Raw genomic sequence first — 72,089 nt, 5'->3', positions numbered from 1 at the left:
TTTTCCGAAGTGTTAAAAACTTATTGTTAACTAATAATTGTTGCAAACTGGTACCACCAACAAAATATTAGTGCATTCCTGGAACACTACTCGTTACACTACATCCTTATACATCGCTTTCTGCCAGGATTTTTACGTGTTTTTCCCTGGTGTTTGGCTCGAGGTCATGGTGCAATGGACCCCTAGGTTGATTTTACTCCGAACATCCCTTTAAAGAAACTAAGAGTGTTATTTTCCAGGGCTGAGTTGGCAACCCTGCTTTTAGTGTGTGAACTTTAAAGAAGATTCACAACATGACAAGGTGCAGTAATTCTTATTATTTTTGATCAAATGACAAGCCTACTGCTCACTTTATATTAGCCAACACAACATAAGAGCAATGCTAAAAACATTGTTTTACACTTTTTTTTTTTTTTTTTTTTTTAAGGAACATTTTTTCAGAAACGCTTTAGCTGGAATGTAGCAAGGTTTGTTGATAAGGAAAGAAGGAGCTTGAACATTGTACAAAATATCTCCTTTTGTGTTCCACAGATCAAATTAAACACTCAAGTAAGCTTTACAAAATCACTTTTACAGACTCATGCACTCTTGCATGTACTGTAGGTTCAAAGTAAACTGTATTTTCCAGACACTAATGATTCAAATTCTCCATGAAGGATGAACATGCTCAATTTCCTTCCAGACAAAGATTTTATCTCCCGTATTCATCTTTTTCAATTAGGACCAACCTCCCCAGCCCTGAAGGGCCCTGTATTTGAATAGTGTCCATTATCTCCCATTTCTTCCACTCAGATGATCAATTTCATGTGAAAAATACACAGTTATTGTTTTTATGACGCAGAATAAATGAACATCTGAAGTAGAATGCCTCCCAAAATTTGCATTCAAATTAGATCACGCCCCCACATGTGAGCAATGGCTCTGCTCTGTGCCCTGTCCCGTCCTACTTCCCTGGTACTGTCATCAGCGTAGACTCCATCTGTTCATCTGCTGGGTAGCCCAAGTTATAAATCACATCATGACTGGATGATAGCAAGCTATTAGCAGCCAACATTGTGTGAATGTGCATGTCGGTGCATGGTTATGAAAGGGGAATAAAAGAGAAGGCACTGTTCTTTGCCACAGTGGTTTAAAGGTGAAGTTTGTCATTTTGCATTGCTAAAATACGTTCTCGTATTCCAGTTTAATATGCAGAGACTGCAATCTTTGAGCAATCATTTAATTGTTAAAGCATCCTGACAAGCCTGACACAGTAACATTGGCTTAAACGATGGGGTGAGTTTAGGGCGGGACAATCTGTATTTCTGATCAATGGCAGACAAGGGGAGTGTTCAAAATGTTTGCAATTCCTGTTTGATGCCACTGGTGATACAAAACAAAGCTTTAAACTCCAAAGATTCTGATGTGACTTCAGCAAACTGCCTCTGCAGTTCACTATAGTTTGTGTTGGAGTGAAATTTCCATTTTATTTGCATTTAATGTATGCAACATTCTTCTGTAGCAAAAGGGTGTCACCTTGAAATTATCCAGTAATGATAACGCACAATAGGAACAAGTTGTTTCGGACTGAAAATGTCTTTTTTCCAAATGTTATTTAATTAGTAATAAAAATATATATATATATATATATATATATATATATATATATATATATATATATATATCCTTGAATCCTTGAAAGTTTTGCATGAAATTCTGAATGAGTTTTTAAAAGAAAGAGAAAATCATTTCTACTTAAGTTTCTCTGTGCATCAGAGCTTGGATCTTCATTTTAACTATGAAACTGACTAAACATCTATCACATGACTAAGCAAACGTCAAAATCTCCATATCCATTAGGGGGAAACATGGTGCACTACATCTGAAATGGTCCTATGTACAGGCCAACAAATCTAGAAGCTGTTGTTCATGATGTTTCATTTATACTGGCTTGAGGATCAAAGTAGTATCATAGCTGTGAAAGGCTAAGACTAACTATTTCTCCAAACTAACTGAAGAGGCCAGTGGCAGCAGTTCTAAATTGTGGCAACATATAAATAGACTAACCAATTCAAGTAGGTCTTAAAGTTTGTAATAATCTGATTCATAGTAATGAGGCTATTGCAAATGCTTTAAATCATTTTTTTTTTTTTAATTGAGTCTGTACGATAATTAGCAAGTAATTTTAAATATATCGAATCATCTCCTGAGGAATTTGATTATGCTCACACAGGCTCCGACTATATCAAAGAGGTATCTCGTGATAAAGTTGAAAGGGTGATTGTAAGCATGAGTAAATCAATGTCTAAGGACATTCACAACATTCCCGCTGCATTAATTAACAGATATCAAAGCTCTTTGTTGGAGCCAATTACTTATTTAGTAAATTTGTCAATACAATCAAAAATATTCCCAGAGAGCTGGCAAACAGCAATAATAACATTGGTCTATAAATCGGGAGATAAGGATACAGCAAGTAACTAGCCTATTGCTATCCTTCCTATTGTCTCAAAAGTTAGAAGATCTTCGCTGAGCAATTAGTGGAACATTTAGAGTCTAACCAGTTGCTTTATCCACTGCAGTTTGAGGGACAAATATTCCACAGAAACAGCTGCTATTTTGACACTTTGAAAGAAGCTTTGCAGTGGTTTAGGTCATGTGCGAGAGACAGCAATGTGTTAGGGTCAATGGGGTGAAGTCACCTCTGCATGCCAACAACATGGGAGTTCCACAAGGGTCTGTACTTGGCCCACTGTTGTTTGCAATGTACATAAATGACCTATCAAATTGCTGTCCGGGTGTCAGCTGTCAGGTATGCTAATGACACTGTCGTCCATGAGTCCACTACAACACCCAGCTTGGAAGTGAGCGCCTGACACAGGCATTACAGGATATTTATAAATGGCTTGAGTTGCCTCATTTAACTCTTATTGTTAAGAAAACAGTTTCCATGTGCTTCTCCTTAGAAAAATAGGCCTGCAAGGGATGTATTTGAGGTGAGGATCAAGAATGAAGTAACTGAAGCAATGAATGAAGTCAAGTACCTTGACATCATTCTGGATAAGAATTAAATAGTCAGGTTAAGTATATCTGCAAGAAGGTCAATCCAAACCTAAATTGTTTTGTGTTATTAGAAGGGATTTATCATGTCAAACTGCAAAACTATATATGCATGCAATGATATTTTAACATTTATCATATTGCATCACATCATGGTCACAAGCCTCTCCAACTAAATTAAAGCCTATTATTTCAATATACAAACAGGCAATCAAAGTTATGGACCAGAAACCCATGAGATAACATCATTGTGATGTTTAAAGAAAGCATAACCTTCTTAGCTTAGACAGTTTTATTGATTTTAATTATCTCAGACTGGTTTTTAAAAGTCTACACAATGATGTGTCACCACCGTTTTCTACATTTGTCAGTAGGCGTCAGAGCTCTCATATAGGGCAAACAATATCAGTGGTGACTGTGTTGTCCCTACGTATAATACCTCTTTTGGTCTGTCTGCTTTCTCTGCAAAGGGGCCAAAACTCAGGAATGCTTTACCTACTAATTTAAAATTAGAGACCAGTGGCACTGCTTTTAACAGAGGACTTAAAAAATGGCTAAAAACAAAACAACAGTGCTCACATAAATAGCCTACCACTGGGTTATGGTCTGACTACAGTATGTTGCATTTGTTCTATAGCTTGTATGTCAATAATTCTGAATAAATTTCTTTCTTTCTTTCTTTCTTTCTTTCTTTCTTTCTTTCTTTCTTTCTTTCTTTCTTTCTTTCTTTCTTTCTCCTGTAATCGTATCATATTTTATCTTTCCCATTTTATTCCTTTTATTATTAGTATTGTTATTCTTGCTTTTACTGTTAGCATTGTTATTATTACTTTTATTATCAGCATTGTTATTATTATTACTGATTTTTTATTTCTAAAAAGCCTCCAGTGGACAGGTGTTGAAAATTTGCATGTTTGCTAAAACACTCAAGCAAATACATATGGTTTGTCCAATGTAATTGTGATGTCCATGTCAAATATAAATCTAATAAATAAATACATTTAAATCATAGCCATACTCAAATATTGTGTGAAAACATTAATGTTCCTATTATTTAGGTACTTTTTAAATACTAAAGGGCTAAAGAAATGTATAGGCCATTTTTAACTAAATTTAACTGATATTTTGTTGACAGGCTTTTCCCACAGCATATGAGCAAATTTGCAGCTGAGTATATTTGCTGTTGACAGTTTTCTAGGCCTTTTGATGTTCAGTGTTTATGGCTTCAATAAGCCTTACTGTCCTTAGGGACTCGACCATATTATGACAGACTCAGGTCATATTAACCTCCATTTTTCCTACTCTCAGAGACAGTTTCAAATGGCAAAGCTTGACACACAAATGTCTTAGAAAAGGGCAATATATACTGTATAAAAGAATTTCAATAAATGAAACTGCTTAATTCAATTCTATTTATTTTGTTTAGAATTAATTCTGATGGTTAGTGCTAATTGTGGTGTCTTGGACACATCTGTTGTGACCACAACATGCCTGGACAATTGTTCCCCTGCCCAGATAAATGCAAGGTCTGAATGTACGGCGGCAGACCGGAGGTTACAGTCTGGTGTGGTAAGGAAAGCACACAATGAAGGAGAATGTTTTGGAACACATATATACGGATCACTTGGAGAAATAACAGAGAACAAACACAACTCAAACCAAATACAAACGAGAACCGACAAAGACAGAGGGAGATCACAGGGAATATATACAGGTGACAGGGAGGATTAAACTGGTTAACAAGATAACTGAAGACACACAGCTGAACCAAAATAACTAATGATGACGGTGACCATGGAAACAAAGAAGTGGCGGGAAACAGAACAAAAGAAACACAAAAGGATGCCATATGCCCCAGGAGCTTCTGAAAATGTTTCAGTGGAAGCGCCGTCTTCCCCATGAATAACTTTGTTTGTGAGACGCGCCGTCATAGAGAGTGAGTCCAATTCCAACAAGAGCTTGCTATTTCCCAGTTGACCTGAAGTCCCAATCGACTGAGGTGTTTGAGCACCAGGTTCCTGTGTGCGCACAATTTATCTCTTTTAAACATCATATACATTTTAAAATATTGCTGATTACTTACAAAGCACTAAATGGTTTAGCTCCCCAGTACTTGAGCAAGCTCTTAATGCATTATAGTCCCTCACGTCTATTGCAATCTAAAAGTTCCAGCCAGTTGATAATACCTAGAATATCAAAATCGACTGCTGGCGGTAGATCCTTTTCCTATTTAGCACCAAAACTCTAGAACAGTCTTCCTAACATTGTCCAGGAAGCAGACACACTCTGTCAGTTAAAATCTAGACTAAAAACACATTTCTTTGACCTAGCATACACATAACACATTATAAACTTATATAATTCAATGTTAGGCTGCAGATTAGGTCAGCCGAAACCGGGAACACTCCCCATAAATCCTGATGTACTCGTTACATCATAAGAAGAATGGCGTCTACGCAAATATTAGTCTCTCTGTTTATCCCGAGGTTTACCGCAGTCCACCGGATCCAGGCTGTATCCAGATCTGATGAAGGACCTGTGCCTGGACACACGACAACGCAGTCCTTAAGTGTCAACTAGTCTCTCATCTGTGAAGGCCCCCTTCTCCTTCCCTTTACCTCTGTACAGATAAAAGGTGGTCAAAATAGTTCCGGTTCACATGGCTACGCGGAAGCGATTAATAATTCTGTATTATACATTTTTAAGGCCAATTTGTAAAGAAAGACTACACGCCTGCACACATATATATTCAAACGCGAATACCTATAGACTAAACACGTAATACACATGTGCAAGCAGGTTTGTGTTTTTAAAACTTGTGTAGAGATAAAAAAATAAAAAAAAATAAAAAATACAATTTCAAGGTTTGCGTTCTCGAGCCACGAGGCACTGTTGTTGTGTGAATGAGCGGGCCAGAGCGCGTTAAGGGTTTCCTGTTAGAACGGTTTTGTGTTAGCGGCCCCTAAGTTAATAACTAATGATCTTTGCAACGGAAATTAATCAATCAAAACTAACTTTAGCTGGACAATAACTTTATTCTAGAGCTGCTGTGAAGACAAAACATTCTCTGTTACTTTAATTTCCTATTATCACTGTAAAGCTGCTTTGAAACAGTCTATATTGTTAAAAGAGCTATATAAATGAAGGTGACTTGACTTGACTAGATCTCGAGAGAGAGCAAGAATTAGCCAGTTGTTGAGATAATTGAGAACCCGAATGCCCACTTCCCTTAATGTTGAAAGGGCGGCCTCTGCGACTTTCGTGAAGACGTGAGGAGACAGGGGCAATGGGAGGACTTTGTACTGATATGCTTGACCCTCGAAGGCGAACCAAAGAAACTGTCTGTGCCGAGGCAAGAGTGCGACCTCTGCGTCCTAGTGGGATTCGTGCAGAGGCAAGATGTGTTTAATCGCCTCAGTCTGCTTCTTCACTGCTGAGAACTGCTGGGCAATGTCCTCAACAGTGTTGCCGAAGAGGCCACCCTGCGAGATGGGGGCATCCAGAAAGCGTACTGTCGACCTCCCTCATCTCTGCAAGGTTTAGCCAGAGATGCCGTTCCTGGACCTCTAGTGTGAACATTTTCTGGCCAAGAGCCTGTGCAGTACGCTCAGATACCAATCATCTAATAGAGAGTTTTTGGGACAGGTCGGAGGATTCCACTCGAGCCTGATGCTCTCGGCACATCTTGCCTCTGCAAGAATCCCACTAGGACGCAGAGGTCGCACTCATCCGGAGGCCCGAATGAGAAATCAGGTGCATCATGTGATGCAACTGAATCACACGAGAAATGTCAGTGAGACACTTCACATTTGGATGCATCTAATATAAGGAGGCATTAAAGGTCAAGTCAATGAGTGATTAGCCATGTAAGTACAATACATTGTGACAGGGGCATTTACCCACTAAAGCTTTCAGTTATTGAGCAAAATAGATGATTTTCCTAAATGGGTCATTTTGTTCTGGACTCAAACTTGATTATTATAGGTTTTAATCTGAATCTTAAGAACTTTCTCTAAAGTGTCTTTCAAAGTTGGGAACAGTTCCCATTGGTTTTATCACCTCTAGAGCTATAGAGATTGGCAATTTGGTTTCATAAAACAGTGGCATTGCATATAAAGGGACACAGCTGTGGTGAGGTTGCCGGATATTTCCTCATTAAGGTTCTCATTTGCACATACTCATTTATTCCTCACAGTGAGTAAGACAAATCTGAGACATATTTTGAAAACCTCCTCAAGGTTGTCTTTGTTCTCTTTGTCTTTGTTGTAACAGTGTGTACTATAATTGTAGATGTCTTATTTGTGTACAAAATCCTAATGCAGATAAATGGATGCAAATGGTCAAATGTATTTATTTTGATTACATTTTAACTACATGATTTTATATAAAATATTTTATATTTATATTTATATAATGTAAATATTTTATTTCATTTCACAAAATAACTTTTTCCAGAGACACTGCTGTTGCTATGGATACAGAGAGCCGACCAAACATAATGGAGAATCCAAGTGGCAAGACTTGCATAGTTATAAAGGGAAATGAAAGAAAACCCCTTTCTCATATTCCAGTTTAATATGCAGAGACTATAAGATGTTTGAGCAATCGATGGAGCAGACTGACAGTTTTCTTTTTTAATGAAAAATCGTGTCTGACAACTGAATAAGCTGGAGTCTGTTTTTGGATGAGCGAGGGTTTTTTTTCTTGAAACCCTCCCAAACAACATGTGGTGATGTTTTTTTTTTGGCTTTCTGACCCCCAAGACTCAACTAATATCTGCAGTTCTCCATCTGTGATCCTTGGAGAGTCTTTGGCCACTCAATCTGTCCTCCTCACCACGCATTAAGACAATATAGACACACGTCCTCTTCTAGGCAAATTCATAACATCTTTAGTTGATTGGAACTTCTTAATTATTGTCCTGATGGTGGAAATGGGAATTTGCCACTTTCTATTTTGCGAAGCTCAACAGTTTTTCTGCACATCAGAACTATATTATTTGATTTTACTCATTGTGATGAATGATTAAGGGAAGTTTGCCTTTGTGTTTCCTCATATTTATACTCCTGTGAAACAAGAAGCCATAGCAAGACAATTCCATGTCCCTAGTCACCCTGGAGTGCTAAAACATGTAAGTTTTAATAGGAATATACTTTAGAGATATTTTACTATAACAGTGTTTTGGAGAAGAACATTTAATTCATAATGTGATTTCCCCACCCACTTGAAAGATCAAAAGGATAAACAATGCATATTTATTTTACAGCCATCTTTGATCATATTGACCAGGGTTGCCAATCTGACCACAAAGGGTCAAAAAGGATATCATGAAATACCATGGAGAGAAATTCAAATTTCTCGAAACCTGTCTCAAAACTAGACAAAAGATATACAAACCTGACCTGACACTTAAAAGTTACTTTCATTAGCATAACCTAAGGTATGGTCAGATTGATTTAGTCTTGGTGTTCTAGAAACATAATCTGTAGTGAAGCAGCTCTGATCATATTGAGTAAATCATTCTGACCTTTAACACCCCCAAAATTAATTTCGACTCAGCATGTGTTTGGCCCTCACCATTCACTCAATAGTGTCAGCTTCTCATCTGCTTTATGTAAGGGGAGTGTTTATATTCAATGAGCTGCCGACCTTCATTAGATAAAGAGCAAGGATAGATGCCTGTTAAACTGATTAAAGCTTAAGGGAGGTGTGATCTTCAAAAAATCTGAAGATGAAAATAATGCAGAGACAAAAATACAATAACCTGGATAATGGTGAATAAGTTTATTTTTGACCTAAAGCAAATAGTATTTCCTGAATTCCTCCAAAGTTGCACAAAGTATTTAGTTTTAGATTATTTTAAATGAAAGCTTTTATTATTACTATTCTTTAAAAGTGCTACTGAAAACAAACACATGACAGCATATCAATATCACGTCACTGAAATATCTGTAATCTGTAATGTAACATAAAATAGTTTAATTTGAAACATTATAAATATATTTACTGTCACTTTAGATCAATTGAATGTGTCCATGTGGAATAAAAAGTATTCATTTATTTTTTCGTAATTGCCCCAAACATTTGAATGGTAGTCTATCACAATCTTTTATTCAATTCATCATTGATTTATCTTAGCTTGAGGCCTCTTCCTGTTTTACTACATCGGTACTGTTGTGTTTTTATCTAGGCTGTAAGTAAATCATTGAAGGAGAGGAAAGCAGAGGGATGTCTCTTGGCCCCTTTATATAAATTGCTTTATATAAAATGTTTCCTGTAATAAATTTTGAAAAGGCAGCAGCTTTGCGTGCTTGATACCACACAGCCACGATCAACATTTCCTTCTCTACTTCCATTAAAGCAGGGCTTCTCCCATGCATTAGTTACAGAAACACTCCTGAATTAGGTCGACAGAAGAATGCATACGTCTTTGTTGATGCAACCACACAGAGATAGATTACTGTACTTTACTGGGAGCAGCTGTTATCAGACTGTAGAGGGAAAAGGAATTCCATTATTTGACGAAAAGCCAACCGGAGCAGAAAATCTGCCCCATGGAGGAGTAACAGACTCGTGACCTTTATTTGCATTTACTGTGTTTGTTTTCTTGGTGGAAAGGAAGAGCTCGTCTCTCCCATGAAATCCTATTCATTTTGAAACAATAACACATTGCTTCTGCTTCCATTTTTGGTCTCTAACTCATGATTTAGAGTGCATCGTTTTGCAACTTTCTTTGCAATTAGTAACTCTGAAAAATTCAACCATATTGATGGTACAAAGTGTTTTAAAATGTATGAACTGAACGTCTTTTCAGATCACTCTGTGGGATCAATAAACACTTAAACTTGCTTCAATAGAGTGCTTCCTTCTAATGTTCACGCAATTTAAGCAATGAATGAAAATGCATAGAAGATCATAAAAAAATAGGTTGAACCATCAGATCTGATTAGTGTATCTGCCATAGACAATCACTGAGACCTTGCAGAAAAAGCACTGAAAAATAAAGTTAAATCAAATATGATGAAAAGTATAAAAAGCAAAATAATATATTATAGAAAAAAGTTTTTAACAGAGAAAAATACATAAAGGAACGTCTATTGTGCTTCTTAGTTTCACAGTTTTATTTTAGCTTGTGTATTACTCTGAAGAACTACTCTGATTTCAACTTTTTTTTATTATAAAAAATGTAATTTGTAATACTTTTAAAATAGGAAAAAGTCACATTGTGAGAAATTGCAGTCACACTTGTGAAATATTAAACCGTACCTGGGAGACACAGGGCTAATAAACATGAGGAAACGTGATCAGGATGAAACAGGACAGGTGTGTGGGACTAATTAACAAACAAAGAAACTAGGAAATCAGGCAAACAGGATCAATCAGGACTATAACAGGACAAAACAGACCATAACCATTGCAAAAGTCTCATTTTGAGACATAAATCAGGCAAACAGGATCAATCGGGACTATAACAGGACAAGACAGACCATAACCATTGCAAAAGTCTAATTTTGAGACATAAATCAGGCAAACAGGATCAATTGGGACTATAACAGGACAAAACAGACCATAACCATTGCAAAAGTCTCATTTTGAGACAAAGTTGCAATTATGCGATCAGCTTACTATAGAAAAGTTAAAGAAAAAAGTCACATTGCGAGAAACAAAGTTGAATTTGCAAGATTTAAAACCACATTAAGAAAGGCAGTTACATTTCTGAGAAATGACTTTACACAACGAGATTACGCAATTGTGAGGTAATTTTACTGGAAAAGTTGCATTCGTGAGATTTAAAGTCAAATTACAAGAAACAAAGTCACATTTGTGAGATTCAAGGTCACATTACAAGACACAAATTTACATTTCCGAGATATAAAATCAAATTACGAGAAACAGTTCCATTTGCGAGATGTAATGTTACATCAGGCCTATGAGAAACAAAGCCGAATTTACGAGATTTTAAAGAGATTACGAGAAATAGGCAAGGCAAGTTTTTTTTTATTTATATGACATAAATAATATGACATTTGTGAGAAATTAAGTCACATTGCGAGAAGCAAAGACGAATTTGCGAGACTTAAAGTCAAATTACGAGAAACAATGTGGCACTTTAGGAATTAATGTCACATTATGAGAATCAAATCTGCATTTGCTAGATTTAATGTCACATTATGAGAAACATAATGCAAAGTAACCCATAAAAATAGTAAAGTTACTGATAAACAAGGTTCCGACAGTTTCAAAGTGAGTAATGGAGACACAGTATTTAGAAACACCAGTGGGATGAGATATATTCAAGAGTGTAGAGAGCTTATCGTCCCAATTATGCATCATCTGCTTAGCATCATAATGGCTTTTGGTATATGGGCTGTGAATATGTTTTGTCAACTGTCTGGATTACACTTTACAAAATAGGGCTGTGGGTAATTGAAAAGTAAATCTCATGTATAAAATGAAAAATAAAGCAGAATGATAGTCTGTGCATAAAGAACTATCACATTTATATGCATCTGTATATAAAGTGTATTAGAAATATAGCGCAAAAAAAAAAATATATATATATAGGTACTAGCTATTCCCATAGCCTCAGGCCTCTGTTTAACATAATTTTGTATTTGTCTAAGCTCTCATTTCATGTGCTTTCATGCATATCAAAAAATACTGTATGACCTACACCCCAATCACAAACATATGCCTGGAGGGTGAATCATCTATTTAATATGATATAATTAATATAAACTTGTTCACTTTCCAGGCCTGCAATGGCATTAGATCTACCCTTCCACTCGGATAACATTATGAGCAAAAAAGTCTCCAAAGACTTCATTCAGAGAGGTCTGTTGCTATGAGACAAACATTTAACCAGAAAATATGCCCTAACCTTTATCGATGGCTGAAGGGATTTCCAGATTCTACATTAATAATTGATGCGCTGTGACCTGTTATTCTGAGAACAGCTGTGGGCGTCCCTCTGCCTCCAAACTCTCAGCTTAGCTGTATCAGCTCAAGTTATATTATGCATTCAATGTCTGGACAATGTCACGGCTGGTGTGGTAAGAAACACACACAAACAGGAAATTACTAGAATAATTCCTTAAAATAGATCACTGGAGATACAAACTCAGGAACACAGGATGAGACAAACACCACATCAACATAAATTATACCGGACAAGGAACAGACAGAATTCAGGGTTTAAATACACAGGGAGAGATATTGAACAGAACTAAGAACAAGTGTAAGGTAAATTAATAACCAAGGAAACTAACTAGGGACACAGAACACAGGCAAACGAGAACAGGAAACAAAACCAAAACAGAACATACATGTAACAGACAGCACTTGCAAAAAGAATTACACATTACTTACTTTGAATGATATTTCACTTAAAAAAAAAAAAGATGATATATTATAGAAATAATAGGCTATAAAAGCATATACTTAAAGCTACAATATGTAATTTTTTTTCGGCGCTAGGGGTCGCTAACTTCTTACAAAAACAAAGGCATAGGCGGGATTATGGAACTTGCCGTCATGCCGAAGGATCTAATAATGTTTATGGATGAGTGAATACATTGATGTTTTCAACATGACTGTGGTATGAAGCAGGTCGCGATTGCTAATAAGGGACAGATATCAGCGCCACACACGAGTCCCACGGATATAAAAGGACATTTCATTCTACCGAACTACCCTTAAGTGCTGTATTACTACTCACACAGGTGACGAATTAAACTTGTGAGGTAACGCAGTGCTGTTTCACTTGGTCTACACTATCACACTAAACTGCATTTGAGTGTGTTGAAAGTTATAATGTTATTCTATGTGTTAGTTTATCTGTATGAGACTAGCAGTAAGCTAGATCAACATTAAAATAACATACTGATCATATTCTAACATTTCATCATGTTGAGCTATATAACATTGATTAGTTTTATGTACATTTGCTCATCGTCTAATAAAGTGCATACAGGAGCGGCGTCTCTGTCAAGTCGAAGTTTGGTTATGGGTATGGTTCTAAGACTTTTTACTTCACCATCTGTAACTCACAGAATTTTCGAGCTAGAGTGATCAAACCTTTATACAAAGTATCCACGTTTGTTTACCTCAAAAGGCACCAATCCAGCTTTTTTTTTGACGTCGACCAAGATGTGGGCCATGTGGAATCCATGTGTACCAGATGTGGGCCGGATCTGGGCTGACAGTATGTTGCTGTCTGGGGTGTGTGTTAATGTGTGCATGTGTGTACAAATTACTAGAACTTACTTCCTTAGCGTTATATGCTTAATGAACTCTTGACTCCAGCGTGACTGTGTAAAGAAAAACACTGTCAATGTGCGGTGGGCCCAGAGACTGCATTGGGCACATTTTACCCACACCTCCTTTGGTCTTGAGTTGTAAAATGGCTGACATACAGACAGCACAAACGTTTTCGTTGTCTGAGGTTTCAGAATCCTCACTATTGGCTTTCAATATTGTCTCTGCAACTGATCTGACTGACCTGCCCTTCTTCCTCATCAGTTCCTTTTTTTTAAAACACTGGCAGGCACACCTCCATCTATCTTTCTTTTCCAATGTCTACACATTCTGTAAAATACTTCAAAAGAAACTGTTCTTGTATGTACAGTAAGGTCATGGTTGTAACACTTTTTAATGTGTCAGCCATTGTTTAGCTAGCTGTATTAGCAAAAAGGTATCACATTTTGCCTGAGGAAAAACAATTTAATCTAAAATAATTAAAATATTTTTATCTGCAAAAGTTTAAGTACTAAACAAAATATAGCTTTGGTCAAAATAATTCCATTCTTACCATTCTTAAAATCATTTGTTTTCTAAAATCACATGCAGTTATAAAATCTGCATGTGCCTATTTACAGCCTTGACAACCATTAATATAGGATCTGGGAGGAAGTGAGTAAAAACTGAAAAGATAATAGGATCAATCAATTACTCCTTATCTTTGATTTAACTTTGGTTATCCTTGATTGGGGGAATTGATGGAGTCTCCCCGTTTTACAATCATTCCCAGTCTCCCCTAAAATGATAATTAAGTACTCTACATGTGGTTTAGTATGTTAATCAACACAAGTGTACTTCTTTAAAACACTACAAAAGATTATTCAAACAATGATTTAAAATGTACTTTAAAATAAATGTTATTACAAAGTGCACTTTTTACTTACGTGTGTTAAGAAAGTCATGAAAATGTACTCTCTTTAAAGTGTAACTCGATTTGTATTGCTACAGTGTCTGTAGTATATGTAAATGGACAATGTTTACTCTTTCTTTGTGTTACCTGGACCGATAAATTCACTTTTATTTGTCAGCAAAAGTCCGCCGGGTGATGCAAAAGGTGACCTATTTTCGTGGTTATCCGGTTTGAAATGTTGACTACAAACAGGGAGGTTTTTTCAGATTTTCTGTCGTGGCATTCTCTCAGTATTTACATTCTTTTGCCTTTAGCCACTGCCTACAACACGCTGGATCCTTCACTGGAAACCGAAACTCACTCCCGCCAAACGTTTTTTCAATACAAACCCGGGAACAATACAAGTCGACATCATTATGACAAAAAGTTTAAGAAGTATTTCCTACTAAAGCAAGGCGATATTTGACCTTGGTAAGTGTATAGCAGACTGTTGACAGGCAGGGCCTTGGACGGCAACATGCCCAGTGCATCATGGGTGTCCTATTTTGCAAAAAGGAAGACTAATGACTAATGAGGTTGGATGTGGGAATATCCCAAATTAAATGTCCCACTTCAGACCAGTGAGTTCCAGGCAGTCAGACGTCAAGTTCACATGCTGACCATTATTTTTGTGTCAATTATTGCAAAAACTGAATAAAAACAACACAAAATCGCTTTTGAAATCAGCTGACGAAAAGCAAAAACTAAGGTATTTCTACATAAACTTGATGTCAAATGTTTGTTTTTATATTTATGCTCATCATTAGCAGGACTTGCCGAAAATTTTGCAACCTCTCGCTGAGGTTGATCGATGTACCCTGAGTTCACAGGTCGAATGTCCGACTTTGAGTGGCATTCCAGATGTTATTTCCAAGAACGTGTCACAGTGTCTGGTTTGTGTATTCCTGGTGTCCACTAGAGGTCCTCTTCCCCACGGTGTCATCCACATTCATGAACTGCATTCCCCACAATTCCTGTCTGTCACTGAGTGTTCATTGTGTTCAGCTGTTCCATGTCATCATTGTTCCCAGCTGTTCCCTGTTTCATTGTTAGTTCTCTGTGTGTATATATACCCTGGTTGTTTCAGTGTTTGTCACGGAGTCCTTGTTTAATGTCCACCACTTCTGAGGTCTGTTTTCACTTTGTTCCGAGCCTGTTCTTGTTTCTTGTTTATTGGATTGATTATATGGATTGTGACCCCTACCTGATGACTATGATTTGGATTGCCCATTAAAATAACATACTGCTATTGGATCCCCTGTTTCCCGTGTGTGGTATCGTGGCAGAAGGACTCCGTCACAGAAGGATCCAGAGGTATGTTTTCGGGCTTCTCTTCCCCGGCCGCCGAGCGGGAGAGGAGAGATTTGTTTAGGGGAACCCGCCTGGTAGTTTTCCGTGGGACCCGTGGAGGTCGCGGAGGACTGGTGGGTCGAGGGGGAGTCCAGCACCGCTCTCCACCATGGCCCCCCTTCGACTCTGGGATGGTGGAGGATCAAGTGGTGCCACCGTCTCGCCGTCGCGGACGGAGAGGGGACAAGATGGCCGCCGCCGAGCCTGTGTCTTCGGACAAGATGGCCGCCGCCGAGCCTGTGTCTTCGGACAAGATGGCCGCCGCCGAGCCTGTGTCTTCGGACAAGATGGCCGCCGCCGAGCCTGTTCACGTCACATTTGCCGAGCCTGGGTCTTTGGACAAGATGGCCGCTGCCGAGCCGGAGCCAGTGTCTGTTCCTGAGCCGGAGCCAGTGTCTGTTCCTGAGCCGGAGCCAGTGTCTGTTCCTGAGCCGGAGCCAGTGTCTGTTCCTGAGCCGGAGCCAGTGTCTGTTCCTGAGCCGGAGCCAGTGTCTGTTCCTGAGCCGGAGCCAGTGTCTGTTCCTGAGCCGGAGCCAGTGTCTGTTCCTGAGCCGGAGCCAGTGTCTGTTCCTGAGCCGGAGCCAGTGTCTGTTCCTGAGCCGGAGCCAGTGTCTGTTCCTGAGCCTGTGTCTGTGTCTGTGTTTGTGTCTGTGTTTGTGTCTGTGTTTGTGTCTGTGTTTGTGTCTGTGTTTGTGTCTGTGTTTGTGTCTGTGTCTGTTCCTGAACCTGAGCCTGTGGTGCCAGTTCCAGTGCCTGAGCCGGTGGTGCCAGTTCCAGTGCCTGAGCCGGTGGTGCCAGTTCCAGTAGTTCCAGTGCCTGAGCCGGTGGTGCCAGTTCCAGTAGTTCCAGTGCCTGAGCCGGTGGTGCCAGTTCCAGTAGTTCCAGTGCCTGAGCCGGTGGTGCCAGTTCCAGTAGTTCCAGTGCCTGAGCGGGTGGTACCAGTTCCAGTGCCTGAGCCGTTGGTGCCAGTTCCAGTTCCAGAGCCATTGGTGTCTGTTCCAGTTCCTGCGCCGTGGCCGCCCGATGGGTCGTCTTCGCCCTGGCCGCCCGAGGGGTCTTCACCGCCCTGGCCGCCCGAGGGAAAGTCTCCGCCGTGGCCGCCCGAGGGGTTTTCTCCGCCCTGGCCGCCCGAGGGAAAGTCTCCGCCCTTGCCGCCCGATGGACTGTTGTCTCCGCCCTGGCCGCCCGATGGGTCGTCTTCGCCATGGCCGCCCGAGGGGCCGTCTGCTTTGCCCTGGCCCCCGGCTAAGTCATCACCTCCTGTTTCTGTTCCCCTTCATGGACCTGGCCCCCCATCCCTCCCCCTGATCCTCCACCAGTCCACCTCCCTCCTGGACTTTTTGTTTTGTAGTGTGTTCTTGGAGCGTCTGGTAGCCGCTCCGTAGAGGGGGGGTTATGTCACAGTGTCTGGTTTGTGTATTCCTGGTGTCCACTAGAGGTCCTCTTCCCCACGGTGTCATCCACATTCATGAACTGCATTCCCCACAATTCCTGTCTGTCACTGAGTGTTCATTGTGTTCAGCTGTTCCATGTCATCATTGTTCCCAGCTGTTCCCTGTTTCATTGTTAGTTCTCTGTGTGTATATATACCCTGGTTGTTTCAGTGTTTGTCACGGAGTCCTTGTTTAATGTCCACCACTTCTGAGGTCTGTTTTCACTTTGTTCCGAGCCTGTTCTTGTTTCTTGTTTATTGGATTGATTATATGGATTGTGACCCCTACCTGATGACTACGATTTGGATTGCCCATTAAAATAACATACTGCTATTGGATCCCCTGTTTCCCGTGTGTGGTATCGTGGCAGAACGAGGTGGGAAAATTTTCGAGCTGTCTGGAACACAGCAAGACAGCCACGTTTTATTGAAAGCCCATTTTGCCAGCGGTGAAGTATCTCTTTAATACAATTAAGTGGCCCTTTGTTTCATTAATATTATATTTATATTAATATTTGAAGTACACTACAGTAGCAATTCAGGGCAAATAAGAACACTTCTTTATCACAATGCAGCTCATCTAATGCTTGTTTGTTCATCACACATCAATGCATTGTCGTAAGGCATGCTAGGTACATCTTGAATGTTGTGGTCAAATGTGCGAAAGTTCACCAAGAGTACAGCGATTCTGTCCTCTAAACCCCATTAAGCTGCCAAGAGGGTGACATATTCGTGCTCACAGACTTGAATGCCTCTCGCATTTGCAATTCAGATTATTGTCATGCACAAAACAGAGAGAGTGTGGCGTTTCAATAATCTTCCATTAACAGATTGTATACATGTGTCAACAAGTACTGACTTGAGACCACCAGTTCCTCAAACGTGTTTTTGACTATAATCTTGAACCAGGAAGAGAGACAATTTGATTATATGGCATTCCAAAAGGATTCATTTTTAAAATGACCTTCTTTTGAAACCATATTGCTTTTATTTACCATTAGTTAGAAAGATGCCAACAAGTTAGAAGGTGCCAAAATTAGTTGTCATAATAGCACCAGTTTTTCTCCAGTCTCCCCTCTTGCTGATTATTTGCAACATTTTTTTATTTAAAAAATAAATAAATAAATAAATAAATAAATAAATCATTATATTTTTATGGTAGCCTTGTCATAACAATATGGATCCGGATACATTAAATATTTGACACGTCCTGACTGCCGTATTAATTATAAAATGATTTTTCTGCATTTGGTTTCATATTCATAAGTCTCGTGCCTGAGCACACCATTACGAACAGAAAGGCTATGTACCTCTATCCAAATAGCCTATGTTTTCCGTTAAATAGATTTGACTAGCTAATTTATTTACTGTTAGAAAATAGTAAAATAACGTTTTTGGTTGACTACCATTTAAGGCTGTAGAAATACATTCTAGTCATATTTTTGGTGACGATAAATCGAACATAATTGGCTTTGAAGGAGCTTTTCTTACTATCTCGAGCTCATACATGTGGCGCATCTACAAATGCTTTGTCTAAATCTTTTCGAGACGTTCGCTTGGCGTCACACAAGGTCTCTCTCTCTCTCTCTCTCTCTCTCTCTCTCTCTCTCTCTCTCTCTCTCTCTCTCTCTCTCTCTCTCTCTCTCTCTTCTTGTTTCTTCTCCTCTGCTCTGTCTCATCCTCGTCTCGCTGTTGATCCGTCTCTAAAATGATCGCAGACGCACATCAGATGTTCAGGATTCATGTACCTGGAGGCTGTACCTCGACGATGTTATTTGGGAGTAAATAGGTTACCTCCGTGGACAGAGACGACACAGAAAGCGAGCTTACCTGACCTTCCTGAAGCTTTAGTTATTCTTCTGATAAGCAAATTATCATGGATCTGTCATTTATGGCCGCGCAGGTAAGACATTTCACGCTTCATCTCGAAGTTTATGTGGAACTCAATACAAACTTCAGCTTATCATATCAGCAAAACTAATTCGATTTGTATTGTATATACTGTAGGGTCCAATACTCTTTAGACAACAGTAAAAATGGGATTTAAAATACGTTTTTTACACGGTAGTAAACAGAAAGTTTCAGGATTTCCTGGAAATTTAAAACAAAGAGAAGTTATGACTATGTACTTGTTAATAATAAGATACATTTTGTGATACTAAGTGTTTGAACTGCTTTTTTTCTTTTTTTCACATTAAGCTCAAGATGCTCTTTGTAACATTATCAAATCATGCTGGGTAACCTAGATCATTGATTTCTGCAACTTGTGGAGTTCATGACAAGCCAAATACTCATTCTTCCTATTGACGCACTTTAAAAATTCAACCTGTATCCATGTGACAGCTATTACTTCAAGAATATTTTACTTAAAAAAAAATCAGTTGCACTTATTGTCACTGTTGCAATCAGAAACCATTAGTTTTATATAATACAATCAAATTATCTAGTTGCTATTTAGTAAACAGTGACTGCGATCTTACTGATACACAATAAATACATAAGAGAAGACAGACAGATAGACGATATAGATATGTGTGTGTGTATGTGTGTGTATACATATATATATATATATATATATATATATATATATATATATATATATATATATATATATATATATAAATTAAATAAAAATATAAGCCAAAAGCATACAGTAAATGTACTCATAAAATGATCCTGGATTAATTGCTTCATCCACTCATTTTGCAACAAGTAGCAATTTATTGAAATTAAATAAGTCCTAAACATGTATACTGTGTATGCAATTTTAATAAATTTGATTAAAGATTATTTAATTTATTAGACCATGAGAATGTGAGTGCACTGTGCATGATCCAGAGAGCAATAAAATTAAGAAATTATAGGAACAACTGCAGGTTTTGTAATGAGCTGTAAAGCAATTATTGGTGAAAGGCTAATAGGAGAGAACAGCAGTGCTCAAGCCTTATAGTCATGTTCATTTCCTTGTGTTTGCAACTTTGCAGGCAAAAAAAAGTCTAAAGGCAAAAGTATAAAGTCTTTTAAAACACTGCAGCAGAGGAAATTTTGTTAAAAGAAAACTCCCCCATAGCAGCCATTTCACTGGAGTTTGATGTAGAAAAAAACAACAACTTCTAAGCCAATCCTATGTGATCACACACAGTGCTTGTTTTGGATGAATACTTTCTTGTAGGCAAACGAGCGAGACGAGTTTTGCTTGAAGCGACATCAGAAAATTGCACTGGCAGAGTCATTTAAAAGGATGTATCCAAGCGAAGTGAACATCATTGCAACATCAGCCAGGAGTGCAACTAAATAACCTTTTCCCTCTTACTGGATGGGCTATGGAAATAACTTTAGGTGTAGTTTGTGCAGTATATGAATTTGATCAAAGGCCAGAAAGAGATAGGTTGCAGGGCATCAAAGAGTGATCTCTCCACTAGTGTTGTGTCTTCTCTCAGTGTCATTTCTCTTGACAGCCTAGAAGCAGAAGCTTTAATATTAATGGCTGTGACTAACTTAGAGCCATGCTATAGCTCAAAATTAGCCTGCCAGAACAGTGCTATCACCAAGAATAGACATGGCCCTCATAAAGTCATGTCTGATAGGTAAGATTTGGTTTGACTAATGTCAAGTCTGGTCTATTTCAGAACCGACCAAGTGACTGTACAAATTGGTTTGAGGTCTTAGTTTCTATATGCTATAAATACTCTCAGTGGAGAGTTTTAGAGTTGGGCCAAATCCAAATATTCGGCAGTTCAAGGCTTAATGATTTTTCAGTTTGGTTTCATCCCACATTTGTGCCCTTGATGCAAATTAATCTTTGGCTTTATGTGTTTTGACAGGTGATAAAAGATGGCCGTGGTTTCTCACAATGGCCCTGATTGCTAACGAGATTTCCACTAATTATCCAACTTGCCTCATTTATCTCAGATAGTGTTGGATATCTGCCTTTAATTAAATCGCTTCATTTTGCTCAGATGGTGTAGAATGGTGGAGCTATTTTTTGGGGGGAACAAGCTAAACTATATCAGTGATGTTACAAAACGTTATGCAACTTATACATAGAGTACTGTACTAATAATGCATGGAAAAACTAATTTCTTTCCTGTTCAAAACAGGCTTTCAGAAATGGTTCACTTTCATTCTTTCACCTAAGATTTTGAGGTATAAAGTAAAACATATTTGGACTTAGTGAAATGAACTCAATTGCAAGTTGAGTTTCCTGTGTGCAGCACTATTTTTGTAAGTTGCTGACTATGTAGAGCGTTCTAAATCTGATCAATTATGTGTTAACAGTTAGGAATTTGGAAAAGCACTGTTGACTTCCATAGTAACGAACTTGAAGTCTTTTCAATATCGGTCATCTATGCTTTTCAGCACCTGTGTTGCTGCCTTCATCAAAGCCAGATATTAAAGAGAAAGTGGCTTATTCTTTTAGCTCTATATTGTCTGATAACTTTTGGTTATATGAATCTTTGGCATAGACGTCGAGCCCTTTAGATGGGTAATTAATCTTGGGTATCACCAACATAAAATGCTGTTTTACTCATATGATGTGCCCTCAGATTACTTCTTTTTTTGTGTTGGTGTGTTGCTTGGTTCACACAATTTATTCATAGTACCAGTGTAGAAGATGTCATGAGCAGAATTCTTAGTCTTCGTGACTTCAAGTAAAAGTTTGACTGGTTATCACAGTCCAGTTAGTCACATCTGGAAATGCCATAAATACACCATCTGCCTTCAAAAACATTATTGCTCTCAACACACTCCAAGTGCTAGTTTGTGCTATTTTCTACAGTCCACATTGAATGGTTTCCCTGTCATCTGCATCCCTTGTTTCCAGCAAATGAAAAAAATATACTCATTTCGCCTGTGCACCTTTTCATCAGCCTTTGAACCTCACTACATGCATATCGGCTTCCTTTATTTCCCCATTGGCCCATGGCTGCTTTTTGATTCTTTACTATGTCTTATTTCTGTGAATGCTTTGCCGAGGTTTAGCCTTGGGTCTGTCTGTAGACTCTCTGACAGTCACTGAATCCCTAATGCATGCTACACATTTGTGGGCAGTTCTCCTTTGGGACAACTCTGTACTAGTAATACACTACAGTGATAACACATGCTTTGGCTTTTTCACCTGGCCCTTGGTACCTTTTGTTAAATGTAGTTATGTAGTTAATCATACTGCATTTGCATTAGAATTTTTAAAAGCATATTTGAAATTGACGTATTTTTTTTCTGTCTTTGTGTATTAGTGGTAATGCTCAATATATCATCAGTCTTATCGCCTATTATTTATGTAAATTGGGTCCACCTTTTTATTTTGAGTTATTTCTCTTTAAAAAAAAAATGCATCTACACATTTATTATCGGTAGACCCTCAGGTAAATTTTACTTAGAGATATACATATAGTCAAAATCTAAAACAGTTTTAATTAAAACAGTGACCTTTTTGTTGTTGTTGCATTTACTAGGTAGCCAAATTGAGCATAACTGTTGTTTTCACTGACCATAGGCATAGTATAGGCTACATGCTGTAATTGTTATTAAATTATTCACCTTAGCAACATGCTAAATCATGCTAGCAATGTGCTAAACATGCTAGCAATTTATTAAAATTGACTATTTTACATTTTGCCGAATTGGTGAACGTTTACTTTTTATGAGAAAAAAAGCATGATGATCCACCCTTAAACCTAACCTTCAGTCAGTGTTGTAATGTAACGGAGTACAAATACTTCGTTACTGTACTTAAGTAGAAATTTCACATATCTGTACTTTACTTCGCTATTTAAATTTATTTCAACTTTCACTTTTACTCCACTACATTTCCAAGATAAAATGTATACTTTTACTCCGATACATTTCCACTAAGCATCTTCGTTACTCGTTACTACAAAATAAAATCAAAAGAAATGTGTGCGACTGCAATAAGGGAGGTTTGGCGAATCACTGCTCCTAGATACTAGCTCCACGCTCCGCACGGCGCACGCTCTATTTCAGCGTAATGGTTGTTTGTTGCCATGCCAATGGAGGAGGAAGCACAACTGAAACCACCACGGAAGCACGAGCACCTACTGGAGGACCTCCCGTTATCGTAGACGTAGACGACCACCTTGACACAGAGCTCCCAACTCTCACGCATTCACCGCGAGACACACGCAATTGACACTTTTCACACGCTCTCACACCACACATCCATTTTCTCACGCACAGAAAAATCGCGAAGCAAAGAGGACACGGAGACCGACAGACTAGACAGAGCAGGTTAGTTATGATAGAAAAAAAATCTCAGATTCTGTCAATTTTATTACGAAATTCAAATAAATACCGTTTTGCCGCTTGTAAATGTGACGTGACAGATCCCTAGCGCACGTGAACCGATCGTCTCTACTAGCTAATAGTAAATAAACACGAATGAACAATGTTAAAAGAAACAGTAACGTTAGGCTACAACTTACCGAAATGTATATTCATCATCGTACATAATATCGATCAATCAGTGTTTTTCAACTGCGGAAAGGGTCAGTACAACAGCTGGAGAACAATTATGTCACATAACATTTACCTCAGGAAAGCCATTTGATGACCATAATATAGGCTATAGCACGTTAGTTGGCTAGAAAAAAAAAGAGCTATAGAGAGTATTTATCTAAATATGTGTACTATATTACATATTTATTATATTTTTACTTATATCATTAAATAAAGTTGTTATTATGATAAAAAAAAACCGCATTATATTTATATCTGATAGGGCTCTCTGTATGTTTACAGCATTAGGTGAGTTTTTTTTTTTCTTGAGAAAAATGAATGCCTATCTTGTGTACCTAATATTTATCCAAATTAGTCAATATTGCATATTGTGATGCAAGATTATTTTTTTACATCCCACCAACCCCACAATAAAGCCACAATAAAGTTCACAATCAAAGTTCTAACCGCTTGCTTAAAAAAAATTGTACTTCAATTACTTAAGTACATTAAATATCAGAAAATTACTTTTGATACTTAAGTACAGTATATATCAGATACTTTAAGACTTTAGACTTTAATATTCTAAAAGGTAACTTTCACTTCTACCAAAGTCTTTTTCTAGTATGATACTTGTACTTTTACTCAAGTATTGCTTTCTAGTACTTTATACAACACTGCCTTCAGTGGGGCCTGGGGCATCAGCAGATTGTACCAAAAACGTAAAAATGAGGTCATACAAATTCGCAAAAGCATAAAATAGATGTTTTGGTCATCTTAAAAATTCCCTAGTATCATTTTGTGGCAGTTGCTATCATACAGTGATGGTATACCATAGTATTGGTATACCTTAGGCCAGATTCCATCAAGGGTCCTGTTTGGTAAACCCGCACCTGCAGTACACTGTTAGAAAAATCTGTAGAAATTACAGTATTACTGGCAGCTACTTGCCAGTAACTTACTGTAGATTTAAATTTATGTTATTGGCAACAATTTGTTCAAAATTAAATGAACATTAAACATTAACAAGTCTTTATCTTTACAGAATAAAACTAAAATAACATCCTCATGCAAAGCATTCTGGGAACCAAAATCTGAAGGAAAAAAACAGAAAAAGGTTGATGAAGATTTCTGGTTCCCAGAATGCTTTGCATTAGATTGTTATTTTATAATTTTATTCTTTAAAGACAAAGACTTGTTAATGTTTAATATTCATTTAACTTTGAACAAACTGTTGCCAGTAAATAACATAAATTTAAATCTACAGTAAGTTACTGGCAAACAGCTGCAAAACTACAGCAAATTTTTTACAGTGTAGTTAAGAGAACACCCATCCTGTTATCCAACAGCAGCACTAATTTAAATCCGTACCCGACCAAATTCACAAAGACCGTGACCCGATCTGCACCCACTTTAAGTCTACTACATCATGTAGACAAATTATTTACTTTATCATGTAACACAAGCAATCAAACCACCATTATGCATTCTGAGTTTATGCATTTAAGAAAAATATACAAGCAGCCCAACAAGGAAAAAAAAAAAGATGAGAATGTGCATCCGTCATGTAAACAATACAAAACGTCTGCCTACATCATGTGAACAATCTGCCTATACAGGCTATTTTGAACAAGTGTATAATTACACACAATAGGCTATACGCTTAAATGTCTCTAAATTAAATGGACATATAGCCAAATACGTGTCACAAGTTGGTTGCGTACATGCACGCAGACGAAGGAGATTAGTTATAAATGTCTTTAATGACAAAACTCTGGAGTTCAAATAGAAAACTAACACAAACACAACTTAACATTGACGAAAACGAACAGAGAATGAGGGAGCACACAGGGTATAAATACACCGAGCAAACAAAGGGAACTAATGAGATAATTGATGAAGTGACAGGAATAATGTCTAAATATAGCTGCGAGCAGCGATTACGGGCCCAAGCCGGTGGCACCGCAACCCCAGGCACCGGTGGTGGCGGTACCCCCGGAACATATATATATTTATATGTATTTATATATGTATATATATATATATATATATATATATATATATATATATATATATATATATAATGTGTGTGTGTGTGTGTGTGTGTGTGTGTGTGTGTGTGTGTGTGTGTGTGTTTTTAGGAGAAGTCTCTACTGCTCACCAAGGCTGCATTTATTTGATTAAAAATACAAACAAAAACAGTAATATTGTGAAATATTATTCCAATTTAAAACAGCTGTTTTCTATTTTAAAATATTTTACACTGTAATTAATTTATGTGATCAAAGTTGAGTTTTCAGCATCATTACTCCCGTCTTCAGTGTCACATGATCCTTCAGAAATCATTCTAATATGATGATTGATGGTCAATAAATATTATTATTTTCAATGTTGAAAACAGTTGTGTACAGATTTCTTTTCAAAATGCGTTGATGAATGTAAAGTTCAAAAGAACAGCATTTATTTAAAATATAATTTGTTTTAACATTATAAATGTCTGTACTGTAACTTTTGATCAGTTTAACTCCTTCTCGATGAATAAAAGTATTGATTTATTTTATTTCTTTCACCCAAAAATAAAATTAAAATTATTACTGACCCCAAACTTTTGAACGGTAGTGTTTAATGTTACAAAAGCTTTAGATTTCAGATAAATGCTGTTCTTTTGAACTTTCTATTCATCAAAGACTGTACACAACTGTTTTCTACATTTAAAATAATCATGAATGTTTCTTGAGCATCAATCATCATATTAGAATAATTTCTGAAGGATCATGTGACAGTGACGACTGGAGTAATGATGCTGAAAACTCAGCTTTGATCACAGGAATAAATAACAGTTTAAAATATATTAAAATAGAAAGCAGATGTTTTAAATTGGAATACTATTTTACAATATTACTGTTTTTGTTTGTATTTTTAATCAAATAAATGCAGCCTTGGTGAGCAGAAGAAACTTTGCTTAAAAACATTAAAAATCTTACTGACCCCAAACTTTTGAACAGTAGTGTATATATATTATATAAAAATGTAAGGGACAAGACAGATAATTTTACTTGCCTGACCTGATTAAAACAATGAAAAAACTTAAATGAAAAAATAACTTGGGAATCACTAAAACGAGTGAATTAATCTGATTTTATGATAGAGTCAAAATATTCTACAACAAATTCTTTAAATTCAACGATGTTGAGAACGGAACAAGAATTAAAAAAGAACTATAAACAAGCTGAAACTAAATAAAATAAAAATGAAAACGAAATTAAGCAGTGTTGGGCTCACACAACTCTCTCATTAGAATCAAAATGTTTCAACATTTGCGATGAATTTGGATGCTAAACTATCCTTTATCATAGGCTTTGTACTTCACTCACTTTCCAATATCGACGGAAAAAAATCATCCTATTCCTATTCACACGCGCAAAAATGTGCTTGGAAACATCACAGTGGAGCGGTGCTTACCAATTGAATGGTACGAATTGTAGTACTGACTATTTAAACAGAGCATTGTAAATTTTATATGTTAGGTTGACTATTTTATTAATATATTTTATTAAGGCTATAATGAACAGGCTACCTGATTTTGAACACAAGAGGGCAGTATAGCACTATGTTTGACTTGATTTATTTATTGTTTAGACTAAACAACCATTCTGGCAGTTTTTAAACTTAAACTTCATTCTTAAATTGAAAAAAAAAAGAATAAAATGAGTTAAGTTCTGATATTTGTATACTTTTATATAGTAATAAATGGTGTATAATTACATTTTTAGAATAAATGAGACTTTTAGCATTTCCTTGTTTGACATTACTTTAATCCCTCACCATAGCAAAACCGTTTGAGATATTTATTATCCGTTCACAATTTAGCATCATTAATATATTTTTATCATGTTGAAAAAGTTTGGTGGGAATAAAATAAACCACTTAGATAAAGGTGGCTAAAAATTAAGAGGCTGATTTTGCAAAAAAATCCACATTCAGACCAAAATATCTGACTTCCTGATGGTCAGAGCTAATGACTTTAAATTAGAAAGTTGTCCGGGTCGATGAGATCAATATATGAACTGAGTTTTTTTTTACTGTAGTTAAAACTAACCCCCCCACTTTTGTCAAAAGCATGTTGAAAGTGACACACTTCCTGCTGCCAGTTGGTGGCGCTCTAAACTTTGACTCACAATAGTTACATCCATCTGATCGGCCTCTTACCACGAACACACTGCTGAAGTTTCAACAAGATCAGTTAATGTATGCAGAAGTTATTCCACTTCGTGATTCTCTTTTCTCGGCATAAATTCGATTCCTCGCCACAGCCAAACCGTTCGAGATATCAAAAATCCGTCCGCAATTTAGCATCCTCAAAGTCTTGACTACATGCACACCGAGTTTGGAGGGGACACGGTGAATTTTCTAGGAGGAGTATTTCGCATTCCACAGCAAGCGTTTTCCAAACAACCCATAATAGCCGACTTCCTGTTGGGCTGGCGTGAAACTGGACAGAGGGAAAGTTGTTCGGCCCGATGAGATCTATATGTGTTCCGAGTTTCATATTAATTCATGCAAGCGTGTTTGATATATGGACCAAGTTTTGAGACCCCGTTCAAGGGGGCGCTGTTGAGCCCCCCTGCCACGCCCGTTTCTGAAACTTTTCACATGTCTACTGGCTAATAAGTGTTATGTGTCTGTCGAGTTTCATCCAATTTCAAGCATGCTAAGAGTCTCAAACGCATCCGAAAAGAATATTAAAGTTTGATGTGTTGCCACGGCAACAGTGTCTAAGATATCAATAATCCTTTCACAGGTCTACATCTGCCGTGTATTTTCATTATACACATAAAGTTTGAAGCAAATCGGGTGAAAATAAGAGGGTGACTTCAAAGCATTTTGAAAGTGACACACTTCCTGCTGCCAGTTGGTGGCGCTATAACTTTGACTCACAATAGTCACATCAATGTGATCGGCCTTTTACCACGAACACACTGCTGAAGTTTCATCAAGATCAGTTAATGTATGCTGAAGTTATAACACACTTCCTGTTTCTATTTTCTCGCCATAAATTCGTTTCCTCGCCACGGCCAAACCGTTCGAGATATCAAAAATCCGTCCGCAATTTATTATCCTCAATGTCTTGACTTCATGCACACCGAGTTTGGAGGCGAATGGATGAATTTCCTAGGAGGAGTACATCAAATTCCACAGCATGCATTTTCCAAACAACGTATAATAACCGACTTCCTGTTGGGCTGGTGTTAAACTTAGAGCACGAAAGTTGTTCGGCCCGATGAGATCTATATGTGTATTGAGTTTCATATTATTACATGCAAGCGTGTCTGATTTATGGACCAAGTTTTCAGACACCATTCCAGGGGGCGCTGTCGAGCCCCCGTGCCACGCCCGGGTACCAGCTTCAGTCCAGCCCTGATGGCCGCAGGTTCTGACGTGTGTGCAAAATTTCAAGAGTTTTTGAGCATGTTAAGGGCCCCAAAAGTGCCCGAAAGGTTGACAAAATAATAATAATAATAATAAATATAGCTGCGAGCAGCGATTACGGGCCCAAGCCGGTGGCACCGCAACCCCGGTGCCTTTAGGGTGGCGGTGCCGCCGGCTTTGGCCCTTCATCGCTGCTCGCAGCTATATATATATATATATATATATATATATATATATATATATATATATATATATATATATATATACATATATATATATATATATATATATATATATATATATATACATACATATATATATTTATTTATTCATTCATTCATTCATTTTTTTTTTTATTATTATTATTATTATTTTTTTTTTATTATTCAGATTTTATGATACACTCAAAATATTCCACAACAAATCCTTTAAATTTAATGTAAAAGTAAAAATGAAAGTAAGAAGTGTTGGGCTCACGTAACCCTCTCATCAGAATCAAAATGTTTCAACATTTGCGATGTATTTGGATGCTAAACTATTCTTTATTATAGGCTTTGTTCTTCACTCGTGTTCCAATATTGATGGAAAAAATCATCCTCTTCACATGCGCAAAAATTTGCTTGGAAACATCACAGTGGAGCGAGCGGTGCTTACTTTGAATGTACGAATTGTACTACTGACTATTTAGAGCAGTGTAATTTTTATATGTTAGGTTGACTATTTTATTATTATATTTTATTAAGGCTATAATGAACAGGCTGCGATGTCAAGATTGTAATGCTGGAGTGTGTGTGTGTGTGTGTGTGTGTGTGTTCATGTTTTTCTATCCCGGTGGGGACTTTAACCTGAATGCACACAGACTCATGGGGACTCGTGTCACAGTGGGGACCTAAATAGAGGTCCCCATGGGTAAACAAGATTATAAATCATACAGAATGAGTTTTTTTGGAAATGTAAAAATGCAGAAAGTTTTATGGGATAGGTAGGTTTAGGGGTAGGGTTAGTGTGAGGAGATAGAATATACAGTTTGTTCAGTATAAAAACCATTAAGTCCATGGAGAGTACCCACAAAGATAGTAAACCGTGTGTGTGTGTGTGTGGCGTGGGCGCGATTGAACAGTAGACACATAAAAACATACTCCGTCATTATACAGGACGACATTCAAACTGCAAAGTGTTAACTTATATTTGTGTACAGTTGCAATAAAACACAAAATTGTGCTTTTGTAAAATAATTTCAAGCAATCCACCCCCCGAAAGGCGCTAATTTTAAAATGAAACTAAAATGCTCATGGCTGCACGGGCATTCATAAGGGTGCACGTCCACGGCGAGGAACGAGCAGAACAGAGTGAACGTTTTTCAGTTAATTCCTACTTCCATAGGAATTCATTTGAAACACTCGCTCAACCAATATAAATGTCAGTGCGGACGAACATATTTTACTTTCGTTTTTAAGTTAGCGATTAAAAAGCCCCCAGCGGTGTCACACGTCAGTTAACCGGTGGTAAAATATTCTCACCGTCACATACCTAGTATATTTTTATATAGATATAATAGGCCTACCTGATTTTGAACACAAGAGGGCAGTATAGCACTATGTTTGACTTTATTTATGTATTGTTTAGACTAAACAACCATTCTGGCAGTTTTTAAACTTAAAATTCATTCTTAAATTGAAAAAAAATAATAAAATGTTTAGTTGTGATGTTTGTATACTTTTATATAGAAATAAATGGTATATAATTACATTTTTAGAAAATTTGAGGCTTTTAGTTTTTCCTTTTTGGACATTACTTTAATCCCTCGCCATAGCAAAACCATTTGAGATATTTATTATCCGTTCACAATTTAGCATATTTAATGTATTTTCATCATGTTGAAAAAGTTTGGTGGGAATAAAATAAATAGTTTAAGAGGAGTGGCTAAAAATTCATAGGCTGATTTTGCAAAAAAATCCACATTCAGACCAAAATATCTGACTTCCTTTTGCTCTGAGCTAATGAATGTAAATTAGAAAGTTGTCCGGCTTGATGAGAACAATATAAAAACATTTTTTTTTTACTGTATTTAAAACTAACCCCCCCACTTTTGTCAAAAGTATGTTGAAAGTGACACACTTCCTGCTGCCAGTTGGTGGCGCTATAACTTTGACTCACAATAGTCACATCCATCTGATCGGCCTCTTACCACGAACACACTGCTGAAGTTTCATCAAGATCAGTTGATGTATGCAGAAGTTATAACACTTTGTGTCTCTCTTTTCTCGCCATAAATTCGTTTCCTCACCACGGCCAAACCGTTCAAGATATCAAAAATCCGTCCGCAATTTAGCATCCTCAATGTCTTTACTTCATGCTGACTGAGTTTGGAGGTGATTGAATGAATTCTCTAGGAGGAGTACATCACATTCCACAGCAAGCGTTTTCCAAACAACCCATAATAGCTGACTTCCTGTTGGGCTGGCGTGAAACTTGACAGAGGGAAAGTTGTTCGGCCCGACGAGATCTATATGTGTACCGAGTTTCATATTAATTCATGCAAGCGTATTTGATATATGGACCAAGTTTTCAGACCCTGTTCAAGAGGGCGCTGTTGAGCCCCCCTGCCACGCCCGTTTCTGAAACTTTTCACATGTCTACTGGCTAATAAGTGTTATGTGTCTGTCGAGTTTCATCCAATTTCAAGCATGTTAAGAGTCTCAAACGCATCCGAAAAGAATATTAAAACTTGATGTGTTGCCACGGCAACAGTATCTAAGATATCAATAATCCTTTCACAGGTCTACATCTGCCCTGTGTTTACATTATACACAGAAAGTTTGAAGCAAATCGGGTAAAATTAAGAGGGTGACTTCAAAGCATTTTGAAAGTGACACACTTCCTGCTGCCAGTTGGTGGCGCTATAACTTTGACTCACAATAGTCACATCCATGTGATCGGCCTCTTACAACGAACACACTGCTGAAGTTTCATCAAGATCAGTTAATGTATGCAGAAGTTATAACACACTTCCTGTGTCCCATTATTCGCCATAAATTCGTTTCCTCGCCACGGCCAAACCGTTCGAGATATCAAAAATCCGTTCGCAAGAATTCATCCTCAATGTCTTGACTTTATTCTCACCGAGTTTGGTGGCGATCGGATGAAATCCCTAGGAGGAGTATTTCACATTCCATTGTATGCGTTTTCCAAACAACGTATAATAACCGACTTCCTGTTGGGCTTTTGTAAAACTTAGAGCACGAAAGTTGTTCGGCCCGATGAGATCGATATGTGTACTGAGTTTCATATTATTACATGCAAGCGTGTTTGATTTATGGACCAAGTTTTCGGACCCCATTCCAGGGGGCGCTGTCGAGCCCCCCTGCCACGCCCCAGTACCAGCTTCAGCCCGGCCCTGATGGCCGCAGGTTCTGACGTGTGTGCAAAATTTCAAGAGTTTTTGAGCATGTTAAGGGCCCCAAAAGTGGGAAAAAGGCAAAAAAAAAAATAATGAAGAAAAAAAAAAATAATAATCCTTACGGAAACAATAGGGCCTTCGCCCTTTCAGGGCTTGGGCCCTAATTAACCAGACAGCGAAACTAGGTCACAGGGAACACTGGACAAAGCATACACGTTACAGCAAGCCCCTCGGCGTGTCCTCATGCCGTAAATAGTCTAATTGAGGAGGCAGGGAGAGGGGTCTGGCTGGAGGGTGTGGAAAAACCAGGAAAAACCAACACAGTCCAGGGCAATGTAGTCAGTCCATGGGGGAGTGGAGGGTGGAAGGAGCCAGGGGGAAGCCAGGAGCAGGAGTCTGGTGGAAATCCAGAGTCCAGCCAAGATGATGCCCCACAAGATGAAGGAACCAGTGCGGAGGAGTCTGGACGACAGGCCGAAGTGGAGTGACTGGATCAGTGGCTGGAGGCTGAGCCAGGGGATCCAGACGGTGCTGTTATACGGCCGGCCCGAGATGGATCCACACCACAGAGGGATGGTGGAGAAGGAACAGAGGGACTGACGGAGATAGCAGTGACTGGGTAGAGTTACTGACAGAGATCTGAAGAGGAGGCAGGAGAGGGAGGGCATACTGGAAGTACTGGAGAACCATTGCTGTATGGAACCATCGGAGACACAGGAGAACTAGGACTGGACAGAACCAGCGGGTAGACTGGAGATTCAGGGCTGGGTAGGATCAGCAGGGGTAGGGAATCATCCTCTTCAACACGGTCCTCATTAAAACAACAAAATAAATCATCCAGACACATTCCACCTTTTGTGGCGGGAGTGTGGGCGGGGCTCCACTCCATTCCCTCATAATCAACGAGGACTCCTACAGCGGTGCACAGTGTTGCCGGCTCACACACCTGGTCAGACGGTTGTCGAGGCTCTGGGGCAATGTTAATCTCAGTCTTTTTCATCGGCTCCAGCTCATTCCTTGCAGCAGGCTGAATTCCTCCGTCTGCGATGGGCTCAGGTTCTTCTGCCTTGCAGCTGGGTGACGGCAGATGGCAAATTCCCCAAAGGACCCACACCGGGCAGGTGTGCCTTCGTTTCTGCGTTCAGTCTTATGTGGAAGAAGATGCACAGCGATCGTCCAGAAAGTTGGTGAGGCACGCCAGATCTAGAAATCCTCTGGTGTGGGTCTTGAGGGATTGCTGCTCTTGCTTGAGGCATAAAAGCTGGACAGCCGTCTATTTTCGGCTTGGTTCGTTCTTCTGTCACGAGTTGGTTGCGTACATGCATGAAGACGAAGGTGATTAAGTATAAATGTCTTTAATGACAACACTCTGGAGATCAAACAGGAAACTAATATAAACACAACTTAACATTGACGAGAACAAACAGAGAATGAGGGAGAACCCAGGGTATAAATACATAGAGCAAACAAATGGAACTAATGGGATAATTGATGAAACAACAGGTGAAAATAATGACTAACCAGACAGCGAAACTAGGTCACAGGGTACACTGGACACAGCATACATGTTACAATATGAGCCTTTACTCTCATATAATATCGGGAATATTTTAGCCGATTGTCTCTCCAGAAACTGCAGTGTATAAGTGGCCGTTGATCCTCTTAGCAGCATGAAAGATACAACTTTTATTCAAATTGCGAATAGATTATATACAGAAAGCTAACAAAGAACACTCCCTTAATGACTAAGCTATCAATATCTAATGACTAATCTGTCAATCACGTGGAAACGCTGTGCTCAGTGCTGCAAATCGCGTTGCAATTAGAAATGTTATTTAGACGTTTGTAAGACTGAAGAGCGTGAACACAAGTAAGCACAGGACTATCAGTAGGTACCGAATTGAGTCGAGATAGTCTTGGCTATTGGACCCGCAGTCTGCCTGTTTCTATTGATTCCTGAACCGCAACCGCACCACAAATGACCAAGTTAATATTTCACCTGTTACATCAAATATTAGCGGTTCACCCGTCGCCCGCGTGCAGGATTCTGCTTTAGGTATACCTTAGCTATTTCTTGGTACTAAATTATTACCATATTCATGTACCATGATCCATCCATCCATCTTCCCACTAATTTGCAGGGTCCGCTTCACACACACATTTGATTTGGTATAGGTTTTACTTTGGATGCCCTTCCTGACACATTCACATATTCACATTCACACACATATCCAATCCACCTAACCTGCATGTCTTTGAACTGTGGGGAAAACCAGAGCACGGAGTAAAATCATGCTGACACAGGGAGAAAATGCAAACTCCACAGAGAAACTCTCAGCCGGGGTTTGAACTGGGGACCTTCTCGCTGTGAAGTGACAGTGCTACCCACTAAGCCACTGTGCCACCCCCATTCATGTACTATGATATTTACATGGTACTCCAAGGTACTTTAAAGAATACCATGTCGAAGCCATGGAAATGCCATGACACTTTTTTGGTACTACTACTGTTTTTGCACACTGTTTTAACATACTGTACCTTCACCTGCATTACAGAGGTGTTCACAAGCTGCTGGTGTTGAACCTAATAAAATTTCATGTCTGTGTTTTATGGAGTGAGAAAGCACTCCAATTGATTCAGTGTGTGACTGAGCTAACAGAAAGATTCAGACCGATTTGTTAATCAATTCTTTAAATAGAGCTGACTTACAATATTGATTCATTCATGATTCGGGCTTCGCAATAGTTGTGATTCTAAGAAGCTGACAGAATATATATTCATATGGTATGTTGTATATTGTTAGTGAAAACAAAACAAATAGCTTGTGTCAATGCTACCTTGCTACTTAATCAATAAAAAAGCTTTGCTACTGAAATGCTACATGCTTTTATAAACAAATAATCTGCCACCTCACCACTGAGAAATGTAAATTGAGTGTTTGAGGTGAAGCTACTGCACAATGCTGGAAGTGATAATCTTTTAATCAAGGTTAATTCAGGTTATTTAACAAATTTTAGTGTCTGTGACACTAAAATTGTGAGCCAAGACAAATTTGCAAATTACTAATGAGGGAGTTCTCGTCCGTTTCAGCCAGCTGAACAAATGCCACATCACCAATCTCAAATCTCCTCCTCTGAGACCCAAGTGTCATTCCCCGCGTCTCCCTGTTTTCTGAGGACAGTGATGCCTGGATGGGTAAATGTGGGCCCATAAGGACAGCGGGAGGGGGGCCGGAAGCTTGTTCAGCACTGCTGTGAATGGAAATGGCACTTCACTGTAGATAATGCTGTGGAGTTCATTGCACACTGATTAATTTGCTCTAGCCAAAGGATTCCTTCTCTCAGAGGCACAAGCTAATGGTTCACATAAGGTGTTTTTCCTCCCATCTGCTTCTCTTGTATTTTGTGAGCAGTTCTCCGACATGTGGTGATACTCTTATGTAAGCCGTCACATTTATGAATGCATGTGATTCAATCTCAGATGGAGAAACCTAATGTGTTTAATTGATGTGTGCTAGATGCACAACATTTTATGTGAGGTCAAAAGGTTAAAATACTACCAAAACATATTGGTAATGTTATAAGATTCACCACCACCCCACTTTTTTTTTTTTTTTTTTGGATTGGCATGGTCTCATACTTATTTGATGCAATGGACACCCAGTTTAATATTTTCATGTATAAAACCCCCTTTATACTCTGAAAAATAGAGTGCTGTTATATGTATAGACTTTAAGAGACAAATAAAGCTCATAAAACAAGAAGAAACATAAAGCTCTAATAATGTCAATAATGTTTACACTTAATAATAAATTAAACTAAAACTAAAATATTAAAATGTAGAAAAGAGCAAACATTTTCATGTGGCTATGTCTTAGTCTGCCCTCAATCCTTTTTGTGTATAAAATCCAATCTTCTATTCTTACTATTTACTTTCTATTCAAAGGAATAATTACTTTGGTTAATTTGAAAAAAAAAAGTCTTGAAAAAAAAAATTTAAAGTGATATTCAGTGATTTAAATAAAAAGAAAAAAACGATCTGCATTTAAATTTCCACAGATATCCCACAATGAGAATTATGAATCATATTTTGTGTTCAAACCTTAGCAAAGTAGACTTGTTTGATAATTCTGTCTTTCTAATAAATATCATTACAAAGCTTTCTATAGTGGCACCTTTATCTCTGCTTTTCTCATTGCATATCTGCATGCAGTGTGTAACAGCCACTTGTGACAAAGGCCTTTATCTCTTCATGGCATGAGGGCTATCAGACTTTGAAAAGATTTCATTTCTAAAATGCAGAAACTCATTAGTCAACATCAATGCTTGTTATCTTGGCAGAGCTGAAGGACTGGGGTTCTTTTTTCTGTTCTTGGTCTCCTTTAATTTCCTAGTTTAACTGCTTAAATTGATAGAAAGTCAAGTGGTCACACTTCATTCTGCCTTCAACAACTAGATTCGTGTTTCCCTTTTTTGAGTTAGTGGATTATTACAGTGGGTATGAATATTAGCTTATTACTTGGAATATATTCATATCGCATTTCTCTTTATATCGCTGGGCTGTTCTCTTTAACTCTCATTTCTAGCCAATGTTCTCTTAAGTTTCATAGCATTTACATAATTTAAAAGCTTCCTTTTCCTTCCAGAAGTGGCTGAAGATGAGATCAGTCCAAACCCTCTGCAAATTGCTCCAACTCTTTTTCATTTTTGCAGGCCTTTCTCTGGAGGATGAAGAGTAATTGTTATTCTGTGAAAGAAAAGCTTTGGTTTGAGAGCACGACCATTGGCTTGGATAGATGAGGACCGTTTTGTGTCCTACCACATAATGTAAAACAGCCTTTAGCATATGCCACTACAGTAGACTAAGGCTAAATTACACTCTGTCCTTCTGTATCATTTATAGGCTGAGACAGAGGGGTAATAGAGTAGGAAAAACAGCAAGCTCTGTCTTGAAACAGAATTAAAATGTTAAATCAATACACACAATTTTCTTCTGAACCATACAACCTTACACTTACTGAACTCTCGAAAAATGAGTGTATGTGGAATAATAAAACTAACCATGCTACATACACGTCTACATTTAGTTCAAACTTTGATTTTATTTTCTGCTAATAAACATTAAAATTTAAATAGACAAAATTGGGGTTGCAAAATTATCATGAACTAAATCTATCATGCTGGGGTGTTGCAAAAACGGAAAACAACTTCTGAATTATTTAATGCTCATAAACTCAAAGTACACTTCAGAATATCCAAGAAACAAAACACGGATAGCAGGGCTGCGTTTCCCGAAAGCTTCTTAATGCTACGTCGTTCTTAAGTTACACCTTAAGCTATGCCTTATCGTTAATACGTGTTTCCCGAAACGTTCTTAGGTAAGTATACCTTCTGTAAGTCATACATTCAGAAGGTTGGTCTGGACCACTCTTAGCTTTACCTTATCACTGTTGCAGGTCTATACGAATACAAAATATGTTAGATTTTTAATTATATTATCCAAAGGTACATCAGCTGGCATACCATTAAAGGCTTAATAGTCTATTTAAAGGGAATGCTTGTGGTGGGGAGTTTGCTCAAACGATTCGCTGGCAGCGATACAGCGAATTGTTGTTCTAAAAGACGGCGCCGTCTGCGGAGCGCTTTTAAAGGCCAGTGAAAGCATAGGCTACTGTCAGTTAAGTCCTATTCAGACGCTAATTGTTTCTCAAGGGCTCGTACAATATTTTAAACATTTACAGGGGTAAGTCTGTGATTTTATTGCCATCCAAATCCATAATGTGAGTGTTTTTTCTGGTCGTGTGGTAATTTAATTGCCGTCTGAATCCACATCTCGGAGTTTACAAGAGGAGATTCAAAATTCACTGTTTAAATCCTTTTTGATCACTGCCGAATACCGTACGTAAGATGTACACTTTTATTACTGAAATGCTGGAAATTATTTACAAGAACACTATTTCATCGCAGCTCCACCTCAGCGAACAAAAATGGGAAAGAGAAGAAAGCACGTACAAAATTGAATTGGTTATTATGGCAGCAATATATGATACAATTTTAAAATGTGTAGGCTAGGCTATTATAGGCTAGTATAGTTTGGATTATTTTTTATAAAATCCCATGAGTCCTAATAAATGCAATTTCAACTATTTCAGAAGTGCTTCTTTTAAAAAGAACACGGCTTTCTCGCATAATGCAGTGAGAGAGAATAATTGATTCTCGAGCCATCGATATCAGCACCCGAAAAAGTCACATGTAAGAAGGGATATCTTAAAGGGGGGGTGAAATGCTCATTTTCACTCAATCTCCTGTTAATCTTGAGTACCTATAGAGTAGTATTGCATCCTTCATATCTCCAAAAAGTCTTTAGTTTTATTATATTATATTAAGAAAGATTGGATGTACCGAGTCTTTCCGGAAAAAACCGAGCGGCTGGAGGCGGGCTGTGTGGGCGAAGCTAAAGCTGTGCTAACGCGCCGAGCTAGTAACAACACACAGACAATAGATTAGAAGCAGTTTTACTCACCGAACCTTTATCATTGTGACTGCTCGATCCTTAAGCATTAGACGATCTGCAAATCCGTCGATCTGGGCTTCGTTTATAAAACAATCATCGTCGAAATCCAGGGAACAAACAGTCTACACAACTCCGTTTATGCTCAGGAAAAACAAACTCCATCCACTGGTGCCTTAACGCCGGGTTCTTTGGGAATCTTTGCAGGGTTGTCTTGCCCTGGCAACCAAAAACACACTTCTTTGGTGACATTGGCTTCCCAAAAGCCGGGCAGGGCGCTTTGATGGCGAACTGCTTTCGCTCTCTTTCTCTGGTCTAGGAGTGCGCGCGCGCCCGCGATCTTACCGGAGAAGTGCCCTTAGGACCCATATTAGGAAATTCCGTTACATCTGACGTCACACATACCCATACTCGAAAAAAACTTTCCGAAACTTGTGACAAACCGGAAGGACAATTTTTGGCACAGAAATACTCCTTCAAACGTGCAATTAAATTTTTGAAACTTTGTCCATGTTTAGCATGGGAATCCAACTCTTTAACAGTGTAAAAAACTCAGTATGCATGAAATAGCATTTCACCCCCCCTTTAAGCAGCTTCCTAAGGTATGGTTCGGGGAACATGCCTAGAAATGGTATACCTTTAGTTAAGTTATACCTTAAGAGTCTTTGTAGTGCGCTAAGAGACAACGTTATCGGGAAACGCAGCCCAGAACAACACCAATGTAACTAATGACGAGAACAGACAAAGAGCAACTGAAACACAGGCTTTATAAATACACAGGGGGATCGTCATTGTAACTCAGAATAGGTGCAACTTTCAGTAACTAAGGACACAAATACGGGAATCAAACAGGCAGGAAAACTGGAACAAAGGAAACATGCACAAAACACAGGAAAACATAACATAACACTGACAATATACAGTTGCAATCGAAATTATTATACCCCCTTTGCTGATCAGGTTTAGTGGCAGAATTTACAGAATTTCAGTTGTTTGCAATGTACAAATCAAACAAAAGTAACTGAAATAGCTTAACACAACAAATGTGTCAAGTGGTTTCCCCAAATTCAACTGAAGATGCAACTTTTAATGACTTTTGCAGTCTCAAAATCATTCAACCCCTTCATGGCAAACATCTTTAGTACTTAGTAGAACACCCCTTTGCTGTCATGACCTGCTGCAAACGAGATGTATAACCAGACACCAGCTTCTGGCAGTGTTCTAAGGAATATTAGCCCTTTTATCATGAGCAGTGGCCTCCAGTTCAGTAATAGTCTTGGTTTTGTGTGCTGCAGCCGCCTTCTTCAAATCCCACCAGAGATTTTCTATGGGGTTCAAGACTTCAAAACTTCCAGGACTTCTTCTGCACCTAAGCCTTGGTGGAATTTGAAGAAAGCTTGGGATCATTGTCCTGTTGGAAGGTCCAATGTCGCCCAAGCTTCAGCTTCCTCACTGATGGCATGAAGTTTTCTCCTTGAGTTTCTGATACTTCAATTAATTCATCTTACCTTCCACACACTGCATATTTCCAGTGCCAGAGGATACAAAGCAGCCCCAGGGCATCACCGAGCCCCACCATGCTTAACTGTAGGCAGAGTGTTCTTTTCAGCATATGCTTCATTTTTCTTCCTCCAGACATACCACTGATCCATAGGGCTGAAAAGTTCCAGTTTTATTTCATCGCTCCACAGAACAGAATCCCAAAACTTATGTGGCTTATTTATATGATTTTGAGCTATTTTATGGTGCTTTTATGTCAGTAGTGGTGTAGTAATGGCATGCATTTACCACGCACCTTATTGTGCAAGCTGAAACTTCAGTGCCTCTTGCCACCAGGTCTTGCTGCAGGTCTTTTGCAGTCATTCGATTTTTTTTTCTTTTTCTTTTTTTATTATACAATTTAATAAATAAATAATAAATAAAATAAAAACAAGAAAATTCCTGTAACAGAGTTGTGTGAAAATGTTTAAATATAATTTCATAACTGAAATTACATTGAATTATCAAGCCAAGTAAAAATGATCAATTATCAATTAAAAATAATATGTAAAAATTAGATCCAATCAAAAAGGCCAAGATATCTGTCCAAAATTATAATTTTAAGGGTTGGTTACAGGCATTTAATGTGTTCAAAACTAGCTACTCATGCTAGATTATGTTTTATGTTATATAGTTCTGTTATTAAAATGTACCTCAAATGTCACTAAAAATCACCTAAACACAAAAGACTTTCACAATCAGTAGCAGAACTTTCGTTCAGGAAATCTTTATACTATTTATATAGTTTAACTGACAGCAAATGCAAATGTCATGCCCTTGGTGGAAGATATCCATGGATGTATCCTATCATAAGCTTAAGGGAAACGTCCTTTCCTGCCACATCCAGTGAGACACTTCATCATTCTGAACTTTCATTCAAAGTTTGAATGCGTATTTGCAAGAATAAACCACTTTGGCAATCAGTCATTGGTAGTGATGGATTGCCGCTCTTAATCAAATCACACACTGCCAGAAGTTGAAGAGGTGCAATTTGGAATGTAACTTGATTGTGACTGGCAGGCAAAAGCACAGCAGAAGATAAATTATCATATTGTGTGAATCTAAAACTATGAGAAAAGCTGCCAATCTCCTATGGCTCTGGATATTTATAAAGTCAAAACTTTTCCTGGACCCTAGTCTCCTGCTATAGCCGAGGATATGTTATTCTTTCTGGCTTTCTTTAATTTGTGGGTGCCTTGAAGGCCAAAGTGCCAGTGGACTGCACCTCAACCATAATAAACCAGAAGTTCATAAAGAAGTTGCTGAAGGAGGTTTTCTAAGACTGGAAACAAGAACAAAGAGTTGCGGCTGTGAACAGAAAAGAGGATTTTGTCTAAAAAATGTGACATTAAAATAGAACGAGGGAAAAAATAGCTTTGAGCCCTTCTGTACGGGAGCGCATTGTCTTTGGCACAGCGATAACACCTGTCTGAAGGAATGAGGCTTCATCATACTGACAACAATCCATTGACATTATAATAATATTGTAATAAATTAAGGGAGAGTGGGGTAAGCTGTGCCAAATTTGACTACTTAGTTGTCCTTCAGGCACTGAACAATGACGAATGATGATGAGATTGAAAAGAAAGCATGCACACACATATATCCATAGAAAAATGATTTCTCCATGAAAATTTGGTCCTGAAACATATATTGCCACAAAATATTTAGACCTAAATTGAAGAATTACGTATTTGAATTGCCTATAAAATTTCCATCCATTTGGATTGCACAGTTCTCTTACGAGAGGTTCTCTCGTATTGCGTAAGTTGTTTACGCTACGGGTAAAGTCATCTTTTCTCTAGATCTGAAGCCAAAAAATTATCCTTAATTTTGTATTTATTGTCAACGCAGTGCGGCAGCCAGCAGACCATAGCAGGCTGTATAAGCGTGCTCATTGGCTGTCCTGCGGCAACTGCAGCAGCCTACCGGTGAGCCCTGCGTGACGTCGCGCCCTCCACGCGTCACAGCCTGCCAGAATGGGTGTGGCTTAGCGTATATAAGGAAGGGCTCAACAGGCTGAACTCTGGTTTTCATTGACTGAAGCGAATAAGCTTGTTGCGTGAGCACAGCAGGTTACGCAATACTCGTATACCTCTTCTAGAGAGAACCGAGGTTACGCTAGGTAACCGAGTACGTTCTCTTACGAGAGGTTCTCTCGTATTGCGTCAGTTGCTTACGCTACGGGAACATCTTGTCAACGCCGTGCACGCCGAGCATCCACTGCATGAGTCCCAGGCAAAGCCCGGGGAACACAAAAACATGTGGGAAACAGGCGGCCAGCAATGCGGGCCAGCACAAGTACATAAGCACATCATAGGGAAATACAGAGCGGCTCCGCCGGTCTATGTATAGAGAATATCACCCCTTTGTGCAGCTCAACCAGAAGAGCTAGTAGTCACGTGAGAGTAGCCTGCACATGAACAACTGGGCAGAACATACACATCACCTAGACTGATAAAAGTTTAGCCTGCAAGGCGGGAACTTCCAGGTTATAAAACCTAACGAATGTAGAGGGGGAGGCCCAGCCTGCCGCCATACAAATGTCGTGAATAGAAATCCCGCTGGACCAAGACCACGACGAAGCCATGCCTCTAGTGGAATGGGCCCTGATGCCCATAGGGCACTGCAGGTGTTTGGACGCATAAGCTGCTGCAATAGCGTCCACTATCCATCTGGACAGGCTATGTTTCGAGGCGGAGAGACCCTTGGTGCGCCCACCAAACGAAACAAAGAGCTGCTCAGAATGCCTGAAGGCGGCAGAGCGCGTGATGTAAACTCTCAGCGCCCTGACGGGGCATAGGAGGTTATCACTGCCCTCGCTATCGGATGCTGGCAGATGAACCATCTTAATTTATACATTGGTTTTATACATTCACCAACATGCATGACTTTAAATTATTTTTACCTGTATGATGGAGATAAGTACGGAGCCCCCCTAGTCCCACTTTGTCAAAAAAAATAATTATAACTATCTCAAGATACTATCTTGTGGCCTCAAGATAGTAACTCGTGGCCTCAAGATACTATCTCGTGGCCACGAGTTAGTATATTGAGGCCACGAGTTAGTATCTTGAGGCCACGAGTTACTATCTTGAGGCCACAAGATAGTATCTTGAGGCCACGAGTTAGTATCTTGAGGCCACGAGTTAGTATCTTGAGGCCACAGGTTAGTATCTTGAGGCCATGAGTTACTATCTTGAGGCCCCGAGATAGTATCTTGAGGCCACAAGATACTATCTTGAGGCCACGAGTTAGTATCTTGAGGCCACAAGATAGTATCTTGAGGCCACAAGGTACTATCTTGAGGCCACGAGTTAGTGGTAACGAGTTAGTATCTTGAAGCCACGAGTTAGTATCTTGAGGCCACGAGTTACTATCTTGAGGCCACGAGATAGTATCTTGAGGCCACGAGTTACTATCTTGAGGCCACGAGATAGTATCTTGAGGCCACGAGATAGTTATAATATTTTTTTTTGACAAAGTGGGACTACAGTAGGGGGGCTCCGTAGATAAGTGTTTACAGGTAGATAATTTATTTTGACATTATAAAAATATGATATAAAATATATTATATATTTAAAATCTCAGCACTTCTGTCTGTAACATATTTCAATTTCTAAATATGAAATTAAATTCTTTCAATTCAAAAATTGGCATGTGATTAGAATGTTTAGGTTGGAGAACATTAGAGTAGAGAAGAAAAAAAAAGTAGTGAAAGTTGAAATTCAGAATATCAGGGCAGGACAGGAATGGTTTGTTATTGGTGCATGTGAGTTCGTGAGTAAGTAGACTGAATAAAGAAGCCATGGACATCTATAAATATGTGGTTTAAGTGGGTATGCATTTGTTTGGGTTTGTTATCTTATTTTGTATTAGGTGCTCCTGTGCCTTTCACTATTGTGAGCCCTTGGGCTCTTAGCAGTTGTCCATTGAATCCTTCCTTTTTTTTTTTTTTCGCTCAGAGCAGAGGCTACAGGAAGCATGGGAATCATTAAGACTTAATGCAGCTCTCTGAATGGTATTGAGCTCCAGGCAACTAATTTCAACCACTGCCTCTGCAGTGACAAGATACTGAGTTCATGTGACAGTTGCATTGTATGAAAGCCTTCATATCAAATGTTCATGTAGCATTTCTTTCCCTGCATATTTCAGAATTTTTTACATGCATATACAGTGTATATATATATATATATATATATATATATATATATATATATATATATATATATATATATATATATATATATGTGTGTAAGTATGTATGCAAAAAATAAATATATAATCCATAACAAAAATATATATATATATAATCCATAACAAAACATCATTAATATGAAATTAAATGTTTTCAAACAAAATACATTCATTTTACTTGCAGAAATTAATTGCATATTACTTTCATATGAAAAACAATGATGATGACAAACGTCTCAGGTTACGACTGTAGCCCTTATTCCCTTAGAAGGAAACAAGTTGCTGCATCATATGATGACACTTTGGGGAACGCCTTCAGCGTGACTGCATCTGAAGCACGTGTGCAACTAGTCCAGTCCTGATTGGTAGTGATGTCAATTTCAAAACACTGCTTCATGAAGCTTCGAAACCTTTACAAATCTTTTGTTCTGAATCAATGGTTCGGAGCTTGTATCAAACTGCCAGAGTCATGTGATTTCAGTAAACGAGGCTTCATTATGTCATAACTGTTTCGAAGCGTTTCGAAATTTCAGTGGTTCACCTCTGAACCAATGATCTCTGTGGGTTGTACCTGATAACTGATCAATTTTATACATTTGTAGACATTTTAATTAGACATTAGTATAATTAAAATGAGTAATGGAAGTTAATAGTCTCTTATTGCCTTTTAGCTGAGCCATTCACAGAACAAACAAAACCCTGACAATTGATAAAATAACATATAGACACTTGATAATCTCATTAGATGATTAGATAATTGCATTTGAAAGATTTTACTTTTAATGAAAAAAAAAATTGCAATAGATTTGTAAAAGGTGTTTTCGTGCATGTTTGGCCTGGGTTTTTGTTGCATTTACACTGTTCTGACCACTAGGGGTCACCGACAAAGCTAAGCTAACCTCAGCTAAGTCTGTACCATGGAATCTAGCCCCATTAGGCAGGATGCTTAAGGGAGAACCAGACCAGACAGTGGGTCATCTCTTGTGATGCCAGATCGCGCGTCACCTCCCGAAGTTTTAACGCGGGCAGGAAGCATTTCAAGGCTTATACTAACATTTCAAGTTCCTACGGGACAAACAACGCCAAATAGGACAGACAGTTCAACACAGAGCACTTGCTAAAGAGCAAAAACTGACATTGCTGCGTTGCCAGCCTCCCTTTGTAGTTTCCGCCTTATGCAGTCACACGTCACAAGGTGACACAGCACCAATTAGGGATTGGACTAGTTGCAAACATGCATCAGACGCAGTCACACTGAAGGCGTTCCCCAAAGTGTTGTCATATGAAGCAGCGTGAGTTCCCACAAAAGGGAACAGCTTGAATCTCATTTTCATGCTGCAATGCTACATCAATTGGTGGCAGCAATTGAAACGTGAACTTTTTCTTTTCCAAATCCTCTCTCTTTTTTCAAAATTAGACTATTTGGTCTATGAACTTTTTCTCTGCAAAAACACTTTAAGACATTCAATTGTTTGTCATTTTAATTTACTGTAATAAAGGAAAATACAAAGGAACAGCTTCATTTTACAGTAAAGTGCTCTGTTTGGTTAAGAGTTATTTTTAAAGTCTTGAATATTTCAAATCCAAAAATATGAAATTTTCAAAAACATGAAAAATTATGAAAAATATTCCAAGTCCTCTCAAGCTACATTATAGTAGTTATTCACTGACAATAGTGAACTATTAATCACTGCAATTTGACCATTAAGTGATATTTTTATTCAATCATTCTGATTGGTTTTGTGAATTGGATCAATTGATTCATTGAAAATATTCAAAAGAACGATTTGTTCACAAATCACCTACTCTTTTTGAACGTGCCAAATGAGAGCTCAGTATATCAGTCTATTTCTCACACAAACCTATCATACTGCTTCAGAAAACTTGGAATAATAGTTCACAAGTTGTTAATGAATCCTTTTATGATCCTCTTGTGGTGTTTTTTAGTAATTTTTTGTCATTTTGAAAGCTGCAGCATTTCTTCACTTTCATTATATTAAAAAGCATGCAGAAAAGGAAATAGTAAATAATGGCAGACTTTTTTAATGTTTTATGTACCTTATGTACCTCGGTGCTTATTAGTACAGAATGTGAATTTATACATCCACTCTTGATTGCATGCATTGATTCATATGCTACCTTTTGTACAATGTTATTACATAAAAAGGAGAAATGTGTAAGGAAAATCTCTGCACTCTTGTAAGAATGTTCTATTTAGAATCCCAGTGAACATCCTCATTCTGATTTATTAGCACTGTTATTTATGTGAACGTCAGTTTTTATGTTTCAAAAGGACGAGAGAAGGTTTTTCTCCTCAAAGATTGATGTAGTTGTTCTGTCAGTGAGGAGCAGCAGGTGCAGTGCTGTATCGATTGCTGCCTAGTTACCTCTGTTTTACACTGACTTCAATAATCAGCCAAACACTGATCTCTGAGTCATACATCAACATAACATCTCAAAATAGGCCTAATTTTGAGGGGCAGTTTACATGACACAGTTTTCAACAAAAAAACTGAAAACTTTATATGCGTTTTGGCTGTTCATGTACACGACAACGCCGTTTTGGGGACCTGAAAAAAATAAACTTTTGAGAAAGGTATTCAAAATGCAAGTTTTTTTTTGTTTGTTTTTTTAACTATAGCCTACCCTTATCAATACCATCTCTGTGTAAACTACAAAAAAACGTGAATTTGTGAAAACAGTGACGTCATGCGTATGTGTCTTACGTGTTCAGTCTGCAGGCGCGTATAGTGCTTCTTTACAAAGTGACATCGCCAACTACTGGCCTGGCATGATAATACAGCGTTTTTAGTAGTTTTCGTTGATCCATGTGAACAGGGATCATTTTGACAACGTTGTCATCTGTATATATAAATAAAACCTTTTCCATTTTTAGTACATCGTCGTGTAAACTTACCCTAAGTAATATGAAAACCTCACATTCTGCTCTGCTTCCCTGGTCTTAATATAAGCCGGGCAGACTATAATTCACTTGTCTTTTCGCCTTAAGCGAAATGAAAACCATTGCTGTCAAAACTGACAAAATGCACAGCAGCATGACATACTGAATTATTAATTGTATATTAAATAAATATGTATTTGAATAATAAAAAAAAAGCTATATAAAAATGTTACATACATGTTTGTGGTAGAACTTGGCACCGGCACCAGCATGTATACTGTAGTAAACAGACATTGTTCAATATTATTTGCCAATTTGTTTTGTGTGTGTGTGTGTGTGTGTGTGTGTGTGTGTTTTGTGTGTTTGTGTGATTCCTGAAAATGGTTTGAATATGTTGTAGATACAGCTTAAAGAGTGTTCAGCCATGAGTGAAATGACACATTATAAACAATTATACTCTGAGATGGATGATTCATAATGTTGCCTTCAGATATGTCGTCTTTGGTTTTGTTTATCAGCTCATGATGGTTCACTGGTAGCCGCTCATACACAGTTAAGTTTGTCATCCTTCTTCATTCACAGTGTCCCTGCCTCCATCATTCATTGTTCTCTTCTGTCACCAGTTGCCATAGTGAAGCAGAACAAGGATCCGTCTGTGTATGTGTGAAGTGTGCAGCTTGTAAGGGTTCACACCCACAAACCAGCACAGACAGGTGTGCATGTCAGGCTGAATCGAGAGGAGAGAAATTGGCCATCTTTGGGTTCTTTGTGATATTTTTACCCTGGTGGTGAGCGTCTTTTCATCTTGGCTCAGTGGAGGCTGTCAGACTCTTTACTGCCCCATGCAGCTTTTGATCAGTCTTAAAACACCTCAGACACCTCTCTGGAAATAGCCAGATTTGTTATTCGCTCTTATTCACATTCTCGCTTTATTCATCAACATGCAACTTGTTAGACAATTTGTTGTGAAGGTTGTGGAAATGACAGCTCTGCTTTATGAATGACTAAAAAGGAGCATTTTCGAGGACAAGGGCTATTAGACAGTCAAGTTTTGTCAAATATAAAATGCAATTCATTTGTAACATGTTTTATCTTTATCTTTATGAAGAAGCCCCAGAGAGATGATGGTATATGTTAGCCATAGGGAGATATAGTTTGGTATAGAGGTATATTTCTTGCTTTTGATGTGAAAAGTCGTAGGTTAGAAATCTCACTTAACAAAAAATGTAATATTTATTAAAATAATAATAATAATAATAATATTTTTGAGCAGTGATTATGATTTATTATTATTATTAACCTTTTTTTCTATTTATATAAATCGTCCACAATTTCAAATATCTGTCAGTGGATAATGGGTGCATTAACTGTTAACAAGATATGTACGATAATAAGAGTTAAAAAGAGACGTACGTAAACTTACTCCCTTGAATGTGAATGTCTGCAGCAGGCATTACTTTGAAATTAAATTTCAAATCAATAAAACATTCAATAGTAAACAAGACAATTAATTCTCAGAAAATGCCTTTCTTCCAATAAAACTACTCCAATAAAATGCTACATCTAGACGATCAAGTTTTTATGAGGTGTTCTGGTGATCTAGTCCTATTTCATAAAAACACATTTCTAAATGAAGTAATTCATAGTTATTAAAATAGTTAAAATAACATAATTCATCATATTTCAACTTTTGAACAAACAGCCAAAATCATTATAGAATATCTGTCTTCATTATCTTCAAAGAAATTCAAGGGCAATTACATTTTAGATTACAATTTAGATTTAGATTGGTTTTCTTTCTTTTTTTTTTTTGCTTTTTTTTTCTTTTCTTTTTTTTTGCTACACCACACACAAATATATGACAGATTGCAGACTGTATATGGGAAGCCTTGTTTCCTGAGGTTATCACTTGCTTGTGAAGGGAATTTATTTCTCTCCACAGGTTAGAAAAAAAAACAATTATCTTGATTTATGGAAAGTAACACATTTATTTTGAGATACATCTGCATTTGTTTCTGAGAATAAAAAAAAAAGCATATACCAGTTGTGTAGAATTCAGAATTCAGATCTTAGAGGTCTAGTTACATTATTTAGACACCTCAAAAATAAATAAAATAATAATCCGATAAGACTTTAGCATTTCTCCTGCTTCTTAAACAGTGTATATTTGACAGATGCTGTTTAATCAAAGCAACTCACACTGCATTCAACGTATATATTTTCAGTAATACAGTTTATATTTTATCAGCTTCATTTCTGTAGTCAAGGTCTGCACTTTTCTGAGTTAGTTAATTAAAATAAAAAGTTTGGCGTTAGTGTCTTTTTTTTTTTGCAAAAAATCTACCAAAACCAAAATGTATACTGTAGATCCATTGCAAATTTACTAAAACTGGCACATGATGAAATAAATAAATGCTGTTATTTTGAATTTTCTACTTATCAAATAATCCTGAAAAAAATGTGTCATGGTTTCCACAGAAATATTAAGCAGCAAAACGTTTTTCAACATTGAAAATAATAATAATAAACCTTACCAATCTCAAACTGAATGGTATTCTACTATATACAGTACTGTATATATTATTGAGATGAATGTAAAAATGGCCTTTATGTAGTTTTCATTTAATTACATTTGACTCACTTAAACAATATATTTATTTTACACTAACATGTCAAAAATGTTTCAGGGATGTTAAACATTTAGGCTAAACATTTATCAATTTAGCACTGCTAAATTGCTCTCCCCAGGCTAGGAATAAACTCATCTAAGTGCACTTATTGATTCTATCTGGAACTGTAATTGTGGCTAGCAGTCATTTCAGTGAGACTTTTACTTAACACTATAGACACTTTGCAACTACATGTCAACTAACTCCCATTAGAGTATTAGTTGACTGTTAGCTTAGGGTTAAGGTTAGTATAATAAGTTGACATGTAGTTGCAAAGTTACTTATAGTCAGTAGAATATCTGTTGGGGAGCATCACAATAAAGTGTTACCAGATATTAAAGGCAGACAGTCTACTAATACTCTAACGAGAGTTAGTTGACATGTAGTTGCAAATTTGCTTATAGTTAGGAAAATGTCTAAAGAGGACTATCGAATTGTTACCGAGTTTTGTAAGATGTCTATAATGCCAGACCATGATGCACATCAGAGTGTTACTGATGTAGAAGATTGAATCATTTGGTCGTGTGGTCATCCGTCTTACCTTATCTCTTCTCCATCATCAGATCCCTGTGATGACAGGAGCCTTCATGGACTCATCGCCTCACGATGACTACAGCACGGATCACTCTCTCTTCAACTCCTCTGCTAGCGTCCACGCCGCCGCTCTGGCAGCTCACAACCAACAGGAGGAGCAACAGTCCATGTCCCGAGATGCCATATGGCTGTGGATCGCCATCACCGCCACCATCGGGAACATTATAGTGGTGGGCGTTGTTTATGCCTTTACGTTCTGACCTCTAGAATGAAACCAACTGAACTTTGGAGATAAATTTGTCCCCAAATACAGGGTGCCGGGGCCCTCATCAGACGAACAGTGTGTGCAATCATTCAAGAAAAAAAAAATGTACACGGTGTTAGTTGTTTATTTTCTATTCAGAACAGTATTTAGAAGCTCCAGAAATTATTTTGTAATTTTCATGTTGAAAACTTTTTAACTAGATTGTTTGATGCTAAACAGTGTAATGTGAGGAAAATCCGCTGTTTTTTATTTTTCTGAGTGACTAATACTGCCAGACTTTTGCCAAATAATTGGTATGTGTTGTTTTTTTTTGTTTGTTTGTTTTTTTTTTTTTTTTGCTTTTAGTGTGTAATAAGAAATGCTTTATTAAGCTTTAAATGTCTAGAGGGCAAACGCTACTCTCTGGAAGTCATCCAACATCCTTTTTAGAGCAGTGATGAGGAAGTTGAAATGAATCCCCAAACCTAATTTGGAAAAGTAACCATAAAATAATGTAAAAGTAGGAAGTGGAGAATGTAAGTGCCCAGAACAGGAAACTAAACCCCCTTTTTTTAATACTATTAAAATATTTTAACCTTGGTCTAAAACAGATAATAAACGATAAAAGCATTTAAATTGTTCTTAATTTGTGGGGAATTTTTACACATTGGTTTATTTTTTATGTATTATTTAATTTTTTGCCCCCAGGATACATCAATTTGGAGACAATCTCTTCACTTAAATATCCACATAGTAAAATCACCATTTTAGTTCATGGAAGGTACAGTTTAACATTTAAGAAACACCACACAATGATTTTAATTAAAACCTGCATTCCAGTTAATGATTTCATACGGATAAATCATTCCGTCCCCTTAGTTGAGGATGACAAGTGCAGCTTGTATTTGGTAGAGGTCAAAGCTTTGCTTTTAATGAGCTCAGCATAAAAAGGTGGTGGTTGCTATGGTGACTGTTTCATGCTGTCTGGGAGAAAGTGGCTGTGGCTTCTTATCCCACCATCATACACCTGCAAACATCTTTACTGCCCGCTTGCACAAAGCAACTGTCCAAACAAATTGCTCATTATTATTATATATATTTTAAATAGTATTTTTTTAGAGCATTTCAAAGCCTTAATAAAGCATATGACTGGACCAACAATCCCTACTGAAAAGGAATTAATTGACTGCTCTAGGTTTGCTGATGCTGGCTAGTTGACCAACGTGGTCTTTCAAGGGAAGATAGTTTACTACTGTAGTTTAGGAACAGCAAACACACTCTTTTTTTAAGATTAATCAATTCTCTTTTAATTCTGATCCCGCAACTGCCAATTGTTTATGAGACTTAGTCTTCAGATGTCCTTAAATGTCTCCAACTAAAAAAGGTTTAGAAAGTTATTTCATACCAGTCAAATTTTTACAAACCAGTCAGATCTGCAGCATTTTCACTATAAAAACTCGCTGTAAAAACGATTTCTAATTGAGTCATTATTGACCGGACAGTTTTCAGACTGTGACGGTCACAGTATTGATCTGATCAACATACTTTAGACCTACGGTTCACTTGGATGAAATGGACTGGGACCAAGCCAAGATGATAATCTATCATCTTTTCTGCAATGGATTGCACTAGGAGATGAAGTTGAATATATGCTGAACAGGAAAATGGCCTTCACTTTGTCATTGACTTTGATTTATGGACTGGATTTCCATAATGTAAAAATACTTTGCAGATAAACTGTAACTGCCACAATGAAGTTTGATTAAGAGCTGATTGTTAATTATGGTATACAATACGATCGAATTGGAGAGAAGATTGAAATGCCCTCCAAAATCTCTTTTCCATTAAGGGAATAAACTGAAGTTTGCTGGTACCATTGCAGTTCCTAATAGAGAAGCATCTGTTATTTAGACCAGCTCAAATCAAAATACACTAACAACAGTAAACCTTAATTTAGAAGTGTGATGCAAAGTAACAAACAATGTTCTGCTCAGCAAAAACAATGTAGATATTAAGATTTTTAGTAAAAGTCATGTCTGTTGATGTTGAGAGGTCTTTATATAGAGGCCTGATATATATTATGGCAAATGAACACTGGTGTGTTCAGCTAAATTCTGCTTCACCTGCACTGCAATGTGTTTCTTTTTGTATTGAAAAACACTGTTGAATTAAACGAGTCATTGAACACCAGATGTGCGACTGTCATATACTTATGATAACAAATTTTCTCATCTTTTCTGAAAATGAACTAAGCAAAACCTTGACACTTTCACCTCAATAATCTAGTTGTCATTAATAGAATACATTAACATGTGAGTGTCCACAATCAATAATCAATTACTATTTTGGAATCAGCAGCTTGGTCCACACATAAACTGTAAAAGAAGAGGAAGTGAAAACAATCATGGAGAACATTTTAGGGTTATGTATTTAACCCGGTACCCTGAGATGGGAACGAGACATGGTGTTGAAGCTTTGGGAACTCGTCTGCGGAACTGGTGTCTGATGGTGACTATCTTATTGACTGATGGCAGTCCTATGACATCACATGGAGCACCGTTTGTATACACTTCATTTCATGTCATCAACTTTGAATTGTCTGAAGAAAGACGCACAGGCATGCCCAAAGCATGGCAACGTGACACAGCATATTGTTCCCATCTCAGGGAACCAGTTAACATATTTAACCATAAGACGTTCCCTTTCAAGGGAACTCAATGCTGCATAATGGTGTTGACGCAATGGGAACATTAATACCCACTACACCATGCTGAACAAATGCATGCTAATACATAATCCACGGTACTCCTTCCATCTGAAGCTGAAGCAGACAACAAATGGGATAACTGTACACATCCTCTCTCTGTCATATCAGCCTACTAGTCCCTTGGCCTCGGCCAAAGACAACTGTAAAGTTCTTAGAGAGCAGCCCTACCGAAGGGAGTGTGCAAGGTAACACCTCTGCAGTCAAATCCCCAGACTTAATGTGATGGAGAGGGTGACAGATGAGTGAATGGATCACCAAATGTGATTTGGCCTACCCCCACTAGCTCCTCATATGCGAGGCCAGCAGAGGAGGCGGACTCATTGATAACATCTGCCTCAACTCCCTCCAAATCTAGTTCCACAGAACTAGACAGACACAGCCAATAACATGCACTCAGACAGATCAGAAGAGGGCTTCCTAACCCAGCATGAGAGCAATGGAGCTAGCGGGAGGAGCATGAAGAAGGGCAACACCCTTGTCAAATTCCTCTGCCAGCTCCACCTACGATCCCCTCAATTGAAGGCACCGTGGGTGATGCATAGCGTGGTGCATACGCTTGACTCCCATTGTCAACTTATTAAAGTGAGTCCTGCTCCCTAGAGAGCCAAATGCACATGCTTTGGTCCTAAACAAATAGGCAATAAGAACTTCCTGAACTGTTTAGAGCTTGCCATATTTCTTTCTTTTTTTTTTTTTTTTCAGTTTTCAGATTTCAGTTTTCTTTTCAAAACAATCAATAATTCACTTGGACAATCTCTTTTTTTCACATGCACACACAAAGCGGCTTCCTGAAGACAACAAAGCTGATGACATGTAACGCAGGCGCCCTTTTAAATGCATGGGTGCCCCATTTATTACATCATAGGGCGTGTGTAAATACGCCAATTGATTGGCAGATGGCAGCCCTATGCCGTCACATGGAGCGCCCCAGAGTATAAAAGGGTGCCTGCCTTACTGCCTTAGACATCATCAGCTTATTGTCTAAAGGAGACTCGCAGGCATGCCTGAAGCATGGCAATGAGACACAGCATCTCTCTGTCAGGGAACTAGGGTTATATTCATAACCTGAGACGCTCCCTTTCGATGGAACTCAACACTGCGTCATAGCGTTGACGCTTTTGAAATGTCAATATCCACTTTGCCATGATGAACAAGTGTCTCCATACTCCTCACAAACCTTTAGGAAATGTGTTACATAGATCCACTATGACCACACTGTCACCTCCAACCCAAACTGGAGGGGCGACAGATCAGGGTTGGGGGTATTGCCCAGTCTTCCTAATCTGTACAAGTCAAAGGTATATAAATGCTTCCCTCATGATCACCCCCAGATCCAAACTGGAGGGGCGACAGATGAAGTAGTGGGAGGCCAGTGGCGGTATTGCCCAGTCTACCGAACCTGTACTATTCTTAAAGACAGAGCTCTGGGGAGCAGAGGGCTCAGCATGAAAACCCTCTAGAGCAAGTGGAGGCATGTCTATGCTCTATCTTAAAGACAGCTTACCAAGGAGGCTCACAGGGAGCCGTCACACTTGATATCACTGTTTAGACAGAGCTCTGGGGAGCAGAGTCCTCAGCATGACAATCCTCCAGTGTGAGAGGAGGCCTGTCTATGCTCTACCCTAAAGACAGCTGACAGGCTCACCAATTTATATACCCTCTGTCCCCACGATCCACACCACCGCACTGCCTCAGCAAATGCAGGGTGCAGATGCTCGATTCTGATCCCTCAAGAAAAGAATCAAGCGAGAGCAGAGCTTCCCCTCCATGACTCATCGCAGTGTGTGCATATAGCTCCCTCAAGAGCTGACAGCACTCACTCTGCTCTCAAGCATACATTGACAGGTGATATCTTCACACACACTTAGACAAATGGCTCCTGAAGACAAAGAGCTGATAACTTTTTAAGGCTCCCTTTTATACTCTCGGCCACTCCATGTGACTTCATAGGGCTGCCATCTGCCAATCAATTGGCGTGTTTCCACACATGCTTCAGACACTGGTCAAGCCTGGAGACGTTCCCAAAGCGCCAACGCTATGACGCAGCATTGGGCTCCCTCGAAAGGGAACTAAATTATGAAGAGAACTAATATATTATAAATTTTGACTAGCATCATGTGAGTGGACCTCAGAAGCCCCTTTCACGCAGAGATTCCGGAAAATACACAGATAATGTGTCCCGGGATTTGTCCCGGGATCGTTTGATTTTGGTTCATTCACACTGCTAGTGATTATCCGGAATCTGTGAGTGCGTTCCCACACATCCCGTAAATATCCCGTAAAGATCCCGTAAAGACATGTGACGTCAGGATGTGACGTGTAAGGTATGTGTCGAAAGCATGTTGTGGTACAACAGCGGAAGTGTTTGCATTGCTTTGAACAACATGGCAGCTGATCAGGCATTAGATGTTGATGTTCAAACTTTGTTGTTTATGTATAACATGTTTCGTGGTCAAATCACATTTTTTTTCGATTATGACTTCTTTTCAACGTGTTAATTCGATAAGGAATACGCTGGAAGAAAAATTGGCGGAGAGTAGGAAACAAAATGAAGCAGCTAGACGTAAAGCACGGAGACACCATCGGATGCTAAAAGCTACAGTTCTTTGTACATGGCTGTTTTTTGTTTTTTGTCTACTTTCGGGAAAGAAGACTGTGAAACCTGATTTTGAGGTACACTTGGGTACATTAAAACAGAACACAACTCTATATTTCAATTGCATACAATGAATGGACAGAATTTTGATGCTAGATGAAAAATTGATGCTGAAAATTGGACAGACTGTCTGATCGATTGCTCCTGTCTGCCTCGCTGCCTGCTGTGAGTGTGTTTGTTTGATTCGGTGCAGTAAGCTCCGTCTTAGCCTTATATTTCTTTGTTTTGAACCATCATTTTACTACCATTTCTAGTTGTTTATACTACTACATTTTACCCAACATCTCAGATTAACCTGACATCGCTAGCTTTTGTTATTAGTACTACTAGCACAAAACGCTAGTAATTCGCTAGCCTGTTAACGCGCCACCCGTGCGCTCAGCTATTTTATTTATTTATTTTTCTCTCGCGCGTCCGCGCCTTTGAGTTCATAAAAAGCTCAGGTGAGTAAGAATCACTCAACAAACACGGTGAGTAATGTCTTGTCCTGTTATTGTCACTTGCACTTCATGTCACATGTTTAGTATAGGCTTCTCTGTCGACAATATAGGATTTATATGTGATAAATGTAAGGAGACAGTTAGGTTGACAGAGAAGATTTCAGAATTAGAAACACGCATCCAAACTTTAATTGAGGATAGTAAGAGTGCTAGTGCTTTAGATGTTTTGGATGCGCATAGAATAGTGCACACTTTACATGAGTCGGTTCTGGCTGAAGTAGAGCCTGTGCAGCCGGGCAAATGGGTGACAGTGAGGGATCGCTCTAGTCGCGGATCTAAAAACCACTCTTCCGTTCCGATTACCATAACAAATCGATTTGCCCCGCTCAGTGAAACACCCACTGAGAATGATTGTGCCCTAGTTATTGGCGATTCTATTACACGGAACGTGAAAATAGAGACACCAACCACCATAGTCACATGTTTGCCGGGAGCCAGAGCGCCTGACATCAAAGCAAATTTAAAAGTGCTGGCTAATGCTAATCGTAAATTCTCTAAGATCATTATTCATGTCGGCACTAATGATGTTCGACTCCGCCAGTCGGAGATCACCAAAATTAATATTAAAGAGGTGTGTGAACTTGCAAGTACGATGTCAAGGACTGTAATTTGCTCTGGCCCCCTTCCTGTTCGCAGGAGTGATGAGATAGTTAGTAGATTGTGTTCGCTTAACGGTTGGCTGTCTAAGTGGTGTCCGCTTAATAATATAGAATTCATAGACAATTGGAAAAGTTTTTGGGGCAAACCTGACCTGTTGAAAAGAGATGGTATTCATCCCTCCTGGGATGGTGCTGCTCTTCTCTCTAGTAATATGGCTCATAGTCTTAGAGCTCAAACATGACAATCTGGGGCTCAGGTCAGGAAGCAGACAGACTGGCTAAACCGACTGTCTGCTAGCGGCCTCTCGTCACCAAGGTCAGATAAATCCCATCACATAGAGCCTCTTTCACCTAGATATCATCATATAGAGACTGTGTCTGTTCCCCGAATTTGGAAATCCAAAAAACGTTTAAACCCAACTAAGGTTAAAAATTTAATTGATGTTCAACAAATAAAAAACAGCTATAATACAGATGAGCAAATGCTAAAGCTTGGGTTGCTGAATATTCGATCGCTTACTTCAAAAGCACTCATTGTTAATGATATGATTTCAGATAATAACCTAGATGTGCTGTGTTTGACAGAAACCTGGCTAAAACCAAACGATTACATTACTTTAAATGAATCAACCCCGCAAGATTACTGTTATAAACATGAGCCTCGTCTGAAACGCAAAGGGGGTGGTGTTGCTGTAATCTATATTAATAGTTTCAAAACCACTAAGAAATCAAGTTTTAAATATAATTCTTTTGAAGCATTGGTGCTTAATGTAAAAATATATAGTGTAAACGATGAATCACGTTTGAGATTTGTGCTGGCTACTGTATACAGGCCACCAGGGCACCATACAGACTTTATCAAAGAATTTGCGGACTTTCTATCAGAATTAATATTGACTGCAGATAAAGTACTAATTGTTGGTGATTTTAATATACACATCGATAATGAAAAAGATGCATTGGGATTGGCATTTAAAGACATTGTAAATTCAATTGGAGTTAGACAACACGTGTCAGGACCTACTCATCGTCGTAATCATACTCTAGATCTAATATTATCACACGGAATAGATGTGGATGCCGTTGAAATTCTGCAGCAGAGCGATGACATCTCAGATCATTATCTAGTCTCGTGTAATTTGCATTTAGCCAAGGCTGCAAAGCCGACTCCGTGTTTCAAATATGTGAGACCTATCACTTCTGCTACTAAAGATTGCTTTATTAATAATCTTCCTAATCAGTTTCATCATCTCAGCATCTCAGATAGCTTAGAAGAACTAGATATTACAACAGAAACGTTTAACTCTCTCTTTTCCAGCACTTTAGACACAGTTGCTCCGTTGCGCTTAAAGAAGATTAAAGAAAATAGTCCAACGCCGTGGTACAACGAGCACACTCGGGCCCTTAAGAGAGCAGCCAGAAAAATGGAGCGCAACTGGAAGAAAACAAAACTAGAGGTATTTCGCATTTCATGGAAAGAGAGCTCAATTACTTACAGAGAGGCTTTAAAAGCTGCTAGATCTGCTTATTTTTCAACCCTATTAGAAGAAAATAAACATAATCCTAGGTATTTATTTGAAACGGTGGCTAAACTAACGAAAAATAAAGCTTCAAGCACCGAAGTTTCCAAGCAACACAGCAGTAATGACTTTATGAACTTCTTCACTTATAAGATTGATAATATCAGGGACAAAATTATAACTATGCAACCGTCTACTACAGTATCGCATCAGGCAGTGCATTGTAGTCTCCCTGAGGAAAAATTTGATTCATTCGTTGCTATAGGAGAGGAAGAATTTACTAAACTCATTAAATCATCTAAATCTACAACATGTATGTTAGACCCTATACCGACTAAGCTACTGAAAGAAATACTTCCAGAGGTCATAGATCCTCTTCTTAATATCATTAATTCGTCTTTGTCTCTAGGATACGTACCAAAAAACTTTAAGCTGGCTTTGATTAAACCGCTTGTTAAAAAAACGCAACTTGATCCTTCAGAATTAGTCAATTACAGGCCGATCTCGAATCTACCTTTTCTGTCAAAGATATTAGAAAAGGCAGTATCCTCACAACTGTGTTCCTTTCTTGAAAGAAATGATATCTGCGAGGATTTCCAGTCCGGATTTAGACCGTACCATAGTACCGAAACAGCTCTCGTTAGAGTCACAAATGATTTGCTCTTATCATCCGATCGTGGTTGTATCTCTCTATTAGTGTTACTCGATCTTAGCGCTGCATTTGACACCATCGACCACAACGTTCTTTTAAATAGATTAGAACATTATGTTGGCATTACAGGAAATGCACTAGCATGGTTTAAATCATACTTATCTGACCGTTATCAGTTTGTAGCAGTAAATGATGAGATGTCTCATCGATCACAGGTTAAGTATGGCGTACCACAAGGCTCAGTATTAGGACCGCTGCTGTTCACTCTGTACATGCTACCCTTAGGAGATATCATTAGGAAACATGGAATTAGCTTTCACTGTTATGCTGACGATACTCAGCTCTATATTTCTTCAAAACCTAACGAAACTTATCAATTCACAAAATTAACGGAATGCATAGCGGATATAAAAAATTGGATGACTTGTAATTTCCTACTTCTAAATTCTGAAAAAACAGAGTTTCTAATTATTGGACAAAAAACTTCCTCACGTAATAATCTAGAATACTGTCTAACACTTGATGGCTGCTCTGTTAAGTCTTCGTCGTCGGTTAGGAACCTGGGTGTGCTCTTTGATACCAATCTTTCATTTGAAAGTCACGTGTCTAGTATCTGTAAAACTGCATTTTTCCATCTTAAAAATATATCTAAATTACGTCATATGCTCTCATTGACAAATGCGGAACAATTAGTTCATGCGTTCATGACCTCAAGGCTAGATTATTGTAATGCTCTACTGGGTGGTTGCCCTGCACGCTTAATAAACAAACTACAGCTGGTCCAAAACGCAGCAGCTCGAGTTCTTACCAGAACCAGGAAGTATGACCATATTAGCCCGGTTCTGTCAAAACTGCACTGGCTCCCTATTAAACATCGCATAAATTTTAAAATATTGCTGATTACTTACAAAGCACTGAATGGTTTAGCTCCGCAGTACTTGAGCGAGCTCTTAACGCATTATAGTCCGTCACGTCTATTACCATCTCAAAATTCCGGCCAGTTGATTATACCTAGAATATCAAAATCGACTGCTGGCGGTAGATCCTTCTCCTATTTAGCACCAAAACTCTGGAACAGTCTTCCTACCATTGTCCGGGAAGCAGACACACTCTGTCAGTTCAAAGCCAGATTAAAGACACATCTCTTTGACCTAGCTTTCACATAATACATTATAGACTTCTATAATTTAATGTTATGCTGCATAGATTAGGTCAGCCGGAACCGGGAACACTTCCCAAAAATCCTGATGTACTCGTTACATCACGAGAAGAATGGCATCTACGCTAATTTTAGTGTCTGTGTTTATCCCAAGGTTTTTCCTGCAGCCTGCCGGATCCAGGCCGTATCCAGATCTGACGAAGGACCTTCCCCTGGACCGATGACAACGCAGTGCTGAAATGCCAACTAGTCTCTCCCTATGGAGGATCCCACTACCACTCTACAGATAAGGCGTTGTCGGGAAAATTCGTCTTGCGGTCCTACCCCAAAGCAACAAATAAAATAAAATTCCTTATCAAATTTATAAGGAAAGACAAGTATTTTGTTTAGGCTTGGCTTGTAGGGAATTCCAAACCTGCGTATATTCTAACGCACATAACTATAGAACCCATTCTAAATGCGCATGTGACCGCCATCAGCGTTTCTCACAGGTTCGCGTTTAAAGTCTGTGTAGAGAGAATGGTGTCGTCTTAGCGGCCCCTAATTTAATAACAAATGATCATTGCAACGGCACCAAATCAATTAAAACTAACTTTAGATGGAAATAACTTAACTCTGCTGTAAAGCCGAAACAATCTCTGTTACCTTAAATTATACGCTTATCTCTGTAAAGCTGCTTTGAGACAATCTACATTGTTAAAAGCGCTATATAAATGAAGATGACTTGACTTGACTGTGTGTTTCAAGAGAAGACTGTGGATGGTACCAAAGACCTCAAGGGGCTGTGTTTTGGCAAATGTCCTTGAAAACTTCAACGAAGATCAGTGTTGGCAGCACTTTAGAATGTCACGGAACACATTTGAGTTTGTTCTGCAACTTGTTGAGCTAAGCCTGAGACGCAAGCCTACTAACTGGAGAAAGCCCCTTGAACCACCAGATTGGCTATGGTTCTGTGGTGGTATGCTACCCCTGGCGAGTACCGTACAATCAGTTGTCTTTTTGGTGTGGGGCTGTCCACTGTTTGTACACTGGTTCACGAAGTCACTGCAACATTGAAGAGAAAGCTTTTGAAACGTTTCATCTCCTTGCCCAAAGGAGAAGCTCTTCAAATGACTTTAAATGGGTATCCTTTGTGTGCTGGTGCCATAGACGGTAGCCACATCCCTATAATTGCTCCCCAAGAAGATGCTGCAGCTTACTACAATCGTAAGGGATGGCATTCAGTTTTACTTCAAGCTGTTGTGGACCACAATTTCTGGTAAGAATGTAGTTCCTATGCTATTGTGATCATTAGAGAAATTTCGATAAATTTTGTATGTGTCCATATTTTAATGCCATTTCTCTTGAACTAGCTTTACATATGTATATGTAGGCTGGCCTGGCCACACGCATGACGCTCGTGTGTTGTCCAACTCTTCCATTTTCAAAATGGCAGAACAACAGGGTGGATACCTGTTTCCTCATGAGGTATGCAATGTTTGTTTTACTTGCACATTTTATTTGTCATGTTTTGATATCTAGATGCAAGTCTATTAAACCATGTATGACATTAACAGCGGCATTGTAAAAATTAGCATTGTGATTTTTGTACAAAACTCAATGACAGTGAATGGAGTCGAGGTTCCTGTCCATTTAATCGGTGATGCTGCATACCCCCTCAAGAACTGGCTTATGAAGGGTTTCACAAACCACCATGCACTGACCCCTCAACAATGGCACTACAACTACTGACTGAGCTCAGCACGGATGGTTTGGAGAACGCCTTTGGTCACCTTAAAGGTCGTTGGAGGTGCTTGCTTAAGCGCAACAATGTCAACACTGCTCTGATGTCTGATGTTGTTGCTGTTTGTTGTGTTCTGCACAATATTTGTGAGCTGAACAAAGAAGTTTATTTGCCTGACTGGAACATCACAGATGTTTTGCAAGAGCCTGATCAAGAAATGTTTCAGGGGGTGGGAGGGCATAATTGTCAAGGAATTGGTGATTATAACGACTCTCTTGTCATGACTCATGTTTACTTTACCTGCACAACCATTTATACACCATGTCAAAGTTTTTCAATAAAAAAAAATGTAAAACTATTCAGCATGTTTGTCAGTTACTTTTTTACATAACTGAAACAATGGAGTGTGATCACAGATGAATAAGATGATAGATGAAAAATAAACAATTTGAAATATAATTTGAAAATACATTTAATCATTTAGTAGCTAGTCCCAGTTAGCCAAGCATTTTAAGTTTGTTTTAATAGATATAGAATAGTGTTAGCAAGAGTTAAATGTAGACGAAAAAGATGCGACTTCAATAGTTTATGTATTTCAATTAAAATAAATATTTTTTATATTTATTTATCTATTTTGAATACATTTTATGTATTTTATTTTATATGTAATTTATGTAGTAATATGGCACAGTACACATAAAACAAGTAATAAAAACTCAGTGAGTGTTTTAGCACAGTTTTCTCCCGTCATGGGATCACAACACTAAGAGATAGTAAATCTTTTCCTGGATTTTTTTTGTGCGTTCCCGAGATTAGACCTTCCTTAACATAATGCCGAAAACCCGAAGTCTCTAGGTGGTCTGGTTGAGGAGTAGATAGAAGTGCAAGATTGGTGCGCACAGACAGAACAGAAATCATGAGTTAACAATCGCAATTTTGTCCGGTGGAAAATTGCGCTAAAAAGTTATATTGAAAAAGCAGTAATGAAGCACACACCCGGAAGTGTTGAACACAAACTTGTACAGTATATGCAAAACAAATTTTTTAAAACACTTTAAAATATACTATGACTATATACTATTCCTAATCCAGCTGTAGAAACGAAGAGGATGACAACGGCGTGAATGTGCGGTTTTCCGTTTCTTCTGATGTGCTTGGGATATTGAAGCGGGTATAGCGTGGAGGCACATAATAATGTGTAGGTGCCGGAGCGAGCATGTGGCGTAGGAGTTCACCCAAAAAACGGTTTTGGGTCTCCTGTAGCTTGCGCAGCGTCGACATCTGCCTAACCAGTTCATCTTCCCTTGCTAGACTCGACTCCCTCCTCAGTCGCTCCTCGTATTCCCTCTGCTCTGCCAAGCGAACATGCTCCCTCTCCTCAAAGTTCCTCCTTCTCCTCTTTCACAATTGTTTGAGTCCTGGACAGGGGCTTTCTGGACTTTTTAGCAGGAGGTGATTGAGGCGATTCTGAAAAAGACAAACCCAAAGGTGGATTATTAACCCCCTGGGGTCGACGGTATCGCCGGTGATACCAGCTCGCTTTTTTTCAGTTCAGTTCAAAAGAAATTAATTTTGCTCTGTGGACTTTGATATTACAAGCAAGTTTCATACATCAATCGATTCTGTTAAATGTGTATTATTTTTGTGTATACTCACTCATGTATATACTCATTTCTACACAAAGACGAGTCCATACTCCCCAGCAGCGCCACTGGGTTTACCGACTGGCTCGTTCCCCATATGCTGTAGCATAGGTTGTAGAAAGGCCAGTCTAATCTTCCGCTACCACTCTTTCCATTGTAGTCGTGCACTTGGTGGCATTTTTTACGCAGTGTCTTAAGTTTACTAATGATCTGCGCTTTCGATCTCGAGAAACCACTCTCGAGCATTTTTTTTCCGGATTCGGTCGTACACTAATGCATCGCGTACCGTTCCACAAAGCTGGCGAACGATCTTAGTTTCAGCGCGGATAGTAAGGAACTACCTGGTCTCTGCTTCATTCCAGTTTGCAGACATTTTTTCATTATTTCTATTATTGATGATGAGCAAAAACTTTCTTCTAAGAGCAACAGAATCGCACGATAACTACGTCATTGCGATGGCACTTGCGTCATCACTACGACACACCCCTTATGGGATTGGTCCTGGCTTTTGTTCACACAGGGCGTGTTCCGGGACTGATCCCAGCAATGTTACTACTGTAGGTCACCATCCCGGCATCGATCCTGGCATCAATCCCGGGACATGTTTCCGTTCACACAGAAGGCACTCTTGCAATTTTACGGCAAATTCCCGTGATCAATGCGTGTTAAAGGGGTCTAGAGAAAAAAGGTTATGAAACATGAAAAAAAGCTTTAGTATCTATCTGCTTGTGAATTACTGAATTACTGTCTGGCCATCTAGGATTTTGGTATGGAGATAAAGGTTAGGATCATGCTTTTTCAGTAGATTTAAATCACACAATTTGTTGACTGCTTTTGGCATATAAACTGTATAAACATTTAAGCATGGTGGTGTAAATGTCAAGATCTGGCTGTGTTTCTTCCTCTGTGCCTCGATGACTACACATCTTTTAAGGAAATTATGAATTCTGAGGTATAGTTCTGGAAGAGTGGGCAAAAGCCCTCAAAACAGATGTCAGAGACTGATTAGTGGCTATGGGATATGTTTACACCACATTATTGTTGCTAATGGAGAAAATCACAAGCTGTTTACTGATAAGCATATTTTTGCACACATTCAATTTGAGTTTAAAAAAACATATATGGTATTGAAGGCAATATTATAGGCTATCAGAATATTTTCAATCTGTTTTACTTGTACTTGATAGCAGTTTGTGCCGTGTGTGTGTGTGTGTGTGTGTGTGTTTAAGTGTAATGTATATCACATTTTATATCTTTTATACCATCCTTATGCATTTCTGTTAGTTGTTTTTAAGTTATGTTGATGCCTGTGCTTATGTCTTTGAAGCCAAAGTCAAACAACTACTAACAAACTAACTACTACCATTGCCTTTTTTGTTGCTTGCATTGACATGCCTGGGAAATAAAATGAGAGATCACTGCAGCTTGATTCTCTTAGATCAAAGTATGATGATGAAGCCTACTGTAGTTCTATCATCAAACCCAATAAACACTCTCCCGCTTGTCAGGAATTAGAGTTAAATTGACAAGAACAAGTATTGTGCCATTCATAGAATAATTTAACAACTGAAGTTTATCAAAAGCTTTGTGGAGCTACAGAAATCGACTTATTCTGGAGACCAAACATATGGATATGTGTTGTTTTTTGTTTTTTTTGTTTTCTTTAGAGGAAGCAGTGAGCCTGCAGAATCCCAGTATCCAACCTGTTTCCTTTGATTTGATACATATTCTATGAGCCTTACAGCCTGTTCCCACAAACCCTCGTCTGTGTTGACTCAGACTGAGGCAGGCTCCCCAGAGACATCTGCTGTTTCAGAGCTCATGCTTTACAGTCGCCTCAATTGTGCTCAGAGCGACACTTAACATAACTCTCACGTCTCTTTCAATGTCTCCTACGAACACTCAGTTCTGATTTCAGTCGACCCAAATATGACTACCCCAAGAGCTTTTACTCGTGCTCTTAGTATTTATTTTAGCATTCTCATCTCTCTGACTCTCTCTCTGTCTTTATACTCCTGCTATAAGGATACTTAAATAGTTAGAATAATTATAAATATATTAAAGGAATAATAAATATAAATATTTTGATTCTTTATTTAAAATATTATACATATCATACATATACATAAAGTTGTATGTTATAGTAAGTTAATATTTATAATACAGCAGGTGTCATTCATAAACTGTGCATATGGGGGGAAAAATCCATCAAGTTTTCACCAATGCTTTTATCTAATTTGTAGATAGAATTAAGTGACCCTACAATATATTTTATTTCAGAGTAACATAAATGTTGTTTTGCATAGATTACATGTACGTCTAGGCCCATATAAAGTGTTTAGTGTTTTAAAAGGTCGTGGGACTAAACCACTTTGCTTTACTCAAACATTTTGCTGTGCATAATTAATTTAAATCTTGGAAAAAAGTTGTATCTAGTAACATCCTCTTGTATAGTTAATTTTGTATTATGATGCAGGAGCATATAAAAGCATGGAGCAAGAACAATACAATGCTTTTAGAGCAGTTTGAATCCTATGGGGATGACATTTCTGCTTCTGACACTGCATCTTTATTTGACAATGAAAATAACTGTGCCGGGGAGGTTTACAAACAAGGATGGACTTGACACATAGGGAACACACCAGGGCTATAGTTAATATTTGCCATATAGATCAGTTAGATAAAACAACGTCCAAATAGTTTATATAAGGAATTACGTTCCGCCAGTTGGTATCATATAAAATAAAAAAAATCAGTCAGAGTGATCAGGACAGGTTTTGTATCATTCCTAAATGGGTTTTGTCATAATGACTAGCTGGCTATACATTATCCCATGGCTTATTTTATCAGTCACTTACTTCTAATATTACTCTGCAATTAAAAAAATAAAAATAAATGATTTACTACTTTTTTATAAACTACTTAAACTACTTTTATGAACTACCCAAATGTCCCATTCGTCCACCATGCCCAGCGGTGAGTACCATCCAACTACCTTCCCTGATAGCATCTTTAACTCGCACAACTGTTTCCTTAACTGCCTCCAAACACTCTGTTTCAGTACAAGCCCTCATAGACACTGGATCAGCTGGAAATTTTGTTTCACTTGAACTCCTCCACAAACTGCAAAAAAAAAAAAAAAAAAAAAAATTCACATAAGATTAATCTACACTCTAACCTGGGAAAACAGCTGGGCCTTGGCTGCATCAAACACTGCATACCCACTGTGACGCTCCGCATCGGCTGCCTTTATCAGGAGAAAATCTTGTTTCTGGTGCTGGAGGGTTCCACTATGGATATCATCTTGGGACGCCTGTGGATGACTCAAAACTCTCCAAAAGTGAAATGGAACCCCGGGGAAATAACTCAGTGGAGTGAGTATTGCCTCCAGACACACCTTCGTCTACCACAAACATCAGACTCAACTCCACTACCATAGAGAGTCCAGAGTCAACCACCAAAACACTGAAATTCCCCACGATTACCGGGTATTCCAAGATGTGTTCAGTAAGCAGTTGGCAATGGAGTTACCACCTCATCGGCCATGGGACTGCGCCATCAACCTGCTGCCTGGGGCTACCTTACCTAAAGGTAAAATCTATCCATTGTTCATCCCGGAGCAAAAGGCCATGGATGAATACATCAAGGAGGCACTCAAGCAGAAGTTCATTCGACCACCAACTTCCCCTGCTGCTTCCAGCATCTTTTTCATTGACAAGAAGGACGTAGGCTTGAGGCCGTGTATCGACTAACGCACTTTGAACGCCGAGACAGTCAAATTCCGCCATCCACTTCCTCTGGTCCCATCCCCCCTGGAGCATTTGCGGAGAGCTCACATCTTCACTAAGCTGGACCTGCAGAGCGCCTACAACCTTATTCAGATATGTGACGGTGATAAGTGGAAAACTTCATTCAAAACACCTGCAGGACTAAGCATTATGCTTTATGGCCTGTCGAACTCACCCTCCGTATTCCAAGCCTTCATGAACTAGGTGATCCAGGAGTTTCTCCATCACTTCATCATCATCTACATCGACAACATACTCATCTACTCCCGGAACCTGGCCGAGCATCGGCACCACGTGACGCAGGTCCTCCAGACACTGAGAGAATACCACCTCTATCTCGAGTTCCACCGCGACACCATCCACTTCCTCGGATACATAACCACCAGGAATGGCATGCAAATGGACCAGAGGAAGGTGGATGTAATCCGCAGTTGGCCACAACCCACCACCATCAAAGATCTGCAACATTTCCTGGGTTTTGCCAACTTCTATCGTCGATTCATCTCCAACTACAGCTCCATCAGTTCACTACTCACCTCTCTTCTGAAAGACCTGCCCAAGTCTCTGTCCTGGAATCCCATTGCCATGAAAGCATTTCAACAATTAAAATAAGCCTTCTGTTCTGCTCCAACCCTGGTCCATCTAGAACTGCCCTTCATCGTGGAAGTAGATGCCGGGGTTGGAGCCGTACTATCTCAGCGGCAGGGTGATCCACCAGTCCTCCATCCATGTGCCTTCTTCTCCAAGAAACTGTCCCCGACGGAGCGGAACTACGACATCGGAAACCGTGAGCTGTTGGCAATCAAACTCGCCTTGGATGAATGGATACACTGGCTGGAGGGAGCCAAACAACAGTTTGAGGTAATTACTGATCGTAACATGAATAACTCCGTGATGCCAAAAGATTGAATCCCCGACAGGCTGTTGGGCATTGTTCTTTACCCGATTTAATTTTAACTTACAGCCCAGGGGACAGACAAGAATCTCTGTGCTGATGCCCTCTCACGCCCGTACCACCCTGAACAGGAACTGTCTGCACCAGAACCAATCCTCCCTACAGCCATAGTCATGAGTCCCAGCCATAGTCATGAGTCCCATCCAGTGGTCTCTGGATGACCCGATTGCCAAAGCCACACGCTCTGAACCTGCTCCACCGGGAGGTCATGAGGGACAGGTTTTGTACCATCTGCCCTGCTCCTATCTCTCATGGACTCGGTTCATACATCTCCGGGCTCTGGACATCCAGGCAGCCAGCGAACCCTCTCGCTCCTCCAAAACAAATACTGGTGGCCTGAAATGACCTGTTCAGTCTATGCCACCTCACAAACTCCTTGTCATCTTCCTGCTGGTAAACTGGTTCCACTACCCATTCCCAACCGTCCATGGTCTCATCTTGACATTGAATTCGCCACTGATCTTCCTCCATCGGAATCATATACTTGCATTCTGGTAGTCGTGGACAGATTCTCTAAAGCCTGTAAACTTATTCCACTGAAGGGGATATCCACAGCAGTAGAGACTGCAGAATCACTATTCCATCATGTCTTCTGCCACTTCAGACTGCCTGAAGATATTGTTTCAGACCATGGGCCCCAGTTCATATCCCGAGTCTGGTGTTCCCTCCTCCAACTACTGGGTGAGCCTTGATGACATCCTAGACCCATCCTTACTGGCGGACTTCCACGTCAATCATCCGAACCATCTGGCTCCCAGAGGTCGAGGCTGTCCCCGTCGTTGTCATCCTGTTCGGTCTTCAGGAGCTGCCCGATTGCTACACCATCGTCCACATCAGACCCTTCAGCTTCACACACTCATTCACCCTCACCTGAATACTAATTGCACGCACCTGCACCAGCTCTATAGGACACCAGATATAAGCAGTCACACTTCCATTCACCATTGTCTGGTCTTGTTGAAACCTACCATTCAGCTTACCTGACTCCTGACTTGTTTGCTACACGCATGATCCCCATCGTCATCAGCTTTCGTCGATCCTCTTTTTCAGTTCTGATCATCCATATTCCAGTCATCAGCATCTACAAAGAAACAGAGACTGTTACAATTGAGCTAAATATATTCAAATGATCTGCGTACCATCTACTCACCTGTTTGTTTCACCTGCTCTCTGTCACTGGCATTACTAAACCTTGTCTACTACATTACCGGTGGTGTATCCTTCTGTCCGCTGACATTAGCTAACATATGTAGCTGTAATTTAACATTTTGCTGCCCACACTGCTGAGAGCGGATGAATATCTAAATATGTGCTATATGCTTTTCCATATTTTTATTTTCAAAAAATAAAATAATGACACAACAAAATGAGAAAACAGCAAGCATTTTTATAAGCATAAGAATCTGATCATAGCAATGTGGAAAAATTTGCTCAAGCACTGCTATTTGGCACTCTACCCAGCCAGCACAGCCATGTGGGGCCCAAATGGGTTTGACCTGGGCTATCTAACTGGGACCCAGCCAGTTTTGTCCTCAGTTTCCATGTAGGCCCCACATGGGCTTGCCCAGATGAAATGAACACTGCTTAGTGTGCACAGTACAGGCTGTTTAATGTAACACTGAATCAGTGTTGGAGGTAATGAGATAATTAAGTAATTGAATAATGATAGTGCATTATTGATGAACACCTGCTGTTAACAAGCATAATCACTGAAGAAAAGAGAAACACAAGAACTACTTCCAGCCACAACCTTGGATGAAATCAACTGAAGATAAAATACATTACATCACCTGTTAGGCGAATCTCGTCAGTAAAGCCGGTTCCTTGATTAGTAGTAAATCGCCATCACCTGCTTTCAGATAGAGCGGTGTTAAATTAACACTCCTGGGGCTGGGAGTGTATATGAGTCCACACTCAAGATTGTAAAGTGTTAAAATACATTAAACAGCCTGTACTGTGCACACTAAGCAGTGTTCATTTCATCTGGGCAAACCCATGTGGGGCCTACATGGAAACCGAGGACAAAACTGGCTGGGTCCCAGTTAGATAGCCCAGGTCAAACCCATTTGGGCCCCACATGGCTGTGCTGGCTGGGTAGTAAAGTCACGTCATGTTTATTTTCATCACTTTATACAATATATTGCTTAAAAGCAAGCATCTTTATAGGATTAAATGTGGCTTTCCAGGGGATTTAAGGATCCTAGTTTTGTTTTGGAGGTCTCATAGGTTTACATTCATCCAAGTTCAAAAAGTACTTAAAATTTTTACATAATATACATTGCAACATAACCTCTGTTCTCACAGTGTCTGAAACAGTTTGATAAAGGATTCAGTCTCTCTAAACCCCTCCTTTCTGAGAGCCTGCTCTGCTCTGATTGGTCAGATGGTCCAGTATGTTGTGATTGGTGTACCCTGCTCTGATTGGTCAGATGGCCCAATGTGTTTTAATTGGTCTACCACTGTGTCGGAAATGAAACTCCCATCACCATATCTGAATTTCAGCTCCAGAAGCTTGCTCAGCGCTTGATACACAGTGATATGAACAGTAACAATGGCGTCGGTTTTACCCTATCAATCTGAGCGTGAGTCGTCATCCCAAAACAGTGTTTTCTCAACACACGAACCAAACTCTTCCAGGCCTTAGCAACATCTACAGTATTTGCAGGCACCGAAAACCATGAATCCCATAGGTGGGACTTATGCAAATTTGTTACAAACCTAGGTAGGTTTGTGCAGGAAGTGAGACTGGAATTACGGACTACTTCTTTTCAGGCAGTTTAGAATCGGATCTTTCAATTGGAGACAATAACTCCATTTACTTTGATCTTTGAAACTTTGCAAACCTTTCACATCCACAAGCATCTGTATGATATAAGAAACAGTAAAATAGCAATCAGCAGGTTGCCATGAATAAAACGTTCAAATATACAGTTTCGCAGTGAATATGCAAAAAAAGTTTGACCACCGAATTTCACAATTAACAGAATAGTACACCGTGGGTAACTATACACTGTTGGTTGTGACAGGTCGGCATAGATCTCATTTCACCCCTGTTTACAAGATCAGTCCCTCTGACATCACTGATGGATTACTTAATACTCCACTAATGTGAAAGTAAATGCTTTCTTTGGAGGTGAAAAATGACTCTTATCAGCCTCCACATCAGCGTTTGATTTGTTCACGATTATTGATGGTGTGATCCAAACAGAGATTTGTAACACATGCCATGTTCAACCA

The 72,089-nt window shown here is 38.8% G+C and overlaps 1 protein-coding gene across 1 annotated transcript; it reads left to right on the top strand.

Annotated features, from left to right (window-relative positions):
* The first annotated feature begins 18,697 nt into the window (after positions 1-18,697).
* LOC308698101 (uncharacterized protein C14orf132) lies at positions 18,698-51,384 on the top strand. The gene is made up of 2 exons (XM_081377951.1): positions 18,698-18,912; positions 50,676-51,384. Exons 1-2 carry the CDS (start codon positions 18,886-18,888, stop codon positions 50,904-50,906), a joined length of 258 nt encoding a protein of 85 aa, XP_081234077.1. The 5' UTR covers positions 18,698-18,885; the 3' UTR covers positions 50,907-51,384.
* Positions 51,385-72,089: the final 20,705 nt, after the last annotated feature.

Source organism: Scardinius erythrophthalmus (genome assembly GCF_964197995.2).
Source record: "Scardinius erythrophthalmus genome assembly, chromosome: 11".
In the NCBI taxonomy this organism is placed as follows: domain Eukaryota; kingdom Metazoa; phylum Chordata; class Actinopteri; order Cypriniformes; family Leuciscidae; genus Scardinius; species Scardinius erythrophthalmus.
This window is presented reverse-complemented; position numbering and strand designations above follow the sequence as displayed.

What these genes read in the sequence shown, in the direction of transcription:
- LOC308698101 (XM_081377951.1), top strand. Translation starts at nt 18,886, where the DNA reads ATGGATCTGTCATTTATGGCCGCGCAG. An exon ending in TGTCATTTATGGCCGCGCAG is followed by an intron (nt 18,913 to 50,675) that starts GTAAGACATTTC and finishes CTCCATCATCAG; the next exon opens with ATCCCTGTGATGACAGGAGC.